Below are 72,089 nucleotides of genomic sequence, written 5' to 3' on the forward strand. Positions count from 1 at the left end.
CAAGCAACTATATTCTTGGTGACCTCGAAATTATTGATAAAGGTGTCAGGAAGTGAAGAATCGGCGATTAAAGAAGAAATAGCACGGGTAAGTGTGAAAATACCTCCCTTTTGGGCTGAAAAGCCAGAGATATAGTTTTACCAATCTCTGGCAATCAAACACAGTTTTCTATTTGTGGAATAACTGCCGAGAAAACTAAACTCAACTACTTAGTTTCGCAATTGGAAGCAAAATTTGTTGAAAGTTTGTAGGATAAATGACAATAGCAAAACCAAATATACTGCTGCTAAATAACGTCTGTTGAACACTTTTAAAGAGAGTAAAAACAAATGCTTACAGAGACTGCTAACAGGCATAGACTTGGGAGATAGTAAACCTAGTCAACTTTTACAAAAAATGCAAAATCTTGCTACTGATGGCATTTCGGATAAAGTTTTTAAAACACTATTTCTGCAGAAAATGCCAGATTCTGTGCGCAATATTTTAATCGTTAGTGATGAAGATATCGAAAAACTGGCTCTAATGGCCGATCGTATCATCGAAATGCAACCGAAACAAGAACTATACTATACCAGCAGTATTGTTACTCCAGGAGCAGATGCTATTGCTGAATTACGACAACCAATTGCAGCTTTGGATATTCAACTCGAAAAACTAACTGTCACAAGGAATTTTCGTCCTCGCTCAAGAAATAGCAGTCGATCTTCTAATGATCGAAGTAAGTCTCGGAGCCGTTATAACCCTAATGGGAAGTACTATTATTTCCACTTTCGTTTTCGGGAAAAGTGTTTTCCTGATAGATGCAAAGTTCCCTGTGCATGGAAAAACAACTCCCGGAAAACGAAAAGCAGCAGTAGAATTAGCGGAAGACTGCTGCTGTAAATAAAGAAAATTGCCGTAAATTCCGCTTATTTATCACGGAAAAACAAAACGGGTTTACATTTTCTGGTTGACAGTGGAGCAGAGGTAAGCCTTATTCCTCGTACTTCTAAACACAAACTGATTAGTAACTATAAATTATATGCTGCAAATAATACAGAAATTGATACTTTTGGTACAGAAGTTTTAATTCTTGATCTTGGTATACGCCGAGAATTTCAATTCCCATTTATTGTAAAATTATTATTAGGTGAAGATTTTTTAAATAAATTGAATTTATTGATTGATATAAAGCATAAAAGGTTAATTGATGGTGTGACGAACCTTGCAGTTTATGGTGACATCGCACCCATCTCTATTAATGAAAGTAAATACAACGGGCCGCTTATGTAAATATTCTGATTTATTTGCTATGTATCCTAGTATAACAAAACCAAATTTTCTTATTTCTACTGTAAAGCATAATGTGAAACATCATATTATAACTAAACCTGTAAATTGTAAAGCAAGACAATTAGACCCTAAACGATTCAGATATATGCTAGAAAATAACATCATTAGTCTGTCCAGTTCAGAATGGGCAAGTCCCCTATACATAGCGAAAAAAAAATACGGTTCTTTCCGCCCACGTGGTGATTACAGAAGACTGAATGATTTAACTATACCTGATCGTTATCCTATTCCTCGAATTCAAGATTTTCAACATATTTTAACTCATAAAACTATATTTTCTAAATTTGAGCTCTTTAAGGCGTATTTTCACATTAAAGTAGCAGACGAAGATAAAGAAAAAACTGCCATCATCACACCTTTTGGTCTTTACCAATTCAATGTCATGAGTTTTGGTATCAAAAATGCACCCTCAACCTTTCAGAGGTTCATCAATGAATTTTTTATGGCCTAGACTTCGTGTTTCCTTATTTGGATGATGTGTTGATTGCCTCTTTTTGCGAGGAAGAACATCGTTTACATCTTAAATCAGTTTTCCAGGGTTTAGATAAATATGGTCTCCGAATTAATATTAGCAAATCAGTTTTGGGCGTACCTGTAATAGACTTTTGGGCTATTAAATATCTGCTGAAGGCTCAAAACCTCTACCTCAAAAAATTAAAGCTATCATAGAATATCCATTGCCAGAAACTGTACACCAACTTTGTTCCTTCTTAGGAATGATCAATTTCTATCGTAATTAGATAAAAAGTGCCACAGAAACTCAAGCTCCTCTTCATGAACTTTTGAAAGGATCTACAAAAAAAGATCGACGCAAAATACTATGGACCAATGAAACCAGGAAAAGTTTTAAAAAATGTAAACAAGATATTGCTCAAGTAGCGTTGATGGCCTACCCCAATTCGGATAACCCTCTGGCACTTCTCACAGATGCATCCTATTTGGCTATTGTGTCAGTTATTCAACAAAAAGAGCCAAATGGATGGAAGCCCATTACATTTTTTTTTTTTTCAAAAAAGCTTAATGATGCCCAGAAAAATTATAGCGCTTACGATCGCGAGCTTTTGGGTGTATATTTATCCGTTAAACATTTTAAACATTTACTTAAAGACAGCGATTTTACTATTTATACGGATCATAGGCCCTTAACATTTGCTTTAAGCAAAATAATAACAAAGCCTCTCCCAGACAACTAAGACAGTTACAATATATCTCACAATTCTCTACTAACCTACGCCATATAAGTGGTCAAAACAATGTGGTTGCAGACAGCCTATCTAGAATTGAGGACATCAATTCACCTGTTGTTGATTTTGACCTGATAGCAGATGCACAAATTAATGATGAGGAACTGCAACAGTTGAAATTACATTCCAAATCATTGCATATTAAACAGCACCAATTACCATTAGGAAAACTATTATATTGCGATACTTCTACTTCTAATATCAGACCATTCATACCTAAAACATTTCGGATGAAAATATTTAATGCAATTCATGGTTTAGCTCACCCTGGAATCCTAAGTACTGTAAAAGGGATTACTGAAAGATTCATTTTGCCGGCTATAAAAAAAAAAAAAAATGTGTTAAACAGTGGGCCCAAACTTGTATCAATTGTCAGAAAAATAAACTAAACATACAAAATCAGAATATTCTCAATATCAAGCACCAGACGAAAGATTTAGTGTCGTGCACATTGATTTAATTGAGCCTTATTCACCTTCTAATGGATACACTTATTGTTTGACGTGTATTGATCGGTTTACCTCTTGGATGGAAGTGGTACTGTTATCAAATATCACCGCAGAAAGTATAGCAAGAGCCTTTTGTGAACATTGGATAACACGATTTGGTGTACCTGTGTTATTACTGACAGAGGAACTCCATTCATTTCGGAAATGTTTCGAAATTTAGCCTCGCTTGTGGAGTAAAAGTAAACCATACAACTTCTTATCATCCTCGGAGTAATGGGAAAATTGAACGTCTACACCGTACTTTAAAAACAGCTATTAGATGTCATAACTCTCTTCATTGGACAGAAACATTACCAACAGTTCTATGAGTTTGCGAGCTGCTCTACGTGAGGACTCTAAGTATACAATAGCTGAAATGGTTTATGGCAAAACTATTAAATTACCTGGCGAATTTTTTGAAGAATCAAACATGCCAATATCTAATGATAATTTTGTAAGTAATCTTCAAAATCAGATGGCTCTCTTAAAGCCCTATCAATCCAAATCCAAATGTAAACAAAACATTTTCATCCCAAAAGATTTGTACACATGCTCGCATGTGTTTCTGCGGGTCGACAGAGTAAAAAAACCTTTGGAGCCCCATATGAAGGACCCTTTTCGGTACTGCAAAGAACTCCGAAATATTTTCTTCTATCAATTAAAAATAAACAAGTTAGTATCTCTGTGGATAGGTTAAAACCAGCTTATGTGTCACAACCTAATGAACTTTTGTCTCCAACTTCAAAACCTGATCATACATCTGTGCCAAGTAAGCAAACATATGTGCCACGTCAGCAACTAGAACAACCTCAAAAATCAACACGCTGTGGAAGACAAGTAAAACTTCCAGTTCGTTTCAATTACGTTATTGACTCTTCTTTGAACTTACAACTCTTTCATATTAATTCAAAACTTAACTATGTTTTTCATTGTGTACATAATTTCAATTTATATATATTTGTATAAATATTTTTATCTTCTCTCCCACCATGCTTTCAGAGTAACGTAACTTTGTTGCTGGTAGGGGAGTGATGTAGGCAACAATTATTATTGGTCATAATAACTACAACTACTTCTACTAGATAATAACTACTACTTTCACTTCACCTATAGTTTCAGTTTAGTTTTCGAAGTGTTGTCATGGCTGAAGGAGTTAGTGAGCGCTACAAAGAATAATAAAGATTTTATATATGGAAAAAAAATTCTTTCATTTTTTCCCCTTTTAAATTATTATAAAAAAGAACTTTGCAAACAACTACAGACTCTTCAGCCATTCTAAAAGGCTTGGTTGTAGATGCAATCCAGACATTCTGTAAGATTGCATAATATCCCTTGTATCGACAATCTTCCTCCAGTGCTTATACCTGACTACGACAGTAAATACTCTGTTAGTTTATACCATTTCAACGTGTTTTAAGTAACACAACGATGTAATCCAGCAGTGTTCGCCTCCACTATAACCGGACATTTCTGCAGTCATTATTGCCCAGTCGTGACACAAAAATAGAGCAAAATGTTTTTATCTTATTACACGCCTTTATTTATTCTGTATCTACAAGCAAGCCTTCTGAATATCTAACAATTGCCCAGCTCTTTAATAGTTAAATCAATATTTTCATTATTTTCTCAACTTCTACGCATATATTGAGGCGGCAATCAAAAACGATAGACCACCTGGTCTAAACGCTAGACCATTCAGTAGCTCTACTCGTAAGGAGAAGCACGTTATAATGTTTATTTGAAGTGCCTATGAACTGTTTTTAAATTTTATTTTATCCCCTCATTTTGATTCACTACGCAAAAAAGGCTCACTGTAGAAGATATGAATGTAAAGCAGATTTCAGTTACGATCTAAATAGTGCGTGTTCGCTGTAAATAATAATTGTATAATTTAATGCTTTGAAGTGAAGTATAGTTGTGTTTACTAGTCCTTCGCTCTCGCTGTTATGTTAACTTGAGAGAATAAGTCTTCAATATATTCCAGAAGAATGATACTTTGTTTTGAATTATCTCAATACCTGACAGTAACATTAGATCAAACCCACGAATTTCATTGTAGGTAATACAGAGAATGTTTATCCATTTTTAGAACGATTCCATAAAAATAAAAATAAAAAAAAAATAAAAATGTTTTGGAATTAAATTTTCTGGCAACAGCTTTATTATTTGAAATGAGGAATATCGTTCGCTAATTTAATTTTTTTTTTTTTTTTCTTTCAAAATGTCCCATGTGAACGAGCATTGAAGGATAAATTTTTGCGCTTTCCGAAGAGAAATATTCCTTTACCACAATTCAAAAACGTTGTGAAATGTATGATATCAAAATTTCTGAGTTCAAAATAAGCAACATTATAAACTGCAAAAGGAAAGCGGGTCCATCATTACTTCTACGTGGAAAAACGACTCCAAACGAATATCCGAATGTTTCTAAAGATAAATCGTTAATAACTAAAGCAAATCCGCCGATGCAAAACTCAATTGCAGAGTTTTTAAATACATCTGTCGCAATAAGAAATTAAATAATAAACCAAGATTTACAAATTAAAAAAGCTAAAAAAATAATATCCACCAGCTTTTGCCGAGGCATGTAGTTCAAGGCATAACAATTTGTATTAATGAAAAGTCTTTATCAGAAGATAAATGAAAATACATTGTTTACATTGTACATTCATACATTCATTGGTTGACATCACTAAAACAAAAAAGGTCTATTTATTATCGAAAATAAAGAGAAAAAAATATAAACCCGATTCCATCAACGCAAAAAAAAGTTTTAGTACGGGTTTATGGTTGCCGCAGGATTCTCTTACAATGAGAATTAAAAATAAGAAGAATGGACAAAAGATATGAACTGTTTCCGATTTCAACAGTAGCTCAAAAGGAATTATCAAGGTATTTTACGCTATCGATGAGCTCGCAGTCGATCAGTCTGCTCTCACAAAGCGACGAAGTCACACTTGCAGGTTCCCAGGCGTCGCCTTACCCTGTACGTAACAAGTGAAATAAATTTCTGACCATATCTTTTTCTTTGCTAGCATAAAATCAATCTATTCTTTCACTCACCCTTGCCAAACTTCACTTTTTTTCGGGGGGGGGGGGCTAAGCAACGTTTTCTTCGCACTAACGCTACGTATAGTTCAACAGCAAAATCATAAACTTTTGAAAATTTCCATGGCAGCATATATTTATAAGTTGGAATATATTTTTATATTTTCTTCAGTCTTTTTCAGATTAATATTCAACTTTAGTGAAATGGCTAACAATTCTTTTGTCTTTTTATTATTAACTTTTTATATATTAATTTTCTTTATTAAATATCACTTTTTTTGACCTTACGCCACATAAAATTTCATTAAACAGCAAAAATATTTAAACAGACCATATTTTTGGAATTCCCGAGAGAGTGTTAGAAATTGCCCTATATATTTTTCTCTATTAAGAACTAGCTAAATAATTATAATAAAAAAAGGAAAACTAAGTAATGATTCTTAATGTATTATTTCATGAAAATATTGAACACTTTTTATTAAACATCTTGTGATTTTAATGCATGTTTATTTAAATTAATCACATTAAAAAGTGAAAAAACTAATGAAGAACCGTATTTATTCCTTTTAAAGCGTTTAGTTTATTGCTTTTAAATTGCTTAGTTAATTACTCAATAACATTCCAGATTAAATTTGAAAGTATCTCAGGCTTCACTGAATGGCAACACGCTGGCTGGTGGAAGATAAAGGTATTTTACTTCCGGCCGCGGCAACATATCACTCTCCTACAGCCAAGTTTCTTAACTTAAAACTGAAAGAATTTACATTTTACCGAATTGTCTAATATCCTGGAGATAAAAATGATGTTCATCTCTGGTGTGGATAAGCATGTGTCTCTTCAAATAAACCTCTAGTCGAAAAGATTTGTTACGTACTTCATATACATGACGCTCTTCTCCTGTAATAGACACTCTTGTACTCCTTTAATTTGCTTCACGTCTTGAAAATACATCTCATCCATCCTCTTGTACATTAAACTTCTATCGTTTTGAACAGTGTTGCCACTGCTCGCTTTCAAATCGTTGAGTTTGTTAATGAAAAATTGAATCTGAAAATACCTTATAATGTTTCAAATAATATGATACTTTTGACCGATGGCTTTTGGTCTGTTGAAGAGAGCTCTTTCTAAGTGCAAACCCACCACGTTATGATGCACCGTGTTTGATGGACTCTGGAATGTAGTGAAAGAGGTATAGAAATCAATATGCCTGGAAATTTTACTTAAATTACAAAAAATTACTATGATGGTTTATAGTCCAGAAAAAAGGCTATCAAATCGAACATTAAAAAAAAAAAAATACTCTTTGAATTTTAGACGTTGATTAAACGACCTCGAAATCGTTCTAAAAATGTGTAAACATTCTCTTCAAAGGTTGAGCTTGTCATTAGATTATTAGACTTTGGACATCTATAGGTAACGATTCAAAATTTGCCCAGCTCCATGCCAGTTTTGAAACAGAATCTTTCGGAGGACTTATCCGAGACTCTCCCATCCATCTTTACTTATCACCAACCTCTCGAAAGGAATTTTGATCCAACAGTTCTTTAAATGTCTCCATGCCACGAAAACAGTACACACTAATAAACATTCTTCCATTTTCCAAGATCCGAACCTGTGTCAAAGATATGGCAGCCGAATTCTCTATCACTATGTTAACAGGTGGTAAAAGAAAAATATACATTAGAGAAAGCAATGGAGAAGTTAGAATACCTATAAATAGAGCTCATTAGCTCAAACTAAGAAGTTGTGTTTACTTTATCCCGCAGTTTCGCTGCTATGATTAGTTTAAGAGAAATCTTCGGCTATAAAAGGTACCGTTGATAAAATAAATGTTAATTGATAATCAGGTATAGGATAGTACCAAGTGATCATCAAATTTAAGTTGACTATAGTAATAGAATTTTGTTTAACTTGAACATTCCACTTTATTAAATTATTAATAAGTTCTTTGCAGTTTTTTAATTCATAAACTGCGGTAATAAAATAGCTTATTATTAATTTGCTTTCTTTAATAAGTTACGGAGTGATAATTTGACTACAGAATGGCACCACAAATCGTCCTATGTGATAGGTGCGTCATATGTTATTTCACTCGTGAAATCTGTCTCTTGTCGCATAGCCGGAGAATAGGGGCCTCGGACACACAGCACAAAATCACAAGAAATTAAATAAGCATACACCAATTATTAGCTTAAGAGGTTATAGTAGAACTGATGGGTACCTATGCCCATATCTATACACATTTTATTCTTACTGAAAATAATGTTAAAAATTATATTGCAGTTTTAAGAATGGAAATGTTCACGAATGGGAGTTAACTACTGGTCTGACAATACGGTACAATACATTAGATTCAAATAGTCTTAGATTGGATTGGATTGGATTATTCAGTTATGGCAAAGCACATGAGGGCTATCTGCCTAAAGGGAAGGATGCCTTCGTGGAGGACTTTCTAAGGGAAACTGGCTCGTATACATGTTACACGTGGGGAAAACCGCGAAAACGCCCATGCAGCCAGCCCGTTCGCGGGATTCGAACCTCGGACGAACTACCAGTGTTCAGCGTCTTTACCGCTCGGCCCCCAAATAGTCTTACAAGTTTGACAAATAATTCAAGTATTGTTTTCAGAAGTGCGACAAAGTATTCAAATAGTGTTTGATATCATTGTTAATTACTTTATTAAAATATTAACTAAATTAAAAATCAGTTTTTTTCCCAATACATCCAGTACCAAAACAATATTTAGAATTTGAATATATTTCAGGGAAAAACCGATACGGATCCTTTTTCTTCTCAGAGTTAATTGCTTCTTCACCAAAGACTACCCAGTATCAAAGCTAAATTTTGCCTAATTTTAAAGTGAATTAAAGTTTTCCAATTTTTATTCGATTAAAGAGCACCTACTTTGAATGTTTTGGTTTATTTGATTACAGCAAAGCTCCCCAGGGCTATCTGCTAAGGGAAGGGATGTCTTTGTGGAGGACATTTTAAGAGAAACTGGCTCCTATACATGCTACACATGGACAAACGCCTATGCAGTCAACCTGTTCGTGGGATCAGAATCTCGGACCGAACTACCAGTGTTCAGCGACGTTATCACTTGGTCGCTAGTGGGTCAAACCTACTTTTAATTATTTCCAATTAAAATTTACGTTTCCACCCTCAGAACATTGATAATGTTCTTACTCAAATAAGTTCATGAAAATCACATTGCTTTCAGAACTTCATAAAAGAGAAATGAACATATATATATGTTGCTATGGTATTGGTATTGGTATTGATATATAGATTGGTATGATGATATATATATATTGGTATATCTTTTATGGTCATAAACTCGAGTGAAAAGTGAAACAAGACACTTAAAAGTGACTCAAAGCAAAATCATATTTCAAGACTAATTAATAGCCCCTTTGGGCTAATATGAATATGAATAATTTATATGGCCTAATATGAATAATTTAATATGCAAAGTTTTTTTTTACACTTTTATTATTTTCCATAAAATTATGTTATTTACAAAAAAAAATTAAGCTTAATGACTATAAGAAATCAAAGCAGATTTTTTTTTTTTTTCAATTTTGCTTAAAATACAATAGTTTTTTTTTTCCCCTGTTTTTAAATTTAAATATTTTAAAGAAGATACACCTCCAAGGAAAACCATAATCGGCATCGACATATTACATTAACACAAATAATAATAAACATTTAATAGTTTTAAAAAATTTGTTTTAATCTTTGTTAAGAATTGTCTTCATTTCCATAAGCAAAAATTTTATATTTATTCCAATCATCAAGAACAGAAAACCAATGCATAGTTCAGATACATGAATAAATTATGCAGTTGGATTTGATCATGTAAACACTGTAAATTATAGCAATATGAACATTTTATCTCATGTCATTTAATATGAAATACACAGTGTGCCCACTAAAGTCCGGTATCACCCGTTAACTGCCGAACGGCAGCAGCTATAGTGGTAAAATACTATACAGCTATAGTACTATAAAAGTGGGGTCTATGTATAGTTTTAAAGTGGTTACGCACTACTAGATAAGATAGCTTACAGCGGCACCTGATGGAAAACGGCGGAGTTAGCGTCCCTATCTCGAAAACCGTACGAGATAGGAAGAAAACGTGAATAACAAAGTTGTAGATCATCGTTGATTTAGTACAAAAAGACACCTTGAGGATATGAATGCTAAAAATGGAACACTGAAAACGCACATTTGTTTTTTCGCGATTTCCGAAACTGTGACGTCACAAAACTTAAACGAAAGAAAAAAGATTATCTCTTGGACGAAACACGAGTCCGCATCGTGACATCGTTGCTCGTAATTCACAGTCGAGAGAACTGTGGTTCAAACCCCGTGGGGTTCATCGTTGCACTGATTGCCAATACAGAGTAGAGAATATGCAGATTGTGCACAGTCGTGTCGCAAAACGCATGAACTCAATGCAACTTGAGCTTGGTGTACGAATTTGTTATGCAAATAGTGTATGAAACGTCACACCTGTTCACCTGAGACAGCTATAAAAGAGATACCTCCTCGGGGTTGCATGTTGAAGCTCATGTTCATGAAGCGATTTTCAAAAAATGATTTATTATGCGATGATCTACTTTACGGTGAATGTGGGCGCAAAGCACGATCGGCTGCGCGGCTGTATCGGCAACGTTTTCTGCAGTCTCGCATTCTACACGCAAAACCATCCTACAGATTGTAAAACGTTTAAGTGAAACAGGCTGCGTGACTAGCCGACTGCGATCCGGCAGCCCCGCTAAGGCAGGGCGGAAAGTACAGCCGGATGGTGTTTTATGATACGGCCTCACATATACAAACAGCAACACAAGAGATAAGTGAAAACTGTGGCCTCTCAAAAAATCTCTATTGAAAAGTCCTAAATGAATTAGGTCCTCATCCATACCGGCCCACAACTAATCAGACATTACCGAACGGGGATGTCGAGAGACTGTTCGCATAGCGCAACTTCGTCATGAATCAGATAGAGCTCTAGCCAACATTCTTGGCAGATATAGTGCGAACGGATGAGGGATGCTTTTCGAGGAATGAAATGTACAGCAGGCAGAACACCCATTACTGGGCACTGGGGAAAATTCATCATGTTCTGCCGGCGTTCGACATAAAATACGTTTTCGATTTGGTGTGGAATTTATAATAACAGACTAATCGGCCCGATATTTTACCAGGGTACGTTAACGGTCGCACGATATGTAGAACTTCTGCAAAACATAATACCCAATTTTGTTGAAAACCTGCCGTTGCTTCAACTCCGTAAAGGATGGTTCCAACATGACATCGCGCGTGCGCACAAGACGTCACAAGTGAAGTAGTACCTAATGGAGGAATTCGGAGAACGAATAATCGGGTATGGTGGTTTCGGAGAATGGACTTTTTCCTGTGGAGATACCTCAAACAGCAGGTGTATGCGACCACTCGACAAACATTGCAAACGTGTCAACTGCTATGCTACAACGCGTGCAACATGAAGTTCTAACAAGGCTCCAGATGTGAATGTCAGCTGACGGAGAGAAGTTTGAACATCAAAAATAAAGGTAGCTAGTGATAACTAGTTTTTTTTTTTTTTTTTTTTTCCCTTTCTAAGATTGTTTCATGACGTCACAGTTTCGGAAATCGCGAAGAAACAAATGTGCATTTTCAGCGTTCTGTTTTTAGCATTCATATTCTCAAGGTGTCTTTTTGTACTAAACTACGATGCTCTACAACTTTGTTATTCACCTTTTCTTTCTATCTCGTATAGTTTTCGAGATAGGGACGCTAACTCCGCTGTTTTCCACCAGGTGGCGCTGTAAGCTATCTCATGTAGTAGTGCAGAGCCACTTTACTATATGTAGACACAACTTTTATGACTATAGTTCCAACCATTCGGCAGTTAAACGGGTAGTACTGGACTTTAGTGGGCACCCTGTATATAGATACAGATAGATATAGATATATATAAATTTTAAAACTGACTTCTGAATAACAAAAGATTTGTTACAAACATGGAGCAAACTGTTTCAAAAAATTTTAATGTTTAAAGATTTATTTTGCGTAATTTTACAAGTTAATAAATTTGCGCAAATTACACAATGGTTTCTATCCAAATCATTTTTAGCAGATACAAGTGTCAATTCTAGGACAATAGATTTAAAAGGAAAAAAAGAATTTGTATGCATCCTTATTCCTTTTATACATTTTCCACTATTCATTTCCTGATAAAGCAAAAGATGTTAGGAAGATTATTGGCAGAGGCAGATTACTGCTTTCATAACTCTTTAAAGTAATATTAATTCTGCTCTTTAAAAAAAAGAGCATTTTATTAGCCTTTCTAAGAATGTTTTAAACAAGAATTTTAAATTATTATAATGACAATAATATATATTCAAATTCACACTATGATAATAATATATACACTTTTATCTATGGAACTCTTAATAATATTGCAAAAGTAGTCTAAAACTTTACTTCTGGAAATGCATTTATTCAATTATCCCATTGGAAGCTCCTAAAGAAATATCCCACTCAATCTCAAACATAATATCAATGTAAAAAGATGATATTTAGAAGCAATCATTACATAAAGGCAGTATTTAATTACAGAATGTTAAAAGCAAATAAAACTTAATTACAGCAAATTAAAGGCTAATTGAAGGTACAATATTAGCAAACTAGTTATTACGAAAATTATCTATAAATATTTGCATTATAAATAACCCTAAAAAATATCACTTTATCATATAGAATTACCTTCCACTGCTATTCAAAACTTTTTTAATATTGCAGCAAACAGTCGCATGTTATCTTTACACTGCACTACATGATTGATGCACACAAGTCAGCCAGGTATTGAAATATACTTTAAAAATAGCCTGCCTCTGGCAGTAATTTTCCCTAACATTTTTTACCTAATCAGAAAACAAATACTAGAGTTGTTCAAGTAGAAGAAATCATTTGAGGTATAAATACTTTACTGTAAAATCTTAATAATATTTTACTTAGTATTTGAATAATTAAAGATGATTTCTATTCCTAAATCTATTTTAATGCTCTCTGCTACTTTTGTTGCAATAACAACATGTCTAAAAAGATTGAACCAAAATACTTAAGACATAATATTATACTTTAAAAATTTTAAACATGACTGTATTACCTCTACACAGATTTTCAAACTCATTATTTTTGGAACTTTTATTGAAACTTAACATTTTAATTTATTTAACATTTTTATAACTAGTTTATCTGAAACATGAGACTCACTTCTTCTATATAAAAAATTTAATTTAAAATCATCCTGACATTTTTTCCCTTTCATTTAAGAAAGGGGGAAAAAAACACCAGAATTTATTGTCAACTCTGCAGCACCTTTAAAATAATTTTCAAACTGTGATAGATGTATGTAACCATAGTTTTCTAAATGAAAATAAAATTACAAACAAAGTACTGTCCATTAGAACAATTGCTTCCATTCTGCAGATTCCTTATTATTTATAAATATCAGTACAGTAGTTATTCACATTCTTCAGACTATCTATATAAAATAAATCATTGTTTCTATGATGATGAAGCTGTAATAAATGGCAAGGGTATCAAAGCTCTCCCTTACATAAAAAAAAAAAATATGTATTTAAAGAGAGATTTAATGACTGATTGTTGTTTACATCATTTTTTAAGAAAGATTAATACAATGTGTGCAGTACTGTCAATTAAATTCAATTTGAAAATTACTTGTTATTTGGTTCGAATTTTCAAACTTTACACGTATTGTAAACAAGATAACATGCAAGAGAAAATTTATTTTCAATAAAAAAAGTAAATTTGTACAAAGTAAACTTGGAATAAAAATACAAACAACCTCATAATATACTGATATGCAGAAAAGGGACTACATATATAGTACAATGATATAAGAATAACATGTATGAAGTGTACAAAAATTACAGCAGATGTTGACATGAACAAATATCGTAAAACCATTAATAACTGTATGTAGTGCAGCTCGGATATCAGTACAGACAAGTTTTCTTCATTATTCGAAGAAATTCTTCTTGATTAACTTCACCATCACCATCTCTGTCAGCTTCATCAATCATTTCCTACATATCAGAAACAGAATAATTGAGTAATTATTCAAAAAACACATTTAATTACAAGTTCACAAAGACACAGAAATACAGGAAGGAAGCTTGAAAAATGTATTTCATATAATTCAAGATGTGTGTTCCTATCGAGACATCAGCATCTTCTTTCAAACAGCATTTGACTCTACCTAAATCAAAGGCTGACAACTTTTCTATGGACATGTGAAAGCCATATGATAAGATCTGTTCTAAGTTGGAAAAAAAAATGCATGTTCTGTTTAACCACCATATTTAAAAATACTTCTTGGAATAATAAATATGAGTTTTTAAGATAGTAGCTGGAATTATTCTAAATTGTTTTCATAAATAGTTTACAAATGAAATTACTCCAACACCAAATGTAAAATTATATGGCTAAAAAAGCTAAAATATCATTTTGATGCACTAATACTAACTTGAGATACATTTATGGAAGGAAAATAAAATTCAGTGTCAGAGATATAGGAGGTTAATGGCTGCCAAGCTTAATATGCATTTATAGAATCCAATTTTGAATCAACCCAATGTATTGATTATAACACCCAAAGAGTAATGCCTTTTTTTACAGAGAAATACTATAGCAATTCCAACACACTTTAAACATTTAAACCACACTTTTGCAGCATGACTAAGAGTGATTATAACTATTCTGGATGACACTGTCCATTCCATAATGCAAATATATTTTTCTTCTGCAACTTATTACAAGTTTTAAAATTATAATGCGTCAGCTCACACAGTCCAACTTCACATGGACGTAAGAAAGCACTTGCGCACTTTCCATAGTCACCACAATGATCAAACTTAAGCATCAATGAACCACTGTGGTCTGTGTAAGAAAACAGAATGAACTGCTTGAAGAATAGTAAAACATATGATTAACCACTATCCAAAACTTGTATACGTCCTTTTCAAAGAGGATTCTAGCGGTTTTAAACAGCATAGGTTGTCCTATATGATATTAAGTGCATAATGACACCCCTTGCCCAAGATGAATCTTTTACTATTTACAGTCCTTCCATTTACTAAAAAATAAGAGTTTTGTCTTCATTGATAATTATTTATATAAATAGGTGTCTAATCATGTAGTAGTGAATATTCTGGTAATTAAATTCTCATTTTACATAAAATTATAACAATATACATTTTATTATCAATTTTGTAAATATTTGTCTCTGTATTAAATAGTTACACTAAATTGTATTCCTAAAAATTAGTTTATTGCTTCCTTTTTCATGGATAACATTCTTTGGTAATTATAATCTCATTCAAACATAGTCAATTACTCAAATTTTAATTATCTTACTTCCAGTAAGTCAAGATAGTAAGTTACCAATAGCTGTCTCTTGGTAATTTTATTCCCTACATAAGGGTATGAGTTTTATTATTTTTTGATGCCACCTGGTTGCAATATTTCTACTATATGTTAATTAGGCACAGAAACGAAAACATTTTAGGGAAAAAGTATACTACAGTCAAAAGTCTTTAATCCGGACATCCATAATCCGGACCTCAAAGCTACAAACTTTCTGTGCATGCGTAAACGCATAATGCATTTACGCATGCGCATATATGTTTACGCATGCACGCTTAATGTATAACGGACGGTATAAGCTAAGCTAAAATTATCTGATTATCTATTTCAGTTAATGTTGCAGATTGTGTTGTTCCTTAATCTTCTAATTAGATCCGGCTTATTATTTTTTGCAGACTGTTAGAGCAATTTTATAAAAATTAAGCTTGAACTTTTGATTATGTCAAAAAGAATTTCTGATTCTGGAGCTGCCAAAGGATCTACAAAGCGAAAGCATGTTTCGATGTCCATCAAACAAAAAGTGGAATTGCTGCAAAAAATGGATAAAAGCATATCCTTTGTTTCTCTAACGATTCCGAAATCTGTTTATCAATTTCACGCTGCTCTGCCCGGGGGGGGGGGGACGTTGCGCCGCGCAATGAACTGCAAGTTGATCTGTCAGCACTATCCTTATCTTCAGGGCAAATGTTTTTATTTTATTCAGCTTATAATTCTTTATTAAATGCAGTAATTCATCTCGATGTACTCCATCTTTGATATGATTTAAATCAAATTCCTCGTCATTATAAATATCATGAATACACATCAAATAGTTTTCTGGTTGCAATTTTCTAATTTCGACTATGCATAATGTATGCTTTACGCATGCGCGCGTTGAAAGAAATGTTTAATAAAGTAAACAAATAAATATTAAGCTTTTTTTTTGTAAATTTTGATACCCTTTAGATCCTAATTGCTCTTTATTTCATAAATTACAGTTTCATATTTTTAATTTTATAATTTTTGCATGCCATCTTACCAGATTTAAACTGATGATCTATAATCCTGAAAAACCGATAATCTGGAATTGCTGAAGTCCCGACGAGTCCGGATTAAAGACTTTTGACTGTAATTTTAATTGGTAAGAAAACATACAAATCAAGTACAAACAAAAGAAACCTTCAATAGCAAATTAGAAAGCCAATGTGACAGGTGCGCTTGCCGATTCCCATACAGTATTTCAAATCATAGAAGAAGGTATTCTCATTTCTTGCTTCACACCAATTTTCGAATGATATTTGGTCCTTATTATAGCGGTAGCTTAAAATCCAGCTTCACATAGATAGGATGTTGCAAAAGGAATGAGAATCCTTAGAGCTTTAAAGGTTAAACTTGGATACTCAGTTTTGATTGAAATCCAAAACTCCATTAAATTTGAGCAAGCAAATTTTGTTTTCAGAATGTTATTGCAAGAAAATTAAATTAAACTCTCTTGGTCTGGCAAAGTAAAGTCCTGGGCAACTTGAAAATGAAAAGGATCTCGATCAACATAAATTTCTCTGCATTGTCTTTCGCAAGTGTTTTGTGAACCAGAAAACGAGCTTTGAAAGATGTTCCATGAAAAGGGGCAACGATTCCTATAGAAAATGATTTTATTAGAATCTATGTATTAGTACATTGTAGCAAAATGATCTTAAGCACCACTGTTATTCAATTTTTATCACAACTAAAGCCTTTTTCCTAAATGGTGAAATCTTACCTGAAAATTGATTGTGAAGTGTTAAATCATGTAATACTGTAAAATGTTAAAATAATAATATAAAACTAATACTGAAGATAATAACCAAGTGTAACATTATGACATCATATACTCTTTTTTATAGTATTAAATTCTTGCTTCAAATACTGCATACATCCTTTGGAACTATTTTTATATATGCCCTCGCTTGGCGACTAACACTCCACAGTGTTATATTACTATCTAAATTTTTTGTCTACATTTCGAACTTTAAACCTAAAATGTCTTCAAAAACGCGATTTTCACACATGCAAACACCATGTTTTGAACACAGAATTTAATCTAAAAATCCGAAACAAAAACAAAAAATTTAGATAGCAAAAATGTGAAGTTTCTAACCAACAATATTTGACAAGAATTCATGTACACAGTGATATGTTTTAACTTAAAAAATCATCACATAATTTCACAATTCATGCAGAGAAGGAATCTACGAACTATGCACACCTAGCTTAAGTAAATTAACATAACAATAAATTTCAAAGAATACCATGTACACAGCGTTCTGTTTAAACTGAAAAAAACATATATGAATTGCACAATACAGGCATTGTGCACTAATCAAAAAATAAATAAATAAAATAAAATAAATTTCAAACAATTCAAAAAAAAAAAAAAACAGCAATAACAACAGATATTCATACTAAAAAAAAAAAAACAATGAACATAACATTCTACGAAATAAGAGCAAGAATAAAATAAAATGCACTTACCATGAATGAATGCTTCTTCGAATAGCAGAAATACCAATTTCAAACATCACCGAAACAATTTTACCACAAATTTGTTAAATGCATCTTCTTGTGTTTCAAAATGATGGAAAAATATATAAACCACCAAATAAAACACAAAATCGCATTTCCGATTATAAGTAGGCAATGTAGCTTTAACATGCCGCAACGTAATCTCTATCATATTTATATGACAGCCAGACTCAATATCCACAAAATTGATACCATCTTTCACAAATAAATGTTCAAAACCTTCTCCTAAATAATTGTAGAATTTCCAGCCACCTGAAAAAATAGTTGTACCAGGCACACGACTAAAATTTTGCCAACACGTCATAAATCACTTAATTATCACACACCACACGAACCAACTAGCAAATCCAAGGTTCCACATAAAAAGGGTTGCCATAGAAACCAACATCACCCCCAAAACCACCGTAGAACACTCAATCGTGCCAAATACCAGCACACAACATATATCACCGCATTTGGTGACCCGAGGGCGCATACAAGAGTAGTATCCATCCTTTGTTTGGGATATAAAATTAGTGAAAAACAGGGAAGTTATACAAATATGAATGTATGTATATACAATTATTTTTATGTATAAACAAATCATTATATCTGAATTTCAAATGAATAATATTTGTTTTCAAATAAATGAAAAAGCACTCCATAAAATCTTAACTGTCCAAGCAATACATTTTGTACTTCAAATACCTTCAAAAACCTTAATTTATCTTTAAAATTAATAAAATACTTACCTGTAATTCTTCATCTGTGAGACTTTCTCCCAATTCCAATGCAACACGTTTCAAATTAGCAAAAGATATTTTACCGGTATTATCATCATCAAAAAGCTGAAATGCTTTCATAATCTCTTTATTTGTATCTTTGTCACTGATTTTATCAGTCATGATCTTCAAAAAATCTGAAAATGCTATTTTGCCTGCAAATGAAAATAATAATAAAATAAATGCTACAAATCATCAAAAATTTTTTAAGAATGAAAAGTATTTTATTCATATAAAAATCATACACTTTATTCAAAGGTTTGTAATAAATAAATTCTCTCAGGATACCTCTCTCTTTTTCATGTGTGTTCATTTAATACTTAACATGTATATGAACATAATTATAAGGTATTAACAAATATATATGTAGGATAAAAAATATAAATACAAACTTCTAAATTTAATTCACTATAACCTCTTTTATTTTCTATTTCTTTTTCGAACTTCATCTATCTGTCCTGAAAACAGCACTTTAGTCTAAACTACGTCATTCAAATTGATCATGTGATCTTACATAACCCTTAATGCAGATGCCTCTTGACCAATCACCAAATTGCAAACCAAAACATTTCTCTTCGCGTGCTTCCATTTTGCATAACTACACACTTCAGCTTTGCTCTTTACTGTGCTAAGATGTAATTTCGCTGGCTTGCTTTCTATATCAACAATATCAAAAATGTAAATCTTCTGTGAAAAGACACGACTGGAGTGCCAAGTGATTGTGGCCACAAATATCAATTGCAAATAAAAATGAAATTAAAACTGCCTCGACTGCCAAGTTTAGATACTATGCAATCAAAATTCTTCTTCAATATGGATCTAAGCACACATCGCCACTGCTCCGGCTTTTCCTTGTGCTTTTAATATTTCATATATATAAATAATTAATAATATAAAATTTACATTAAGGCATTGTATTAAAATTGATGAGTTATTTATGCAAATGAAATTTCAGCATTCTTATATAAATGCATGCAGTATGGTTATTTTTAAAATTTAATTCCCGTGATTTTTACTAATTTTATTTGTAATCAATGTATATATTTTTTAAATATGATGACAGAAAAAATGCCTCGCTGCAGAATTTGAGCTCAGTACAAGCAACTGTCAAAATTTGAAAGAAGTTGTATCACTGGATTGAAAGAGGCAGGTTGGGCAAATCGGAGAAACACTCATCATGCGAGGTGAAGCAATGTGGCAATTAGAAGATTCTGGCAAGAATGGCCAGCATCTTCTAATTGCTACCATCTTCTAATTTCATCAGAATAACAATGGCAGATTTCAGCGTTATGATGGTAGCAGTTAACCTACAGCCACAACAGATTGGAAGGACAGAGTGATTGTTAGATCAGCTGTCGCAGTACCTAAATCATTGATATCAACCATCAGACATGCGCTCCACACATGAGTGTTGACCATTCACAGGCGGTTGATAGAACGAAATCTACGTTCTTACCTACCATTACGCCAGATACACACTGTCGAGCCAGATAACAGTGGTGCTTGGCTCGATCAGGTCGGAATGATACTCACTGACTGGAAACGTTATAGTCTTTAGCAACGAATCCGCTTCCAACTATGTTGTGACAATCATTGAAGACATGTCTGAACATGCCCAGAGTAGCATGCCAATCCTGCTTTCACTACTGCGCTCCACACCGGCCCTCAACCAGGAGTTATGATCTGGGCTGTCATTTCCATTGATACCTGGACCCCTTTGGTCGTCATTAGAGGCACACTTACAGCACAGCAGTACGCCAATGACATTCCGGGACCTGTTTTGCTACCATTCCTTTTGCAGTACCCTGGCCTTATTTCTCAGCATGATAATGCCAGATCACATATGGCACGTGGTGCTATGAACTGTCATACAGCTTGTCAAACATTTCCTTGGCTAGACAGTTCTCTCTCCCATCGAGCATGTCTGGGATATGATGGGAAGGCAACTGCATCTGTCAGGGAATGTTGATGACCCAGCCTGACAATTGGAGCAAATTTGACAAGAAATACCACAGGAAACCATACAGGGACTTTTTCAGTTTTTGCCATGCCGTGTGGCAGCTTGCATCTATGCTAGAGGTGGGTCAACACCTTATTGAGCTCGTTACTCTGTAACTATGTAACTCTGAAATAAATAATTCAATTGTTCAGAAATTTTCATCATTTTCTATTCTGTACATAATCTTCTTATCCATACTTTTTGTCTTCAATTGGACAACTCCTTCTTGTTTCTTTTCTTTTTTTTTTTTTTTTTTTTTGTTTGTTTGTTTGTTGTTGTTGTTATAGAGTGTACATTCCTTTCCTTTAGGCATAAACAAATATTTGTGTGATGGTTGAGACAAAGGAAAAAACTAACAGAGTGCTATCTTTCAAAAAGCGAAAAAGGTCAACAAATGTAAAAATTTTGGAACAGCTGATGAAAAAAGAGTACTTACATATTAACATAATCACCTTAGTGCAATTAGGGAATTTTTTATTGTAAAAAAGAAATATAAACTTCATAACTGCAAAAAATTATTTATTACAATCATACATTTATATTTTAATTATATATTTATAAATCAATCAGTCAAACAACTGATTACTTTTCGTTTCTTTTGTTCAAGTGAAAATTTCATTGCAAATCAATTTAAGAAAACACTTAAAAGTAATTATTCCTTCAGCGATTCTGTGATAAAATTCCACATTCTTGCAGTAATTAAGCTGCAATTTCTTCCATTGCTAGCAGATCCCAAATGCATTTTCAAATTAAATTTAAGATAAAAAATATGACACTGAAAAATTAACAAAATTTTGAATGCAACAAAGGAAGGCATATACAAAACTGGTGACACTGCAAGACTGAAAAATAATTATCCTCATAATCAAAATTGCAATAACAACCTTGTATTAACCATATATATATTAAAACACTCAATCAATTTCGAGGGCAGCTGGCCCTCGAAATTGATTGTTTTAATATATATATGGTTAATACAAGGTTGTTATTGCAATTTTGATTATGAGGATAATTATTGAGTGTTTTAATATATGTACACTAAATACAAGGTTGTTATTGCGATTTTGATTGTCACATAGGCGTGTTTCTCTTCTATTCTAGTTATCCTCATAATTGACAGCTTTCTACATTTTGAATATTTGGTGACATCTACTAAGGTGGTTGTGCTATTATGTAACTACTGAAAAATGTCATAATTGAAAAAATGGTTTCAAAGAAATTCAATTTACCAACTGAAAAGGTTTAATGGATAATTTTGGTTAAAGTGAAACTGTGATTAAAATACAAAGTATGATCAACTGATCATCTGCCATTTCTTTTTTTTTAAACATATAGTTTGGATTCTTTGATGGAAAATTTTAATGCTCTTTGCATTTGGACAATATATGTCAAATTTTACTTGAGACATGTTGCAAATTCCACAAGAATTATTCAGAGAGTTTCAGCACTACTGCTTATCTGATTTTTTCTCTTTTTGTTTGTCTCTTTATTTAAATTTATGTCTCCCAGTCAAACAAAAATTCGTCTCTTTTTACTCCATATTATAGAGCTTTTTTCTTTGGAATCACTCTTTTCTCAGGGACTATTCTGTATCAAATCAGTTGTCACTAACAACAGATTAATTCCCACAGTTATTCATAAATCTTTTTAAAACTTTGTCATTATAAGTAATGACAAAGCATTCTCTTATTTTTTTTTTTTAATCAGAATGACCTTGTTGTTATTCCAGTTTACCCTTTTTTCATCACAGAAAGTTGCTCATATTCTCTTTAAACTTGGAATAATTTTTTTCATTTATCATTAAGATATCTATTGCTTTATCCTTCAAGATCCTGTCCCTGATTTTAATTCTTGGGGAATTTATAGCATTTTTATCAATATGGTATGACAAATACTAGCCAAAATAAAAGAGCATTAAAATTTCATTTCAAGAAACATGAATCTTATATTTGTAAACAAAAAACAGATAAATCTTCAACAGCTAATCATTTAACAATAAACTTAACTCTAATTCTACCAAAATTATCCACAACGCTTCTTCAACACCTGAACTGAGTTTCCTTGAAGCTTTATTATTTACGAAAATATACTTTCTTTAGTTAAATAACATTAATTCCAAAACAGTTTTTTCCAAAATTTTAGAAATTCATGTTTACTCAGCCAATTTCATGTTTAACCCCCCCCTTTTTTTAAGAAGCTATGCTCTTTTTTCACCCACTAATTTCTATATATTTTTGACTTTTTGCAGGGACAATTCTGCAATCTAACCTCCCCTTTGATGACTAAGAACCTATGCCAGATTGTTCTTAAAAAGGTTTATTTAAATTTAAACCAATTTTTTTTTCTTTTTAACCCAAACCATAAAATTATCCCATAACATTATTTCGGTCAGATTTTTATTCTTTGTGATGTGGCTTTGTTGATAATGTGCAGCTTTCCCTAACCTGTTTTGCTTTGATACGAAATGAAATTGAACGTTTTACACATCTTCAGTTTGAGAAATAACATAATATAAATATTTATATCCCTTATTTTTTTTAATTTCTCCTTTAATCCTCAAACTGAAAAGCAGCAGTTGGATACAGCAATATTATAGTAGTTGGTTATTTATGTATGTCAGCTTCTGAAACTGAGATGGTGAGCTGCAAGTCTATTGGAAAACTGCATTTATTACCTATAAACTGAATAGCATAAACATTAATAAATGAGTTTTAATATTCTTAAAGAATAATCAATCATGTATCCTTAAATTACTTTTATAATATGTATTTTGCAGGGGAATCTTTAGAATATTTTGTTTTCTTTGTGGATTTAATAAAATATTCAGATTTAACCTCAAAAATGCATACTGGGAAAGAATCTGTACGAAGAAATTTATCTGTTTCTCTGAATGCATTAAAGGTACTTATCTTCTGTACTGGACCTAGGGTAAGATTGGATTTGGCACATTTCTGCACAATTCAGGAACAAACAGTTACTAATTTGCACATGTATGAGAAACAAATAGTTAACAATCTATAACTAGTTTTTTTTTTTTTTTTTTTTTTTTTTTGGTAGCCACACTGTGCTACTATTAGAGATGGATGATCCCCTCCTGAATCAATTCATTTTACTGAACCAATGATCAGCGCTCTGGCGAAAACAGAGAGGCAGTTTTTTAACAGTTCACTATAAGAGTTGTTGTTGAGAAGCATGCCAAAAAATTGATTGCTCTTAATGTAAACGGTATTTTCTTAAACAGTCTTTCCTTTATTATTTTACTGGAAATGTCTCTGACATATTTTTAATGTATGCATATGTGTGTACTTTTTGCTTGCTTGTGTAGTATTTAAAAAACAAAACATTAAATAAATTGATCATTCCTGTTTGCTCTTTTTTTACCCATCTGGCAGTGCGAGGATCTGTTTAAAATACGTAGATTATAGGAACTAGTTGCTCAGATTCCCAGCTGTCAGTGCTCTGACACTAGTCATAGATCTGGGTCTTCAGGAGTTGCACACTCCTGCTCTAGCTGCGGATCTGATTCTGATGGAGCCTTCATTATTCACTCTTTCAAATCTGGTTCCTGTGGAGTCTTGAGATTATTTGCTCTTTTCTCTTCCTTAGAGATGTTCCTTTGAGTTTCATTTCGATTCTTTGAATACAGCGTCATAGTACAGCTATGTATATTAGGTATTACCTTTTTATACAATATTGCTATAACATTTATGTAAAATAATAAATTATATTTTTTTTTATTTATTTTACTAACATCTTGTAATCAACTCTTTAATCTTCTTTAGTATTAACATATATTTATAAACATAAATTTTTCCCTCTAATGTATTTTTTCAAGGTCGCAGAACAAAATGTGGATCCTACCAAATACAAGAACCTTGAGTGATATTTTGTATCATTTTGTCAAATTAGATAAAAAAAAAGGAAAATGTCGGTATTATCGGCAAACAAATTATTCTTTGGGATCTTCCCCCAATTAAAAAATTTACTTTCACACTGTGTTTTGTAATAGTAACAAAATATCAATTATAGTAATAAAATAATGTAATCTTTAACAAAAATAAGTTCAGTTTTCATTATTTTTTAACTTTTAGCACCTTTTTTATTCTAGAATTTTATTGTTGTTCTATGTAGAAAGGTTTTTTTTTCGGGGGGGGGGGACTCAAAAGTACATTTGAAAGAATTAAGTCCAGGAAGTAAGCAGTTTGGTTGAGTTGATTCCTTGTTCAATTCTTTCTGCTTTTCTCCCATCTTTGAACACCACTCTTGATACATGCCTGTTCCAAACGCATTCAGCAAGGTCAATGTTAGTGAACGGTGAATCATTAAAAAGAACTTGTTCACTTCAGTGAGTGATCGGTTTCGATCCGAGCCCTTAAAAAAACGATTCTGCTCATCTCTAATCACTATTATTCTTAATATTTTTAATCTTTCATCAACAAAAAATATATGTTAATAGCTGATGTTTGAGGCATTATTAGCAGCAATTTCTGAACTGTGGCACCAGAAAAAGTCTATGAAAAATTAATTTTCCCAATCACCTTAGTTGCTGCATGATAATTACAATCCTTCAGCCAAGTATTACTGCCATTTTCACATGGGTTCTTAATTTTGTATTAAAAGCTCCAACTGTTTTTATAAACAAACCATGATATTTTTTGCCTTAAACTTAATTTTAAAATGTATGTTTGTGGAACCTGTCAGCAATAGAGAAACTTTAGTAAAACTTCTGCAGGAATATAGAACTTTGCCAGAAAATCTCTAACAGAAACAATAAGGAGATGTGTTTAGCAGACAATCCTTGTAGCCCAGATCACACCATACTTGGAAAAAAATAATAGGCAAAAAAATTACAGAAAAATTTGGAGATGAATGTAAGAGTTTTATTATTATTACTATTAATGTAACACATATTTCTTATTCAATAATTAAAATTTTGATTTTACATTGCTAGAGTATGTTGCCTTTTCTTTTGTTGATAGTGTTTGTTAACGATAAATATTGCTCGTTTCAGAATCTTTTTAAAAAATTTCAAAAACCACTAACTTGTTGACAATAAGGAATTTTTACTTTTCATCAGTAAAAAGTCATCAGATTGTGCCAAGGTGGTTGTTTTAATAAGTAAAAACTTTTTTGGTATGTTTAATAAATAAATATAATTTCCTAGCATGTTAACTTATATTGTTATTTTAAATTAATTATTTACATAATTGTTTTTAAAATGATAACATATATATATTAAATAAGTTCTGTTGAACTATGTTCTTATTTCAAATGAACTGATAAAATTGCATCAAATACTAGAATAAATAGAAATTTATGTTGAAGTCTGTCTATATCAATATATTGAATAACGTGTGCTGCATAAATACTGAATTAACCGCTGATTTATTTTTTACTGTAGTCAATTTCTTTTTTGTGGATGTTTTTAATACTTGGCAACAAACTGTATTTTCTTCAGCCAGAATTGTATCAACTCCATTTTCTCGCACCAATGCTGCTACAGAAGAGATGTACCATATTTGAAATGTATTTTTACTATTTCTTTTTTATACTTTTCGAATGAAGCAGGATGAATACACTTCAAATGAATGATTTTCTTTATTTTTGTCAGTGGAACAGGCGACATGCATTTTATATTTCTGCATTTGCAAAAGTGATTGTATACTTTATTCTTAAAAGAATAACAGGCAAATATATGTTATGTTAAAGTGAGACAACTCAAATGTGACATCACCATTATTAATTCACAACAATTAAACAGTGGTTATCATTCTCAAAAATCAAATGGAAATAACAGATGACAGAAATACAATTTGTTTCTTCATCATATTCAGTGTTCGCAACACCTTATTCACTGCAATATTTCTTGATATTTAAGACTTAACATTTTTCAAAAAAGCTGCCAATGTTCGAATAAACTTTAAAATATTCATGAATTTTTATTTTTATTTTGCAGGCCTACTAAATACTGTCTTTATCTTTTTAGACTACTGTCCTACTAAATACTGTCTTTATCTTTTTAGACTACTGTAAATATTTTTCAATTCTTTTAGCCCCAAACAGAATTATAAAATAGTGGAAAAGTAAAATTACCTGTGTTTTCCTTGTCAACTTCTGAAATCATTTTTTTAATTTCATCTTTCCTTGGTTCAAATCCTAAAGCTCTTAATGCTACCTATAAAAGAAAAATGCATAAAAAAAAAAAAAAAAAAAAAAAAAAAAAAAAAAAAAAAAAAGAATTTTATGAAACTGCATTATTGCAACAATAGCATGTAACAATTAACACTCTAAAGTACAACTAAACAAGATGATCAGGGAGAAAATATCTCTAAAATTGCAGAATATTCTAAATCAAGCATTTATGTAGCTTTGAAATGAAGAAAGTTTTCTGTGAAACTATGCAAACTAGTATTATACATTATTAAAGCCATTATTATTGTTTCATTGGAAGGGGGGAAAATAGGTTTCCAGGAAAATATGTAAATTATTTAACTACTAAAAATATCATTTATGATACTCTAGGAAATATTTTATAACATTAGAATTTTTGTTACTTGCATCAAGGATTTCAATTATGCCTATATTGAAACCTTTGATGCAAATATTTTTAATATATTTTCAAATCACTTATCATAAGTCATGCCATGGTATGTGCAGAACATAAATGTGTTTGAATGCATGTGGATTCACAAGCTTTATATATAACCATTACCTTGCTAAAACAATAGCCCCCAGTTGTAAAAATGTTAAATATCAGCTACATAGATTTTTTTCCCTCATTTCTTGTTCCTCACTAAATGCTTCTTTTTGTTATTATTTAATAACAAAACAATATTTATGAGTCATAATGATAGGCAACATTTTTTGACAGACTACTTTTTTTAGGGATGACTATTTCCAAAGCTTTAATAATTCTAAAATTTTAATTAATATCTTTGGTCTTTACCAGAATTCTAATCAGTTACCAAAAAGTCAAAAAAATATGTATTCTACTAAATAATTAGTGTGCCCCCCCCCAAAAAAAAGAGTGGGAAAAAACTAATAATGATAGAGTAAATTAGTACAATTTGTTGTATCAAAAACATTTCAGTACATAATTTCTTAATAGAAATTAGTCCACATTATAACACCTATTACATTAAAATATATCCATTTCATCAGTTTTATTTATTTATTTATTTTTTCTTCTAGAGGCAAACACTCTGAAGGATTATAGTCCTTTCTAATACTTTTAAAATTATAATATTTTCATTTTTCATTTTCATCACTATTTTCCTAAAATCTGTATCTGATCACCATCAGAACTGTAAAAAGCGGCAAAGAAATAAGCGGGCAATTCAGCACTTTACCGAAAATATTTTCAAAGAAAAGGCATCATTCATTATAGAAAATTATGTTTGAACAACCAACGAGATGACATTATGCTTTAGCGATAACTCGGTAGCGAAATATTATATGAAATTAACCTTTCATCTAAATTAAAACATCAATATTTAGATAGTTATTTACTATTATACTTCCTTTCTTGTGTTAGGGTTGCCGCAATTACTTTTGGCAGCACTGGCATAAACAATAGTTTGGCGATTTTTTATGGCCCTCAAAACTGAATGGATAATAACAATGCAATCCCACCAAATACAAAGCATGATATTTTTGTTAGCCAAACTACACTTTGCGACACTCCTGACAGGCTCACCGGGTGCAGACCAACCCCCTTTTTGGCCTGTGTTGTTGAAGTAAATCCATTTTTCATAACAAGTGATAATCCAGTCTAGAATTTTGTCCTTGCATTGATTTTTGAGCAGATTAGAGCAGGCCTGAACACATCTGCCCTTATCTGCTTAAGTTAGGTGACGTTGCACCCAGTGACTGAACTTGTACGTCAAGTTTATACGATGCATAGTGTGACATGGCACTCACGTTTAACTCCTTAGCAAGCTCTCGAGTTGCTGCATACTGATCTTCTTCCACGGGTTCTCGCAAGCAAGCCTCATCAACATCGTCATTTGTTTTTGAACTTTCAGTGCTAAACTTTCACAGTGTCATATGATACAACATTAGTACCTAAAGCTGAACACATGATTTGGTGGCATTATGTAGCTGACTTTTTGCAAAAGAACTGGATGTAAATGATGGTTTTAATCTGGCAATGTCATAGTTCCATTTCAAACACCCTGTACTTAATGATAACAATATTTTTTTTCTACAAATTTCACAAAATGGTGTTTTTCCTAAAGTAAATTTCTTTCTTTCAAATGCCAAAAACCATTAGACAAAATATGATTAAATAAGCCAACACGAAATGTTTATACAGACAATATTCATGGTGACAGGAAACTTTCATTAAAAACTGATACATTGCAAAAGTTACAAAAAATTCCATTAGCTATCCATTTCACAATTAGGAATGAACCTCAGGATGACTGCTACAGTCTGTTACTTTAAGATCCCCTTCCCCTAATGGTGGATACTACGACAACTTAGGCTTGCCACTGTGGCGCCTTTATTGCGGAAGCACGTAATAGGTGAGCCACTGTTACCTCCTTTGATGAGATGGACAATTACAGATAAGCCTTCTCGGGATTCGAACCTAGGCCCTTTGGTACCGCAGTAGGCTCTCTTATCTGCTATACCGTCTGGGTGGCAGTTACTTTAAGATAATTCCCCTCTTTTATGTTTGCAACAGTTGCTGCCATCACTGTCCGAACAGAATTAAGGGATTTTAGAAAATTAGACAATTAAAACATTTTCATGCAGCAGTCATAGTTTGGGTTGAAGAAACTGCCTTGAAGTATCTATTCTAAAGTAACAGACTATAGTTTTCCACAACTTTATGTACAGGTGGCCTAAATAAAAACCAATTTTTTTATACATATATATTTGTATTAATTCATTTTTAGCAAATGTGAACTACAAATTGTAAAATAATACTTAAAAAAAGCACTATATTCGTAGCTATAACTTCTTACCATGATTTTCCTTAAGGGCAACTAAGACAGCTATGTTTCCACATAAACATAAAAAATGAAGACAAACATATTTCTACTACCTTCAGATTTCTTGCTTCAATGAAGCCAGTTCTGCCCTCATCAAATATATAAAATGCATCCTCGATGTCCTTCTTTTGTTCATCTGTTAGTTCTATTTTATTACTACTTTTCTTTTTACCCCCTCCAACGGAAGATTTGCGAGATGACGACTAGAACAGAAAATAATAACTATAGTATAGATACTTACAATTAAAAATGTTATTATACAAAAACTCTACAAACTCACAATGAAACATTCATGTTCTTAATTAAGTTAGCACACATGAAAAAGTATCAAAATGACAACCCATACCATTTTCATTCACAAAAATACATAAATCATCAGCCGCTATAACGAAAGTAGCACTAAATACGGGTACACTTCAAATAGCGGGGAACTACTCAAGACAAAGTAAACAGCTGTCTTGTTTTGCATATGATAAATCTTTCTGCTCGCAGGACGAAAAATCAAGCGCGAAAGTAAGGAGAAAAGAAAGAGGATACTTTCGTTTGAGAGAATAATAATTTCGTATTTGATACGAAATTTTTAATACCATATAAAAAAGTGGGCTAAAAAGAGAGAAAAAATAAGGCCCCCAGACTATAAAGAAAAAAAATATTTATGGGCCTCAGTAAGATAAAGAAGATGAAACAGAAGTGTGAAGTAGCCTAACCATGAATGTATTTTAAATCAATCAATATCTTTTATACCGGACTGCTGCTGTTTTTGACGCGACATTGCCGGCTCCATGACAAGTAAGCCACAAGGGCACATAACACACAGATCGTATTTTATTCTCGAGTGTCAAAATGTAGAAACATCTTTTTACTCGACTTCTGATAAGGATCGGGTGGGGGGAGAAAGAGTAGGGTGAAAGGAGTGTGATGGCGGAAAAAAAGAGAGTGAGGTGCATATTCACAAAGCCTACAGACAGTTTCTGCTACTGTTTGCTCCGATTGGTTAAAACAGGAAACGTAGGGTTACAGAATCTTATACTTGGCGACTTTTGCTTCATCGCCTATACTATTTGTATATGAGCCTCCTGTACCGAAAAGTGTACAAAATCCAACGGCGAAACTGCAGCTCAACGGCAACGAGGATGGAAAAATTTCTCTGACATCTATATCGTCGGTTCTATCCCCGCTCGTGAACTTTTACGAACTCTGCTCTGGACGGATTTGTTTTTATCCTCACTTTATTGAATGACTTTGTCATTATTGGTCTTTTTGCCTTCGGGTGCGGTGTTCAAAATTCAACACCTTCATTTTCTCTATTTTTGTTAACGCTAATTTTTCTTATTTTTATCTACTGGTTTGTACTCTTTGTAGTAGGTACCAGTAGCAAGATTATGATCCAAGATCCCGAAAAGCGTTTCAATAGCAACAGCGCATAATAGAATAAAATATAATTTTAATTTTACTTACTCGTAATTTAGGTTAAAAGAATAAGTATCCGACGAGCTTAAATGTTTATTGGATTGATTGTAAACACTTTTTCTTGCAAAACAATTATTGTACTTTCAACAGTTTAAGTTTAAATACAAATAAACTATTAATAAGATCAGTAGGTTATTTAAAATATATTCTACACAATTCTCCTTAGCTTTCATTCATAGAATAAAAAATTATCGAATGAAATAACAGCTGTTTCTCCTCGCTGTACTGAAAGCCTACAAGGTTTGTTTGACATTAATTACCACGCCTATAAGACGATAACTCGCCATTCCAAATATGACCGACAAGCAGATGTTTCATCCAATGAGAGCACATTGTAGAGAAATGGTCTGTAGGCTTTGTGAATATGCGAGTGAGATCCACACTAGCGGCGGCGAAAAAAGAGGGGTGGCAAGTTCAGTGTCGTTATAAGATGTAGCCGCGGGTGGTAAAACCGCAGAGTCAGTTTAGCGTGAATGAGTCGATTAAGGTTGTGATTCTTATGTGGGAAGGATGTCACTTGGGTAACGATGTTTTTCTCTGGGATGCGGGGAGTGTCTGAGAGTGCTAATAAGGCTATTATTGTGGGTTTGTACTGAATAAAAGAAGTTGACCGCTAATCGTTTAATATACTCTTGAATAAGTTCGATTCGAAGGTCTCTGTGAATATAGATGTTTGGAATATAGCAAGAAGCATTGATAATTTCTTGTAGAATTTTATTTTGTAGAATTTGTAATTGTTTAATATTGGTTTTAGCTGCATGTCCCCAAATCGGTGCTGCATAAAGGAGGGCTGGGCGCAGTATGGAGCGATATAGAATTAATTTGTTTGTAGTAGATAAGTTGCTTTTTCTACCAAGAAGAGGTTGCATAGTAGCTGTGGTGATTTTAAATTTTTGTACTACAGACCGGAAATGGGTTCTGAAGGTAAGTTTTTGGTCAAGGGTGACTCCAAGGTATTTGGTTTCATTAATCCAGTCTATTTCTTCGTCAAATATTTCAGTGGGTGGAGAATAGTACTTCATGTTTACATAGAAATGTCTGGGCTGAGTAACAGGAGGTCGGAAGTGGGAAGGGGGGTGACTGGCGTCACAAGGCGAAAGGTAAGCGATGATCAGCAGTGAGAACCGGGAAAAGCTCAGACTAAGTGAGAATCTGAAAAGTTATGTTCGTGATGTGTAGGTGGTAAAACGTACATGAAATATTACAGTGACAATAATTTATTTTATTAAGCATCAGATGAGTACATATAAAATAGGAGAGATACACAAAATACACAATAATGTAAATTTAACCCCCCGAGCGTTACGGGTTTTTTCAGGAAACGACGTAAAAATAATCGTGTTTTCTTACCAGGACTGTTGCAAAACCGGCTAGCATTTTTACTCAAACTGCTTCAAAAGCGGGCCCCCTTTACCATGTGGATATAATTAAGCTAATTCTCCCCTCCGTTGAATTTAGCGAGTGAAATTAGTTTTTCTCCCTATGGTATCTTCGTCACGAGACTGGTTGCTAAAATAGTATTTTATCTCCTATTTGGCTACTTTATAATTTGCGCACTAACACATATGCTGTATATTACTCGTACCTTAAATCAAGATGTGTGCCGAATACAGAAAGTTAGTCAATATACATCAGTAAGAGAAACTACGTAAAATGCTTTAAATTTTCAGTTTCTTTAAGGAATTGCTTCGATAATGGTGAAAAATTAATCTTGCATTTTTTTATCCTTATTTTATGAGGAAATACTTTTTAATATACAAAGGGAATTTGTGAGAATTGTTTTTCTCTCGTGTTCCAATTTTTCGAATACAAATTATTCGCAACTTATTTTAGTATTAAGTTTATATTTAATTTTCAAATATTATAAGTTTATTCCAGTTTAAAGTGTTAGATTTAATTAATTCTTTAGATTGCATCATAAATTTATTAGTAGTTGGTTATTTATGACACCGTTTTGACTTGTGAGAAATAAATAAAGTATTGTAATCGCGAAACATTTCAATTTTCATATTTCAAAGGAAATTTCCATTTTGAATAGTTCCAACATGACGTTTACACGTACGTATGTCGCATAACTTAACATAAAATGTTGAAATTTTATATTTGGGACTTATGACTAGTTTTAGCGCGACGTATGTCTGTACGTATGTATGCATGTATATCGCATAACTCAAAAACGGTTAACCGTAAGAATGTTGAAAGTTTCTGTATGGGGCATCTGTATAACATCTAATTGTACACCTCCCTTTTTATTGCTTTCGGCAGAGCCAAAGGGGCATTTTGAAATGGAAGATCATATCTCATTTTCAAAGGAAATAGGTTTAAATGAAGTTTAGCAAAAATTGCGTTTCATTTATTTGTCGTACAAGGAAGTCATGTGGTATCCGCATCAGATTTTTTAAGATGTTTTAAAATAAATAAATATATGGTTTGAATATCAAATGATCTCAAATGTATCAGCTTTATTTGTTTGTAAATATTCTACAAGGAAGTCAAGAAATAATCTAAATAGCATACCTTGAGAAGAAACACATTAAATACATTTTCTTTTCAAGGAAAGTTGAAATTTTAAAGAATAACTGATTAAATTTTCTTTAAATCCTTTTATAAAACATTACATATAAAACCAGTTACGGTTTTCAGAAAGACAATTTAAGGAGGAAAATATTGTTTTAGAATGCATATCGCACAATATTTCCACCTTAAATTGTTTTTCTGAAAAATATTTGTGTAATATTCATTCTAAAGTAATATTTTTACTCATAAATTTGGTATGCTTAAATTTATGTTATCTACCTGTATATAATATAAGCAGTCAGTTCAACCCCAATGTAACAATGATACAAGCTCTGTGTAAAGATCGATTTCTATCATCTATGTCCATCTGTTCTATAATCTATTTCTAACTCTATAATCAGCCAAAATAGTGTTATAATTATCCTTTTGAATATTGTAACGGGTAAAATATATCAATATGAAATATGCGATCGAGTAAAATTATCTCATTGCTGTTACAGGAGGATGTTGTGTGTAAAACGTCCTTTAAAAGGTGGCAAAAACACATAAGTGTTTTAGGTTTAGTTTTATTTATTTGATTGCGGCAAAACATGTATTCGTAAGTATTATCTGCCTAATGAAGGCATGCTTTCGTGGAGAACTGCTTAAGGAAAACTGGCTGGCACTGACGTTAACACATAAAACCATGAAAGCCTCCATGGAGTCAGCCTGTTCGCCAGAACTAGACACTGGGTCGAAGTACTAGTGTTCAGAGATATTACCGCTGTACTATGTTAGAATTTTAAATCTATGTCATCTTTAAGTTATTTAGCAGATACTATGTAACAACAAATTATTAAATTCTCAATGACTTGATTCAAGTAATTTTCTATAAAACTGGGCCTTCTGATGGCCGATTGGATAAGCCCAAAGAATTTGAGTTTTCGACCTGGGCCAGAATCATGGCAAATGCTGGCTGCATTTGTGGATTTCTCCATAGGGAGTACAAATGTGAGGTAGGTTTCCTTACAGAAACCTTCACGAAAGCATTACGCTCTTTAGGCAGATAACCTTAGTATTTTTCACCGCTTACAGTTAAATCAAAATGAGCTTCCGATAAAGTGCGATGTAAAAGTAGGACCGAGGAAGTACGACAGTCTTCTATATACATATATCGTTCTGAGGAAGTACGATATACATACACAGAGAAAGTATGACATAAAAAAAGGCAGTAAATACATTTGAAGTGTTGAAACTTTTTTCGAAGGAGAATAAAATGCAAACAATATTTTGCTTCTAGACACACTTTCCAAACTGGGATAAATCAGAGTGCAGAATGCACTTAAAGCAAATTAGCTTGAATAATTTTATCAAAAAACTTATTCATGAATGAGAAATCGTAAACACAATTTTTGTTATTTTTTACGTTGTAGAGACATTAGGTATTTTGGAAGCAGAAAAAATGAAAAATAAGCAGTGCCGGGAAGCGAACCATGGACCTTTCAATTATGCGCTGAGCGTGCAGACTACCACACCACGAAGGCATACCAAGAAGGTGGGATTTGGCAACTGGGTTTTTAGGTCGCCAAATCCAGGGGGAGGAGAATCATCATCCAACACCCTTTTAGTTCGGGCGCCACTGTAGAGAAATTAGGTAATTTTTGGAAAGCAGGAGTGATGAAAAATATGCAACGCCTTTGCCGGGATTCGAACCCCGGACCTCTCAATTACGCGCTGAGCGTGCAGACCACCACACCACGAAGGCGGGTGAATTACCTTATAATGTAATAAAATTTATAAGTATTAAAAATTTTAATACAGCTAAATTAAAACTGTATATAAAATTAACTGCGATAATTCGATTCTTCGGTTATCGCCGTTTCAATTATGCAATTTTAATGTAATAACATAATTACAAAATATTTTTGCCGGTTTTTCAGCCGCCTTCTAAAAAAGGAGCATATATTGAGCATTATATATGTTATTAAATTAAGCAAAACTTTATGGATAATGCAACTTAATATTTGCCTATAGCAGTTCTGTTACAGATCGGACATACGTACATATTATTAGTCTCATCGGTATATCATATACCTGGGAATCTAAATTCCCTTTTCTCATTATTTAAAATCTGATAAAATTATTACCTTTAAGCTGAGGTAATCTGGAATACCTTGTCACGCAAGGGAATTTCTCTTAAATTGTGCATTTTACATCCATTCGGTCGTTTTTTTTTTAAAGTCCAAAAGTGCAGGTTGGCTCTGAAGGACTATTAATTTCGTTTTGGCATTTTGCTAAGAGGCTGAATCACTTTTGAAATCGCTGCCACCATGTATTATCGCCCTGTCTTATATTTAAAGAAATTAAATAATGAAGAATCTCAATAAATGTACGTATGTTTCTCGCATTGTGATAAAACAACGGTACCTAGAGCCACCCAAATTTGAATAACATAATTTTCCATAGAATATGGGCACGTGGAAGCCCTAATTTGAATTTGAAATTTATTTTATTATCGATTTCAGATTTCGTAACCCTTCAACGAATTTTTGATTAAAAAAACGAAACGATTTCAAAGCGAGCAATAGGAACACTGTACGGGAAAAAAAAAATATCTCCAGCGCGAGGCTCTGTATCGGAAATTCTAAAGATATGTAATTTGAGATATTGCTGTTGAACTGAATTTTATAGTTTGAGTACGTACTACATATTTAATAAATAAAGGTGAACACAAAACGTTAACAAAGGTAAATAAATAAAAGTAAACACAAAACGTTAAAAAAAAAAAAAAAAGAAAAAAAAAAGAAAAAAGGAAAAAAAAAAAAAAGAAAAGAAACGCCCTTTTGGACGTAATTTAAAATCTGAAACCTTTCAGATTTTTTTTTTTTCCCTGCGCATTGATTTCTTTTAATTGTAAATAATATGTAAAAATTTTTAAAAATTAAATAAAAATATGTTAAAACTGTCATTTATTATTTATCGATTAAAGGAAGGCCCTAAAGAATAATCATTTTGTAATAATCATATATATATTAAACGTTAAGGCTTACGCAGAGGAAATATTTCGAGTGCTATTTCAAATTTCATCTGCGACAACAAAGTTTAATCATTTTCAAAGCAACAATGTTTTTGTTTTGCTCTTTCTTTCACGTACACATAGGTTCAGTATTTACCATTTATTTTTTCAGTTACCTTCATATATATTATGTAGTTGTAGGGTTTATATTTATTTTAACTAACATTTATTTTAAGTTTAAACTATCTTTCCTGTCAAGCCTTACTTTCCCCTGGAACTGCCAATGCCAGAATATGTAAATTTGAGTAGAACGCGCAAGGATTCAAATTATCAGCGGAAGTATTCTGATTTAAATAGAAGGAAACAAGTTCGGTGTGAGAGATTCTCTTACTTAGCGAGCGCGGAGGTAGTTAGCGAGAATTGAAGAACCCCGCGTTGCGGCCTATGTGCTTGGCGGGAAGTAGTGGTCATCGTTCCAGTGAGCTTCAAGTCTGCTGAATTAGCAGCGGTATTGTAAAACGCGGTGAGTTAGTTATTTTAGAGAGCCTCGTAGTTAGAATCTTGTCTTTATTTTCTTTTCAGGTTATTATTTTTATTTGACTGCCAAGTTGGCACCGTCTGTAAGCGTCAAGAGAACGCAATTGTAATTTATTACGTTGAATAAAAAGGGACTTAAACCCTTCACAAGCTTCTATCTTTTATACAAGTTTTCACAGTCACCTCTTGGTTGCGTGCAAGTTGGAGGCGCGCAACGTTATATTGGCGCCCGAACACTTATCGAACTGAAATGGCCGAAAACTGGATGGAAGCCGCTGGACAACACCAAGAAATGACAACGCAGTTAGAAGGATTTGGATACCTGGTCCAGACTTTGAGAGCATCAATCAAGCCAAACGTCTATTTCGACGGAAAAAATTCGGTGTCCGTATTTTTAGAAGGTATAGAAAACCACTTTCAGCTCTACCCTGTGCCTGAAAGACAAAAAGTTGCCATCGCCACATCAGCACTAAGAGGACAGGCCGCGCTATGGTGGAAGAACATAGGCAAATTTCTATTAGGGGGAATTTGGAAGCCCGACATATACATTTGAAAATTTCAAAAAATCGTTAGTAAAGGCCTTCCCTATAGTGAAAGATCGCGCACGGCTGGAAGCCGAGCTATATAGTTTCTATCAACGGGATACAGCAGATTTGACGGACTTTATTTTACGAAAAATCAAGCTAACGGATATGCTGTATGGGAAAAAACCCGATGCGGAGATTATTGAAATAATATTACCAAGATTGTTACCCGCTGTCCAAGACTACTTTGAAATTAGAAACCCAAACACATTGCAGGAACTTTTCGAATTGGCGGTGAAGTTTCAAAATCGCAGAATAGCGGAAAAAGCGAGAGGGGAAACATATTCTCAACATACCCGAAGGAAGGAGGAAACCAGAAATGGAAATCGCTCATATGGAGGAAAGAACTATCAAGCTAACGCATCGAAACTCGAAGGTCAAGGCCCAAAAAGAAAATTTGAAAATAAACACCCGCGTACCCAGAAGACACAGATTGAAAGGAAAGCTTTAAACGAGTAGAGGGGCCTGTGAAAGGGAGGGTCCAGACCCCGGAAGTTTTAAAAAAATCCTCAAATAGACATTTAAACACGGTCATCGTAAAAAACTCACAGCTACCAATTATACAAGTCCTGGTTGGCGATGTACCAGTAGAAGCCCTCATCGATACAGGAGCAGAAGGAAATTTCATGAGTGAAAAGTTCTTCAAAAAGAATTTTTATAGGATACGACTCTTTAAAACCAGAAATACGGAAATTATAGCGGCGCAAGGAAAAACATGTCACTGCATCGGGAAAGTATCATTAAACGTACAGGTAAAAGAGGAAAATCTCAAAGTATTAATTTTTGTGGTGAAACACCTGCAACACTCTCTTATTTTAGGTATGGACTTTTTAAGGGCCGCGAGGGCCAAATTGGATTTTCAAGATAGTTCCGTGGTGCTGGAGATGGACCAGAGGGTGGTGGAACCTGTGGAGACACCTGAATTGGCCATTTGAATGACCAGGAAAGTAAAGCAATACAGCAAGTGGTGAGTAATTTTTCTCATTTGTTTTCAGAAAAACCAGGAAACTGTCAAATCGTGACTCACAAGATTCAATTAAATGCCGAAAAACCTTGTAGGACTAAACCGTATCGCTATGATAAACAAAAAGACTTAATCATCGAAGAACATGTTCAGGAGATGTTAAAGAATAAAATAATAACGCCCATAAATAGTGAGTACGCGAGTCCAGTCGTACTATGTAGGAAAAAGAACGAGTTTCCTCCTTCGGATAAAAGGGCTTGGAGGTTTGCTATCGATTACAGAAAACTAAATAGCATTACTAAATTTCCAGTTTACCCTTTGCCGGTTATAGACGAGATCATTAGACATATCAAATCGACAAGATATATGTCTACTTTGGACTTAACGTCTGGCTTCTATCAAATAGCTATGAGACCCCGAAGATATACACAAAACCGCGTTTATAACAAAATCGGGCACTTATGCATTTTTACGCATGCCCTTTGGGTTGTGTGGGGCCCCATCAACATTCCAGAGAGCTATGGACATTGTTCTAAAGCCTGTCCTAGGAAAATCAACTTTAATTTATCTAGATGATATAATTATAACGAGTAGTACGTTGGAACAACACATTAATGATCTAGAACAAGTTTTTAAATTATTAAAAGAGGCAGGTCTTACAATTAACGCCTCAAAATGCAAGTTCGCAACTAAAGAACTTAAATATCTCGGTTATAAAATTTCGCAAAAGGGTATAGAAACGCAACATTCAAAAATAAAAGCTATTAAGAATTTCCCACCGCCCAACACCGCCAAGAAACTTTCGTCTTTCCTTGGATTATGTTCTTACTATCGATCTTTCATAAAAGATTTCGCTAATATTGTTGAACCACTCTTAGTAATCAAAAGAAAAAGGGCTAAATTTACGTGGACAGCGGAAGCTAACACAGCTTTTGAAAGATTAAAAGAAGCGCTTATTAATGCCCCTGTTTTAAAATTCCCTGAGGGGGACGAAAACCTGGAAATTGCAGCAGATGCGTCAGACTATGCGGTGGGTGCGGTTCTTATGCAAAATAGCCATCCTCTGGCATTTTTTTAGTAAAACGTTGAATCAGACACAAAGGAATTACACAGCTACAGAAAGAGAAACATTAGCCGTATTAATGGCTGTACACAAATTTCGAGTTTATTTCGGCAAATCGCCAGTAACAGTCTTTTCGGATCATGCGGCTGTTGGTAGACTTTACTCGGGAAAAAACCTAACGCCCAGGTTAATAAGATGGGCTTTAAAACTCCAAGAATATAATATCACAATAAAATATAAACCGGGTAAGGAAAACAATGTAGCTGACGCACTTTCTCGTATAAAACTGGACGACGAAGGAAATGAACTTAAATGCGCTGTGTTGACTTCAAAAATTTTAGATTCTAGAGATACGGTTATTACTGAACTGAAAGCTGATCCTGAATTTGGAAATATCTATGCTTATTTGAAAGACTCCGAAAGCTTCGAGCACACAGATATCGATGCGATAAGAAATAGAGCAAAAAAACTATGAAATAATAGATAATTTATTATTCTATACGAAAACAACAAACGAAAATCTTGAGTATAAGCCAGTCATCCCAGCCTCGCTTCGATTAAGCATTTTGGAGGAGTTGCACGAAAAAAAAAACAGCGGACCACCTAGGGGTCAGAAAGACTTTAAAAAGGGTACGCGAGGCGGTATATTTCCCGCAATTATACAAAATAGTAACGTCGTATGTCAGGTCCTGCAATCAATGTCAGTTAATAAATTATATTAATTACAGCCCGGCCGGGTACTTAAATAGCATTCGCGCTACATTTCCGAATGAAATTTTAGGAATAGATCTCCTTGGTCCCTTCCCCCAGAGCGAGTTAAATAAAAATCGTTTTCTTTTAGTAATAGTAGATCATTTTTCAAAATGGATAGAAATTGTTCCTCTTAAACGCGCGTCAGCCAAAACAGTCGCAGATGCATTCTTACACAGATACATTTTAAAATACGGTGCACCGATAAAAGTCATTAGCGATAACGGAAAACAATTCATTAGTCAAGTATTTGAAAACATATGCAATGGACTTGGCATACACCATATCAAAATGGTTCCGTATAGACCACAGGCTAACATAGCAGAAAGAGTTAATAAAAACATAGTAAAAATAATTCGCAGTTACGTGAGCACACATCACAAGCGCTGGGATGGCTACATAAATGAATTAGCTTATGCTATAAGAACGGCACATCATGATACTACGGGAAAAACTCCAGCAGAATTATTTTTAGGCAGAAAGTTAATTACGCCTTTAGATAAATTATTCTTTGTGCAACAAAGAGAGCAGGAGTTTAAACAACAAGATGTGCAAAAGTTGATTGATCAGGCGCTTAAAACCTCGGATACGGCAAGAAATAGACAAAAGTTATATTATGATAGAAAACGCCGTGAAGCAGATTTTAAAGTTGGGGATAAAGTATTGAAGCGGAAATTTTCTTTATCAAGTGCCCCAGACAATTTTATGGCAAAGCTAGCTCCAAAGTTTGAAGGCCCCTATGTAATTCAGGAAATCAAAGGGGTAGTATTATATCTTAAGAACAACAGAGGGGAAATCTGTAAAGCAAGTCCCGACCAGGTGAAAAAATACAATAATCCAAATGATTTTGAAATCCTTAAAAGTTTCTTGCAGGACTCAAGTCTAAACGAAATAGAAGGGCCAGAGACTGCAACAACTATTCCACCACCCAAGAAACGGAGAACTGAAGAGAGACCTAGCACTTCTACAACCCGGACGTCGGTATCAAAAAGAAAAAATGATTTTCAAACTCCGGCGTTTAAGAAAAACAAAAATACAGATGAACCGGGTAAAGAAACCGTGGTAAAGACGAAAACACCACCTATAAAGGATGGCAGGAGAAATTACACATCAAGGAGAACGCGCACACGGCCACAGAGTCAGGTGCCAGCAAGGCCGCCGTTCCGGAAACTGAAACGCCAGCAGGAGGCACAAAAATACGAGGAACAGAAGAAATTCAAGAAGGACTCCAGACCGGAGGACGTCAAGACCAGCCGTCCCAGGCAGAAACGCAAAGGCCAACAACCAGACGATTACTCCGTCAAGAGGCCAGCATGTAGAGGACGCAAAAGAAAGAGCAACGTGGACGACACTCGGAGATCAATAAGGAGAAGATTGACATCCATGACACCTCTAACTTGGGATCAATTTTGCCAAAAACGGATGACGGAATTTCAAGCATCGAAAACTCAAAGATAAGTTAAAACCTTCTATAATTTTTTTTTCTCTTTTGTTCCGAAATGTTATGCATAAGTACGAAGTTCTATGTTTTGACGAAAGTCAATATGTCTCGGTTGAGACTTAGTTTTGTTTTACTTTATTTAGCTAAGGCAAAAGTATTATTTTCTTTAAGTGTAAAAGCTAAAAACAAGCATTTTCTGTTGGTCGAAAGACTAATTCTGTTATGTTAAAGGCCAAAATTTGGCCGAAGATAAAAATAACTTCGTATTCTTGTATTAATAAGAATTTTAGTTTCAGTGCCGCCAGCTTGGCGAAGAATGAGTAAAGTAAAAATTTATTTTCTCTTATTCATTTTATGGTAAATTGTAAAAAGCATATGTATAAAATTTTGTAAATGTATGTAAATACTTGAAGGTTATGTAAAAGTAGAATTTAGTCTAGAAACATAAAATTGTAGATGCTAAAAGTGAATGCTTAAAAGCAATGAAGTCAAAATTTAAGTATTAAACTGTAAAGTCATGCTTTAGAGCGAAAGCCTGCATGTTTAAAGATGAATGAGGGGGAAGTTAGAATGAATGTGTTTTGTAGGGTTCTCCACCTACATTTGAATTTTTAAGAATATTAAAGTAGCTCATTGAGTTGTAGAATGTCGAGTAAGGTGTGTCTATTTGGTTGTTGAATTCTAACAAATCATGGTGGTTAGGGGAAGTGTTGTAAGACTAAAACACGAATATTCCCGTTTGACACCACACACGGTGGAGAGCCAGGGTAAAGTTAAATTAATGCTTGAAAAATTGAATGAATGTGAAGTAAGCAATAACTAAGAAAAACGAATCGTTAAAAACAAAAATTTATTGTGTCAAGAAAGTGTAAATTATAATGTATGTAGAAAGATACTGATACTTATTCCTTCCAGATGCTGGAAGGAAAGACCAAGATTGATTGATGAAGTCCAGGAAAAGCTGCTGTAAGAAGAAAGCTTTGTAACGAGTAACAGAATTTTAATATATAATTGTTACATAAGATTTTTTTGTGTAAACGAGGTTCTCGCCAGTTAGTTCAGAATTAGATAAACTTACAACAGGTCGTTTGTAGGACCTGCTTCCAAGTTTTCCAAATTCTGGCAGCGGCAAATGTAGGGTTTATATTTATTTTAACTAACATTTATTTTAAGTTTAAACTATCTTTCCTGTCAAGCCTTACTTTCCCCTGGAACTGCCAATGCCAGAATATGTAAATTTGAGTAGAACGCGCAAGGATTCAAATTATCAGCGGAAGTATTCTGATTTAAATAGAAGGAAACAAGTTCGGTGTGAGAGATTCTCTTACTTAGCGAGCGCGGAGGTAGTTAGCGAGAATTGAAGAACCCCGCGTTGCGGCCTATGTGCTTGGCGGGAAGTAGTGGTCATCGTTCCAGTGAGCTTCAAGTCTGCTGAATTAGCAGCGGTATTGTAAAACGCGGTGAGTTAGTTATTTTAGAGAGCCTCGTAGTTAGAATCTTGTCTTTATTTTCTTTTCAGGTTATTATTTTTATTTGACTGCCAAGTTGGCACCGTCTGTAAGCGTCAAGAGAACGCAATTGTAATTTATTACGTTGAATAAAAAGGGACTTAAACCCTTCACAAGCTTCTATCTTTTATACAAGTTTTCACAGTCACCTCTTGGTTGCGTGCAAGTTGGAGGCGCGCAACGTTATATAGTAAAATCGTGTTTTTAATCTTACCCACGAAACAAAATCTGATAAAGTGATAGTAGTGGGAAAATTAAAAGACTTCTACTATCATTTATATTACATACATCTATCTTTCTTTTAAATACTGAAGAACTGAGTATTAAGTATGGTGTTTATGCAGAAAATTAAAAGATTATGGCACTAGCATCTGAAATTTTGAACACACATGACCTCTAGCAACTGATTTGGCTTTGCTGATAAACAGATGTGCAAGAATACATCTCTTTAAAACAGTTAGTGTACGGAAGGGATAGATATACATATTAAAGTATATTAATAAAAATAATAATAATATAATATATAGTTTAGATAAGTTCTGGCAACAGTGAGTGTTGTTGTGATCAGGACATCGTGCTTCACAATACTGTCGTTCAAAAAATAGCTATAGTTTATAATTCCAATAAAAAGCATCTTATTTTTGCTCTGCTATTTGTTTTCTCTCTATTTTAGAAATACCTTTTTAGGTTATGTATTTTTTAAGAAATACTTTTTTAGGTTATGTATTTTTTAAGAAATACTTTTTTAGGTTATGGGTCAAGCAAGCTCCCATATTGCGTCAAATGTTTTGAATTGATGTTTTCTCGAAGAAACGGAACTCGTTAAGCCTAATCAACTAAGTGTTTTGTTTTCGTTATAGCAATCGAAAGTTGTTTAGAAATCAAAGTATGAAATTATCTAAGGTCCAAGTAAAGCCTTTATCAGATGAAAGCGATTGGCTTATATGGAAATACAGGATAAAATTTGTTTTAAATTATCATCCTGGTGCTTTAGAAATTGTAGAAGGAACTAAGTGAAACCAGAAATTCTTCCTGTAGATGCTCCGATTGCTCAACAAGAGAAATATAATGAAGCTGTTAAGAAGTTTCAAAATGCAAACACTAGTGCTATGATGGTATTAACGAATTCTATGACGGAAGAAACTCTGCAAAAAGTTATGAGATTTCAGACTGCTAGAGAAGTGTGGTTGGAATTACATAAGTTATTTGAAGCATCATCAGAAAATCAATTGTATAATATATGCATGCAATTTTTTCAATTCAAGTGGAATGAAACTGATAATATGGCAGCTCATCTTTCCAAATTAAAAAACTTATGGAATGAGTTCAATTCAAGACTTGAAAAGAAAAATGAAAATAAGTTACCTGACATGCTACTCAATTGCAAGATTTTAGATGTTTTACCAGGACAATACCATTTGTTTAAGTCAAGTTGGTTACTCTTGGGTGAAGACAAAAGAACAGTTGATGAATTAACTGCACAGCTTTGCTCTCATGAAAGAGAATTTAAAAGTCATGAGAAAGGCAATACAAATGAACAAGTGGCATTAGTAATGTCAAAATCTGAAAAACAAAAGCAATATAAAAAAGACAAATTCAGAAGAAAACCAAGAAAAGAAGATATTTGCAATTGTTGCAAAAAGAAAGGACACTGGGTAAAAGATTGTAAACAGTGGATTGCTGATAGAAGACCACCCAAGAATAGGTTAACGAAAACCAATGAAGGAAATACAGGCAGTGTAATACTGATGTCCATTGGCGAAGAGGCTAAGACTGATCAAACATCTTTTTGGATTGATAGTGGAGCTACAAGACATATAATAAATTGTTTCACATACTTTATTGACTTTATTATGAAGTTTGATAGTCCCTGTAGCATCAAGGCTGCTGGAAAAGAAACTTTAGTTGCTCTTGGTAAAGGTACAGTATGTGTCAAAACAACTATTGGTAGTAAAATCCAAAGAATTTACCTTAAAGATGTTTGGTATGTCCCTGAGATAAACAGAAATTTATTTTCTTTACTTGCTGCTCAAGATAGAATTCCGAATAGTAAATTTATTTCAACAGTTACAGAATGCTGGTTAAAGGTTAATGATCAAGTAGTGCTTTTTGGAACTCGCAAAGTATATGGTACTTTATACCTATTATGCCTGATAAAATTATAGAAGTGCATGCTGCTGAAGCAGACAATTCCTTGTTAGAGCTCATCAAGATTCCTTGTTAGAGCCCATCAGAGATGGGGACATCAAGATAAACGTCACATTAAGAACATGCTTGAGAAAGAATTAGGAATTAAAATCCCATTTGAAAGAAAATTGTGTGAACCATGCATTTTTGGCAAAGCACACCGTTTACCATTTGGCATAAGAAAGCCAGCCAGCAAGCTTGGTGAATTAATTTCAGCTGATGTCTGTGGACCTTTTGATGAATCTTTCCAGAAGAAAAGATACTTAGTTGTGTTTAAAGATAGCTACACAAAGTTTCGTTATGAGTATTTTATCAAGGAAAAATCTGCTGTTGTAAATATGTTACAACACATGCTTGCACACGCTAAAATTTTAGGACATTCAGTCAAAGAATTTCTCAGCGATAATGGAGGCGAGTTTGACAATGACAAAGTGCGTGCTATTTTGCATTCTGAAGCTATAACTCAAAGACTAACAGCACCTTATTCTCCTGAACAAAATGGCTCTAGTGAAAGAGACATACGAACAATAATCGAAATGGCAAGAACAATTAAGTACTCAAATTCTGAAGCTCATTTTCCTGCAGCAATGTGGGCTTAACTAGTCAACACTGCCATATATGTACTAAACAGAACTGGAAAATCATCAGTAGAAGGCATGAGTCCTTATGAGCTATGGTTTAAAAAGAAACCTCGAATTAAGCATCTTCGTATAGTAGGATCTGTGTGTTATGCCCATATTCCTAAACAAAGAAGAAGGAAAATGGATAATAAGGCTACAAAAGCTTATTTAATTGGTTATGATGGAAGCGAAAGATACCGACTATGGATCAAAGAAACCAATAGTGTGATCTGTTCACGTGATATTATATTTAACGAAAAGCTCACAAATTGTGAAGAAAGGGTGCAGTTACCCATTCAAGATCAAGATAGCCTAATTTCTGGCTCTGAACATCAACAAAATTCAGAAAAAGATAAATCAGAAAAGTTTCTTTGTGAAGAAGATAATTCAGAAAAAGAATACAACAAAGAAATATCTGGAAATATATCAGAAGAACATTTTGAAAGACAAGAATGTGAAGATATTAATTTGCAAAATAATGCACAGTCAAGATACCTAAGAGATAGAGCTGACTTTAGAAAGCCAAAGCGTTTTGAAGCTTATATAATGATAAGTGAAGCTTTTATTATTGATTCTAAAGAGCCCGAATCTTATGAAGAAGCGATCAACTGTAAGCAAAGTGTTAATTGGAAAGTAGCTATGGATTCAGAGATGAAATCATTGATAGAAAATGAAACACGGAGTTTAGAAAAATTACCAAAAGATGCTAAAGCTATACCATGCAAGTGGGTTTATAAGATCAAAAGGAATCCTGATGGATCTATTGATAAATTCAAGGCTAAACTTGTTGCCAAAGGATGTACTCAACGTTTTGGAGTTGGTTGTGATCAAACGTTTAGTCCAGTAACAAAATTAGGAACTATTCGTTCAGTTTTGAGCATCGCAGCCAATGAGAAAATGTATCTTTCTCAGTTTGATATCGGTTCAGCATTCTTATATGGAAAACTTGAAGAATCTATATACATGCAGCAACCAGAAGGATATAGTGACGGTTCGAAGAAAGTCTGTAAGTTGAAACGCAGTTTGTATGGACTTAAACAATCATCACGCTGCTGGAATAAATATTTTGGAGATTTTGTGTCACAGCTGGGCTTCAAGACAAGTGAAGCTGATCCATGCTTATATATAAGAAACAATAACGGCAAGAAGCTAATCGCATGTTTATATGTAGATGATGATTTAGTAGCATCAACAGATCTACAAGAATCTGAAAAATTTCTCAGAGAATTGAAGTCGAGATTCAGAATCACAAGTAAACCAGCAGTATACTTTCTTGGACTTGAAATTAAACATCTTGAAGATGGAAGTATTAAAATTAGTCAGCAAGCTTATGCAAGAAAAATTCTTCAAAAATTTGGGATGGAAGATTGCAAGCCAGTGTCAACTCCTATCCTGAAGAAAGGTCTAACTGAAAAGAAAAAGGAAGATAAATCAAACAGAGAAATTTTTCCTTATAGAGAAGCTGTAGGAGCTTTAATGTATCTTATGTTAGGCACAAGACCAGATTTAGCTTACTGTGTTGGCATTCTATCACGTTACCTAGAAAATCCTTCGAAAGATGATTGGAAAAAAGTGAAACGTGTATTCAGATACATAGCAGGTTCTCTAACTAAAGGTGTTACATACAAGAATAAATACAAACCAGGAATTCTAGAATGCTATAGTGATGCAGATTTTGGAGGCTGTCAAGAAACAGGAAAATCAACGAGTGGAGTAGTGATATTATATAGTGGTGGAGCTATATCATGGATTAGCCAATGGCAATCAGTTGTTGCAACTTCGACGACTGAAGCAGAAGTAATTGCAGCTAGTGAATGTTCTAGAGAAGTAATTTGGTTAAAGCGACTATTTAGTGATGTAACCAAGTTACGTGAAACTCCAGTAATTCAAGTAGACAACGCCGCTGCAGTGAGACTGTCACAAAACCCGGAGTATCATCGACGCACAAAACACATTGATATCAAGCACTTTTTCATACGAGAGAAAGTTCTAGAAAAGGAAATCATTGTGCAGCAGGTACCTACAGAGGCGAAAGTTGCTGACATAATGACTAAACCTTTATTTAAACCGAGACTGTTAATTCTTTGTGATAAGATAGGACTTTTGTGACTTTTTTCTTTTAATTTATTATTATTATTTTTTTACAAGGGGAAGTATTAAAGTATGTTAATAAAAATAATAATAATATAATATATAGTTTAGATAAGTTCTGGCAACAGTGAATGTTGTCGTGATCAGGAGATCGTGCTTCACGATACTGTCGTTCAAAAAATAGCTATAGTTTATAATTCCAATAAAAAGCATCTTATTTTTGCTCTGCTATTTGTTTTCTCTTTATTTTAGAAATACCTTTTTAGGTTATGTATTTTTTAAGAAATACTTTTTTAGGTTATGTACTTTTTAAGAAATACTTTTTTAATACTCCGCACAAAAAATTACAGTCAGAAGATCAATTATTTAAAGATATAAATTAATTACATTAAAAGAATTTAAAATAAATTAACATCTGTCCAAATGTCAATGCTAACAGCAATAGCACGAATGAAAGTTATTCTTTTAATTCCGAACTTAATTCGGTACGCAATGATTGTGTCTTTGCGATTACTTTTCTTATAGATACTACAAAAGGCCGCCAACCAAGTAGCGGTAAAATCGTTGAATGCTAATAGTTTGAAGCGGGTTCAAATCCTGACGAATGGATTGCCTGCATACCAGTTTTAGCGAATTTTTGCTGCCCATGTTTAATGTGAATATGAGCCAATTTTAGTTAGCTTTTCATGATGACGTGCCTTGACTACGAGTCCTCGCTCGGATTGTGTTTGGTTTGGCTTGTTAGATTATTAAGCACGTGAAGGCGATCTGTCTAAGGGGAGGTATGCTTTCGTGACAGATTTTCTAAGGGAAACAATCTCGCACTACAAAAAGTTAAAACCATAAAAACGCCCATGCAATCAGCTTGTTCACGGGGGTTTGAATGCAGTTCAAACTACCAGTATGTTAAGAGAGGCGATTTCAAGAATGTTTAATTATTTTATTTAGTTTGTCATAAGCTAAATAAAATAATTAAACATTCTTGAAATCTCTTCACATTACTGAAATGGCAATAACTTCGAATTATACTATGCTACCACTTTTCCTCTAATATGAAATTTTGAACTTTTCCGTTATCGGACAGCCCACCAGCGACTGAGCGGAGCCTAACGGAACAACTGGTGGTTCTGTCCGGGGTTCGAATCCCGGCAAACGGGCTGGTTGCCAGGATGATATTCTTAGTTTTCCATATGTGTAACATGTATGCAAGCCAATTTCCGTTAGGCAGTCCTCGAACGAAGGCATCTTCACCTTAGGCAAATAACCATCGAGTACTTTGCCATAATCAAATAAACCTTTATCCATAACATGCTTCAAATATTTTTATGTTGAAATGTTCATGCGCCAAATTTGGCCCCCGTTGAATGAAATATGTTGTTTATTTTTTCTTTCTTTTTTATAACAACAATGTTCTTGTTTTCATTATGTTCTTGTTCTGAATTATCAATAAAATTCTTTTAATAATATGCGATTCTATTTTGTTTAATGAAAAATTAATTTCAGCGACAAATCTCTTACATTTAGAAAAAATTTCGATTTTCGAAACGAGTTGCTGTCAAAAGCGCATCTTCTCGTTGCTGCATATATTTATTTAAAGCAAACTGTTTGGCGCGTAAGCTTTTATATTTGAAAAGATTCAGAGAATTTTCAACAGGGAAATAAAGTTATTAATTTTAGTGAATTTTGTGGATTCTTTGTGTTTTGAGGTAAAAGTCAAATCATCAGATTATGTGATAACCTTAAAATAAGGGTATATATAATCAGGATTTTGCGGCCAGACATTCCAGCGAAATACATTACAAAAAATTATCTATGTAGAATTAATGTATATTCCGTTTAGTATTTTAATTTATCAGTGTTATTACACATCAGTTTATCAGTGTAAGTTATATCGAGTTTTAGTTGTGTTCGATATAAGAATTTTATTTGGTTTATATAAAGCCGATTCGTTTAATAATATTATATTTATTAAATACTATTTATTAGGTTTCCAAATCTGTCAAGCCCAATCAATGGCCTCCTGGCTAAGATATCTGATTATCGCTATTTCGACTCATATTCGAACCCAAACAAACGAACTGGTTGAATTTTGTGATTTCCCCTATGTGTAACATGAACATGAGTACGTTTTACTTAGAAAGTCCTCCATGGAGACATTCATTGCCTTCTTCTGATAGATCTCGTTTCCTATGCCATACTCAAATAATCCAAAATTTTTTCAAAAAGACTAACAGATGCATATAACAAAATAAGATTAAGTAAATGCATATACGAAAATAAAATTAATTGCATATAAAAAAACTGAAGTAAATGTATATAACGAAAAAAAAATATGATGTAAAAACAAATTTTCAATAATTTTTCAATACAGTAGTTTTTAAATTGCTTGTTTTCAAATTTTATTTCATTTTTATGTATGTACTAATATACAGTGTATTTGTGCGAAAGTGTGCTTGTTCGGCATATCCATATATATTAATTAAATAAATCTGATTTGAAAATGCATGCACTAACGCGCTATTCTCGTAATTTGAAAAACACTAAAGTATTGTCTGAGAAAAATATTTATAAAGAAAATTAAATTTTGTCTCCTTACTCGGTGCTGTGTAAAAAATTTAAATAAGCTTATTAATTTTTTTCGTCTTTATTAAAAACAAATTAGTTTCTTTTCATCTATATATGAAAAATAACAAAATCTTGCTGTCAGAATGGAAATTCTTAAAAATAAAAAACTCGTTTTTTCGAACAAAAGTTTCTGAGAAATTTCTCTAGGTTAGCAGGTAGTAGCAGGACTACTGACTGCTTTGTTTGAAAAACCCGATGAAGTTTATGATTTTACCCCCAAAAGGTTTTCTTTAACAAAGCAGATGCGGTCCAGATGGCTTTGCTGAGAAGCGTTCGTATTTGAATAGCTTGAAGCTTGAAAGCTGGAGTTGGAAGACTTATTGCTCCCGAAGCAATCAGTCAAACAGCAATAAAATTTGTTGTAGATATTTCTCTATCTCTTTCTGTGAGTTCTTGAAATCTTGGAATGGGTGAAAATTTATTTTGTTTTACATATATTGTAAGGTGGAAAGGAATTTGGTATTATTGGGAAAATTGTTATTAGCAATGATTTAGTTTAAAGTAATTAGGATTGTAAGGTAATTTTTATTAATTTAATGTATGAGCTTATTTATATTTTAAGTAGTGTTTTCGAATTTAATTATATTTTAATGAAATGATAGTTATTTTGTGAATTTTATGTTTGTAGGAATTTGGTATACGTTTTAGTTGAAGTAAACGTGCATGGAAATAATTTAAATATCTGACACTAAGTATTTGTAATGGTTGCGGTATGAATTCGTTGGTGACGTTTATAATATAATAGATGATTTAGAGGTAAAAGTTTTTGGATATTTTATTTATTTTATATGTGGAAATGTTCATATTTGTAAAGGGTAAATACTTTTTCGCGATCAGGTAATTTCATATATGTTCTTTTTACCGGGTTTAAAGATTGAGAAAATTGTCATGTATTTTCGTGAAATTTTTCTAATTTATGAGAAAAAAGCAGTGTACATGGATATAGTGAAGAGTGTGCGCAATGCCATTTTTGTGCAATTCTGGGATTTTTTTTAAGTAAAAATAAGTCGGCGTGTACATGGTTTATGTGTATGTGTTATTTTGAAAAACGCGTAAGGAGTATGGTATTGTGCACTTTTTCCCAATTTTGCAGTGAATATTTGTCATGATTAAGCAGTTTTGTTTGATAAAATTTCTAGCATAAGTGTAATTCGGCTAGTAGATTGTTGGAAGAAGTGTTCAGTAGATAAGAAGAAAAGAAACATGTCTTTACTTCGTGAAGACAAAATGGCGGCGGGGGAAAAAAATAGAGGGTTGCTGTAGGAGAGTTGGTTGCCAAATTTTCGCCAAAAAATCGCCAAGTTACCATAATGTAAAGATCAACCGGATATTTTTTGTTGCATGAAAGGTAAGTTCAGTTGCAATACTTGTATGTTTACTTTTTTTGCTTTTCGAATTTATGTTATTTATGTCATTTTGACAGTTAAATGTCTCACAGCTTTATGAATTGTTACCATTCTGTCGTGAATTACATGTATCTCAATGGCTGGCTGTCTTTTCAAATATCTAATTTGCCCTGCTATCCAAATGTTTATGACTGAATTTTTTTTAGTCTAGTTTATGCATTCAGTTTCAAAATTATATGTGTGATCAGATTGCTTATTATTTTATTGCAGCAATAAATTTATGTTAAATAGTTTGAACAATTGTATAAAAATAAGAGTTTGCATTGTTTTGTCCAAATTATGTATGGTTGAAACATTATCTTAATCTAGTTTGTAATTCAAGTTTTTTTGGGGGTACTGTTCTGTTATTGGGACCAGAATCGGAAATGTATGAACCTGTGTTCGTACATATGTAGACATACATACGTATGTGTTCGTACGTATGTGTTGCATAGATGTGTATATGTAGACACACAAACATACAAATATACAAGCATACATAAATACAATTCTGAACCCGGTCCTGATAACAGAACAGTACCTTTTTTTTAATCTTTTTTGAATATTTTATAAAAGGATTAAGCATTTTTCAAACTGCATATCATTTTAAGATTCGACTTGTAGGAAGACAAAATATGGTCATTCAATCAAATGCTTATGATTGCTTTTAACATTTTCTCATAAATATTGTTTGCATTTTTATTGTATTTTAGATACTTTAGTCATATAAAGTGAACGTGAGAATATTAGGAAAGCTGAAGAATATGAATAGCTACCATAATACATGTATTTTTTCATCGAGCCCATTGTTTTAGAAACCAATGCACCATTATTATATGCTGGCTTATTTTATAGATATATGCAGTTTAATTTTATGTTCATGTTACTGTAGTATTGTCATTATAATAAAAGTATTGATAATTTTTGTTGAATCTTGCAAGTTACCTAACATTCAGAATTATTACTACCGAATTTTACTGATAGGTTTTTTCGAGTTGACATAATCTGTCCGATAAATAAAATAAACTGGTGTTTAAATTATATGCATTTCTCTTAATGTTTCATTGAAAGTGAGATGAAAATATAAATGCTATCCAGAAAAGTGAATTCGTTTGCCGGAAATAACAAACTGTACTAAATGATTAATGTTTATATCATTTTAGAAATGTCAATATTAAAGTTTCTCTCTTCTTTGATTTTGAAATAATTTATAATAAAATAATATATGCATAAGTGTAATTAATGTAAAGTGTCATTCAATAATATAATTTATTCTACTGATATTTTTATATTTCTTATCTGGGTTTTCTTTTGGTGTTAGAAAAAGGAAAAGACTGTAATGTTTTAATTAAGGAAATAATTAAAACATTACAGTCTTTTAAATAACACAGTTACAGTAATGTTTATTGAAGCAATCGGTACTGTGTGATTGCCAGTGATTGAATAATGTTAAAATGCATTGTTCATAAGGAAATTTGCTTATCTTTGTGTTATAGATTTTATTTTGACACAAGCTGAAATTTGAATTATTGGAAGCACTTTGAAAACCCGAATTATTTCCTGAATCATTAATCAGGCCAATATATAACATACAAATTTTCATACAAAATTATTTCTTTGAGCATATTATAAAGAGCTCATTTAATTTTATTATTTGTACAAATTTTAGACAAAAGTAGCATGTAACAGTTAAAGATTTATTGAAGCGTACTTGTTACTTGTGGTAACAAAGAAGTGTGAAAGTTATTGCCACATTAGCGAACATGACGATCATTGATGCTTAGTTTAGTAATTTAATAATATATTGAGAAATGCTGGGAACTTTCAGAACTAGACATTTCGGAAATGATGGGCTTGATAAGAAATTTACATGGTTTTATTATTTATTCTTTAGTTAAGAATGGATTTTAGATGTTCATGTGAAAGAATTCTGTTTAATTATTTGTGAAAGAATTGTTAAAGTTTGGCATTTAAAAAATGAATTAATAATATGCAATTATCTTTTTATTATACATATATTACTATATATATTTCTAATGCGCTATGTAAATGTCAGTGCTAAACAATTGAGATACTATTGTCAGGGCAATCTTTTCTTATACATGAAAAATTCTGATACTTTCTTATCATCTGCCCTCACAGCTTCAACTTATGCTAAAACAGCAAGAGTATGCACACGATAATAGCAAACTATGAATATGCATACCACACACATGTATTTACATGCTTTATACTTAATCTTTATTTCTGAATAGCATTCCATTGGATGCAAAATATGTGAATATTGACCCAATGTATATATTTTTGTGTGTGTGCATCCTAAAATTTCTTGTTTCTTATAAAGTGCTTATTTGAATTACTACTTGTGAACAGAGCAGTAGATATGAACCATAAACTAACCATTTTGCTAATTTTCACAGCTTTGCAGAAGTCAGAAAGCACCAAAATTTGTAATAATGTTAAGTTTAAATGATGTTCTATACTTTTGTGTTAATTTTTCTATTCTATTACTGTGTTATCAAACTTTCTGCAGGAATTTCAACTGGTTAAGATGTTATTACCATGTGCAGAAGAATTTGGTTTTCAAGCTAGAAAAAATTGCAGCTGAAGGATTTTGTAGAAGGTCAGTCAAACTGGTTTTAGTTAATTATAATTTAATTTTGGGTGAAGAATTCTCAAATTTATTTAACATAAGTGTCTAAAGGTCTTCTAAATTAAATTCTGCTTGTTTTTGAAATTTTTCATGACATTCATTCTTTGATTATTATTTTTTTTTTTTAATTTACTAACTTATATTCAGGCACATAATGTTGCATTTAATGCCATACCTTAAATATTGTAAAATGTTAAAATAATACATTTCACTTAAAAATGTGGTTGTGACAGTAAATTTTCTGTTACACTTAATCATATCTATAAACATTGGTATACATCATTTTTCAATAATCTGTATATTATTTTATGCATTTCTTTTACAACCAAGATCTGGCATATGACTTGCTTTTCAAACTGATAACATGGTGTAATAATGTAATCTAATGGTTAAAGTTTACTATGGAACGGGCCAAATTTAATAAATTATTCTTTGATAGAAATTTATTCATGTGTTCAGTATGTCTCATCTCTTTAAATTGCTAAAGTAAATTTTATGTACTTGCATTTAGGAATTTTGACTGTATCAGAGTAATTTGTTTCAGTTATTATAACATGCAAGGGAAAAAATTCATTCATAACTCCGTATTTAAAATTAGTTAATTAAAGTCCTTAATAAAGAGGGACGTTTTGTTGTTTTAAATGTTGATAGAGTTTAATTCAAAAATATGCCACATTAAGGGTTACTTTTTAACCTAATTTAAAATTTTCATTACTTTAACATGTCCAATAATTGTTATTTTAACTCCGATATTGTAATAATATCAAAATTCCTTACTTTTTGATAGGTAATCCAAATGTAAAACAAGAAAAGAAAAAATTAAAATCTAGAAGTATATTTATTTCATACCTCTAACAAATAAAAACAACACAAGCACTTTTTACTGTCTATCTGCATAGTGTGGCATGTCCCGTAAGACTGAGATTTGTATGGTCAAATCCATGTTTCAGTTAAAGGAAAATGCATGCACAGTCTTCTGATTTTCCCTTCGATTAAGGATTCTGTATATACTAGCATAAGAAATATATTAGTTAATGCAGTGTTATACATCAATATTTATAGACAATTATTGTGGCTATGTTTATTATAATTTTGTTCACTGTAATGGCTGGAGTGCCTAAACCATCATGCTGTGTAAACAAAACTCAAATCTTCATCTCTGCATACTGCTCCACTAGTGTTTAAACCACTGAAATGGTGATTATGGTAGAACATCTTTGGTAAAAATTTACTCTACTGTAACCCTTGGCGAATCGTTTCTTTTTTTTATATTAAGATCGTCACCTGAGAGGGTCGGCACCAATTTCAAGGTGGCCGCTACATAAAACCAAAATAAGAAGTCAAAGACATACACAAACTCTGTGTCCATGTACACATCGACCTATTAAAACAGAGAACTGCACAAACTGGGCGTTGTGCACTGCCTTAACTTTGTCCATGTACACATTGATCTATTTTCATTTTAAGAAAATCAGAAAGTTAAAAATATCATAGTTACCAGAAAAAAATTCGCCACTGTCTTAACACACAGACAACCAAAAATACACAAACAGAGAGGGATAAGTTACCAAAAATACATATTTCCTAACATAAAAACATTAAACAACAAATCTTCTAACAAAAATTAACACACAGAGACAAAAAAAAAAAAATAAATGAAACGTCATTTTTTTAACATACCTTTTTTTTCACATGCATATGTTTAGGCTTCCCACCACCATCCTCCAGGTAAGCAATTCAATTAAATTTTTCATCTCTTAGTCACCTCAGACATACTCAAACGATGGTACCCACACCAAAATAATAAATAGCATGTTCAGAATACAAGACCATACCACTTCCGTGCAACCAAACACAGCAATTGAAGAGAATGGTAAGAACCAAAAACCTGGGACCGTACAAAAGGTTTACTATTAAAAAAAGTAGCCCAAAACTAAATTTATCACAGCACGTTGGCAATATTTGCAGAAATAACTCCTTTTTATTGACAAAAAAAAAAAAAAACGTTTTTTTTTTTTTCCCAAAGGCTACTTTCGCCAACATTATCAACATTAGGGTTACCGAAAAACTTATTTGATGCAATGGGCTTCCACATTTCACAAACAACCAATACCACTTTGCGATTTTTTTTCAGACAGAAACCAAGGTGTACCATACAGTAAAGATTATCCACATCTTCATTTACTACTGTTATAAGTACTTCTTTGGTAAATTTCTGCGGTTAAATTCAAAAGTTTAAAATTGCATTAACATGATCAGATTCAGAGTCGTAGCTAGGGTTTTCAGCGCTCAGGGACAACTGAAGATTTCGCACCCCCTACTGCTTGCCAAGGATGGAAAACATTTAATTCTAAAATATTCTAACATCAGTTTGGCGCCCCTTGGATTCTGCACCCGAGGACAGATGCCCCCCCCCTCTAGCTACACCACTGATCAGATTTTATTTTCTGCACGTAGCTAACAATTACTTATGTGTTGTCAGATAAATGTTACCAGATCCAGTTAATTATTTTTTGCTTGCCAATCTCATGAGACAAGTTTTTTTTGCTCCTGCAAGACTTTACTTTGTGTTGCAAAATAAATTCATTCTCACTCTTTTTGGACTTGCCTACACATTAAATTTAAAATAGTTTTATGAATAGGTAAGATGTGATTATCATAATTTTGTTTCTCTCTTTATCTTGGCAACTTTATATGTTGATTCAGTATCCAGGTTACCTACCAGTGGCTGATTGATAAAACTGCTCATATGTTCATCTGGTGGTTTGAGTTTATTTTCTGACATAAAAAATTTTAAAAGGCATCCCCCATGTTTATTTTACTATAATCGAAAAATCAAATAATTGCTACTCTGTTTATAGGTACTAAATGTTAAAATATTTTAAATGCTTCCTTTAATTTGCATTCTAATAGTCATTTGTTTAAATTTAATTATGAATTATATTCACATATAGTAATTGTGAGTGTTTTTTTATTTTAGGTGCTGTAAAAGGCAATGACAGAGATCCAATTTATCAAGAGTTCTTATATACATAAGAATACATGGATATAAGATTGTTTTTCATGAATTCAAATAAAATGTGATAAATTGGATTAATAAAAACTATTTTGAATTTTGAAAAGTGTTTTTCCTCTGTTAATCATAATATAGTGCCATAAATTTCTGAATGTGTTTATTTTTCATCCAAATAAATAGCTTTACAAAAATTTGTCATATTAATAGATATTGCATAATTTAGCATTATTATAAATATTTATTATAGCAGATTTAGCTGAACTACTTTTTTAGTCTCTTTGCAGATGAAGTCACAAAGGTAAGTGATTAGATATTTTTCTGTATTCCCCATTAAGTAATTTTATCTGGTAAATTAACATTACTTATATATTAAAGGTGAAAGAATAAGCTTTCCTTAAAGATACAAAAATTTGCAGATATTTCAAAAAATTGGTATACGTAAAAAAGTTCTTAAATTGCCACATTTGCGAAACTGAAAATGTTATATATGAAATAGTTCAGAAATATAAATATTTTCACTATTTTTTTAACTATAATTCACTGCATTTGTTATATATAATCACAGTTTAAGGTAGCAGTGCTTTTCTCACTGTGATTTCTCATGTATTTTGATTCATAAATACACGTACATAAATCCACGTATTTTGATTTCTCTTTTGAGACCGAATAAAAAATGAACTAAACATTCTCGTTGACACTGAGAGTTGAATAAAAGCTCACCTCAAAATAAAATGAATTAATAAATTTATGGAAAATTTTACATTGCATATATTGAGCAGAAAGAGTAAACTGAATATACTTAATGGAATTAATAATTGGTAGAGTTGATAGCAGAATAAAATGCCTTAATTGCATGGTAAACAGTAGATCTTTTGAAGTTTTTCTATGTTGCGTAAAATGCAGATTTAAATTTTTGATATTGATTGTCATATAAATGGCAATTACTGTTTTATTTTGCTCTGAAATGAATGGTTAGTAATAAAATTCTGGATGAGACAACCTTTAACATGCGCTAGAATTTACAAAGTTTAATTTGGTGCTGATTTCAACGGGTAAATTTCATTTTACTGAATTTTGCGTAAAATAATACCAATGAACCATTGCAAATTATTTTCAGAACTTTTTAATCTAAAAGGGCTATTAGTTTTGAAATGTGACTTCATATCGTCAGTTGTAAACTTGTTTCACTTTTCATTCAAGTCTTCCATTTGGCAAAATTTAACATATTTACCTTTAAAATCTAATATATTATTGACTAACAAGTCAAGCTATTTAAAAGCATTACACACGGTTCTTAACAATGCTTTTTTTAATTTTTAATCTGATTGATTTAAAATGCATTTAATTCATGATATATCTAATTGAAAACATTTTAATATTTCTACATAATTACATGATATATTTCTTCATTTTTCAAATATATAGAAGACATATAACTTTCTGGTGTCAGTATCTTATAAAATGTTTTGCTATTTCCACTGCCCCATCTGTATTGATAATCTATGTATTCATAAACTTTTAGCCTCTTTGAGAGACTGCTAAAATCTGAGGCCTTTCAGATTTTTTTTTTAATTGTGTGAGCAGAAAGATAGAATTTTAGAAGAGCTTCTTGAGTTACCTTTTGAATGATATAAAGAATTGTTAACATAATGTCAAATTTTTACAACTAAATATTAAATATATAAAAAAGCCTGCAGCATTCTCATGTTACGAAAACATATTTTTTTATTCTGAGGCTAGGAATTGATTTAGTTTTAAAAATACAATTTATTCCTTTTAACAATTTCCCAACAGTGTCATCAAAACACTATAAATTCCTTACATGTTTTAAAGAAAGATGATTCATTTATGTAAAGATTATTAAATGGGTAATTTTATTATTCAATTTTTAATACAAATTAACTGAAATTAGAAACTGATTTTGTAAAATAATTTAATTATGAATAATTCAATTTGGGGGCTATTGGATGTTTAAAAATGATCAAAAGATTTTTAATATCTTAAAAATAAAAGGAAAATTTTCAGTTTTATTCACTGGAATTTTCCTCTGTATATATACTGGGATGTGACACTAAGCAGTTGAGAGTATGTATTTAAGAGGTTAAAGGGATATTGTAACTAGTGTTTCAAATCCTGATAACATCCCATACGCTGTCGGTGGGACGTAGATAGGATGTCCTAAGGATATACTGGGATGTGACATTAAGCGCTCAGGAGGATGAGTTTAGGAGGAAATTGGGATATTACGGGATGTCCTGAGAATGTAGTAAGTAGGACTTTAAATCCTAATAACATCCCATATGCTGTCGATGGGACATAGATAGGATATTTTTAGGATATAATGGGATGTGCTTAGGAGGTTTGTGGGATATCCCGGGATGTCCTGAGGATGTAGTAAGTAGGAGTTCATATCCTAATAACATCCCGCACGCTGTCGATGGGACTTGGTTAGGATGTCCTGAGGATATCCCGGGATGTGACCCTAAGCACTCGGGAGGAGGTGTTTAGGAGGTTCGCGGGATGTCCTGAGGATGTGCGCATATCCCGCGAGCAACATCCTTGGGATATCCCAAGGATGTTTTTGTGCTATGTGGGATAAGGAAACTGCATGTAAAGCAAAATAATTTAAGGCACCCATTGTATGTTAATCATTGTACGTCCCCTCAGCTCTTCGGTTGGGTATTAAGAAAAGAAATTCCTATACTGCTTTTGTATTACTTGTATAGTGAAAGATTTGAAAAAAATAGCTTCATATGAAACGTTTTTCTCCGATGAACGAATACAGCTGAAACATGTTTCTGTCTTCAAGTATATCCACAAAACATGAAATAGTATTGTACTCTTTTGTATTCTAATTGCATTTTTATATTACTTCGTGATAAATTTTTTGATTCTTAAATTTCTCTCTCTCTTTTCTTATAATACAAAAGTACTCTTTCAAACATGGCTGACCTATGAACCTAAATTTTTATAATATAAAATTTTATATAAAAATTAGCCGTAATCATTAGACACAGCTTTGTGTATATTATATTCTTGAATACATGCCTGCAATTAATAATAAGAATGCTATTGATAAAATTCGTGATATAATTAATAATGAAAATACTGTTTAAGCTAAAAACCGATTTGAATCTTTTTTTCATTATAGGGTAACATGAGCCAAACAATTTTCGTTAGAAATATACAATTATGCTAACTTGACACATCAGATAGAAAATATTTTATCGTCATCATCGGCTATGATAAAAGTTTTTTACGCTTAAGATTTTGGATTATGATAAAGCACACAGGACCTATTTGTCTAAGGGAAAGGAAGTCTTCAGGGTAGATTTTTTTTTGTGGGAAACAAACTGTTAATTCACAATCAATTGTACTTATGAAAAACCTATGAACCTCCCATGCAGCCGCTAGAATTTACCGGTGCTCAGCTATCTTACCGCTTGGAGACTAGTGGGCTTTCTGAACTTACGCAATATTAATCTGAATTTGAATATTTGCATAAAAAACGAGCAAAATAAAATGACACATTGTAAATAGTACATTTTACTGAAATCAGACTTTCTTTGAAAAAGGAAAATTAATTGTAAGGAATAAGATGGATGCATTTAATTAAACGGCGGGCAATAACAGCGCTGATCATATGTTTCGTATAGGAAATCATTTTCTTCGTGTTATCGTATAACGGAAAATATCCACAGATTATATTTTACAGTTTTTAAGAAGTCATGGGTTATCTGCCTTAAGAGAACACCTTCGTGGGCAATTTTCTAAATAAAATTGGCTTGAATTCACGTTACGCATCGGGAAAATCATAAAGACCACAAGCAGCTAAACTGTTCGGTTGCCAACAACAAACTACCAACATCCAGCAATCTTATTCACTCAACTATAGTGAACTTAAACTAATGTTTGTATATTATTAGTAGTATTAAAATAACGAAAATATTTATTCTAATGAAAATTTTTGTTTGAATATCCTCCCTAGTAAGGTATTTCCTTTGGTTGGAGATTTGTCAACAATAAATGCTATGTTCAAACAAGACATTTGTTTAGAGCATAATGCTTCAAAAATGTATGCTGGGATCCCTAGAAAAAAAATATCGCCGGAAAATATATCTCCGAAAAATATTTAATTATTCATATTCTTATGATTAATTATTAAATAATTAATAACTGTTATAATTATTAAATGAAATGCTTATTTATACTTTACCAAATGTACAGCAACACTCTTTCTTTACAAAAATACCATACTGAATAAATTATATTGTAAGCTAATAAGTAACAACATTGCTTTGTTTAATTAAGATATAATAACAAGCCGAACAAACATTAAATTGAAAGTCAAACAACTAAAATCAGCGTTATATTTTCAAATTTTCACAATCTAATTTTCATTATATCTTATCTCGTTCATTTGCGCTTTTGCAGCTGAAGATGATGTTTCGGTAAAACCATCGAAACTAGTCCTGTGAAAATTTGAAAATATAACGCTGATTTTTGTTCTTTGACTTCCAAATTAATTGCTTTGTTTGTTATTAATATGTCTCATCTTTCCTATTTCAGATAAAATTTACTAGTGTTTCTTGGACAGGAAAGCAAGAATTTTTAATTTGCATCAATAAATTTATGATACACTGAAAACGGTTTCAAGTTATAATTCCCTTTCTGAATATCTTGAATGTATATGAAAAAGTAAAATGCAAATTTAATATTAATATTATCACCCTTAAAAAACACCCAAATGTTTCGTTTATTACTCTCTAAAAACTACGTAATATTTAAGGAAAAAAGAAATTATTTAAAATAATTATTAGTTGTATGCAGTTGAAGAATATAGGAAAATGCTGAAGGTTTTAAAGATTTTTAATTAATGACAAAAATACAGAAAATCGGAAATAATACGAAATGTTTCAGCAATATCTCAGAAGGAATGAAAGTTGCACCAGATATTTGTCAGAATATAATTTTAGTGATAGCAGTTTAATCAGTCTGCATTGAAATTCCGGTGATAATCAGTGACATACAGATTTAGGTTACTTAGGTTAAAAATGCGTAATAATTTAAAATTTAACCGGGTAAATTTTAAAACCAATTTATTTGAAAACTAGCAGCTTCGCTGCGAGCCTTCGTCTGGCTTTTAAATGTACCGGAAAAATGCTGAAGGGAACTCCAAACGTTAAATTTGAAAACTGCGTAGGATTTTACTCTGCAGAACAACTTCATAAAAAAGTCATTACGTATAACAAAATTACAATGAAATAAGCAATATCCCTTAATACAAATATTAATTATCCTAATAAATAAATTAACCAAATTCCCTTTGCAAAATCTTAAGAACTCAAATGGTATAAAGGAGGTTAAGAACTTTGTTTCCTAAAAAAATCAGTCAAAACTTTTCAATATCTTAAAAACAGTGAATTGAGCAATAAATAAAATAAAGGAATGCAAAAAACAAAAAATTCTGAAAAGCAAAGTATAATTAATGATATTTTATCTTATGTTTTCAAGGGAAAAAATTACAATGAAATAAGCTATATCTCTTAATACAAATATTAATTATCCTAATTAAAAAATTAACCAACTTTCCGTAGAAGAACAAAAATCATGCAAAACTTTTCAATATCTTATAAACAGTGAAATAAGCAAAAAATAACATGAAAGCAACTCAAAAAACATAAAATTCCTCGTTTTACTCCACAGAACAACTTTATCCAAAAAAATAAATAAATAAATAAATAAATAAATAAATAAAAATATATTATATTTATATAAAAATGACAATGAAATGTGCCAGTCTCTTAAAAACAGTGACATAAGAAATACGATGAAAAATTGTTGCCAAACCCATATTTCTAAAAGAACGAAACTATTCAAAATGATGCGATTTCATCAAAAATCTATCAACAACAATAAGACAGGAAAATTGTTGCTTAAATCACATTTTTAAAGATGTGAGATGTGAGAAGTGTACTCGGAAGCTTCATTTAAAAAATATTTTAAAAATACAAAATATTATCATTTTTCCAAAATTCTTTTTGTAAAAGCATTCGCAAGGACGAAAGTTTAACGTGTCCAAAAATCAAAGAAAAATAAACTGTAAATTTTTAAAAATAAACGTTTTTAGAAAATATCCCATTGAAAAAGTGTTAAGCTCCCTTTGTTAAATAAATTCGTATTTAATCGATTTATTGAAACACGAAATTTATTTTAAGTTCGAAAAATAGCTAAGTGCCTACATTTCATGACGATGTGAAAATGGAGTGTGTAGTAGAGTAAAATCTCGTTTTCCTATAGCCCATTAGTTTTCAAAATGATACGATTTCGTCACAAAACATGAAATAAAAAAAATTCGAATTCGAATTTCGAAAAAATCGCTTCGAAGTGCACTGGCTCTTGTGTAGTTGTACCTATGTGCCAAATTTCGTAGCCGTGGGTCTATTAGCTTACGCGCAGCGCGAACGTAGGGCACACACACAGACAGACTCTTTCTTTTATTATATGTAGAGAAGATATGTAGAGATAAGATTGTTTAAGAGAAGGAAACTTTTACGTTTCGCAGCTGTATCCTGCGGCATTAAGACGGTCATCACGGAGAGTCTAGCCTTTTGCAATTCTCTTGAGAGCTCACATCTACCGAGCAATATCTAGTAATCAATCTCAATTAGCGGAATCATTGAAGTAAAATTCTGGGAGGGATGGGAAATAACAAAAGAACTGCTTGACAATTTTCAGAGGTTTAGGGTTATTTTCGCGACATTTTACGGGAAGTTCGGTCCAAAACTAGTGACAGTTTTAAAGGGATTCGCAGAAAATCACTCGACAGGCTAAGGGTTAAAAGCCGTCTTCTACAATAAATTAGAGGTATTTAAACTAATTTGTAAAGTTTATATGAAACATATTATTAGGACAGCAAAGAATTTGGCTTCCGATTTGTAGAGTTGTAACGAAAAACAGTAGTATCATACATTTCAAAGCCTTGTTTTTGAAACAAAATAAAAAGGTTCGTCGAATTAGGTCGTATAGCAGTTTATTTCAATGATTAAATATTACAGCTGAGCGTAGCGCAGGACTAAAGAACACAGTATAATAACCGAACAAGTATAATAACTGAACTAAACCTTTCTTTTTTTTCTTCGTTTACCAACATTATGTTAGGTATGTAATTCACTTGTAGTGCATGCTATGCAATGAGGTTAAGAAGAATTTCAGGGCTCTGATTTTTTCATTTTCTTATTTTTATTGAAGAATTCGATGATGCGGATATTGTAATTTCACACTGTTGTTCAACTTGCTAAAAGGAGGGATTAACGATTATTGTCCTGGTGTTGAATGGAGAAATTTCTATCCTTTTGATTTAATTAAATTAATTCTAAGGTGAGCATATTTTAGTATACTAATCGTATGTGAAAAACCTAACAATTTTTATACAAGAACCTGGGAAGCTGATTTAAACTATTTTTGGTAACTCATTTGCAACTTCTACGCACACTGCACTGTCCATCTCACCTTTGTTTATATTTTTTCCTGAAAAGTGCACAAAAGTAAAGAGCGTCGATTCTACTTCTCTCATTTGTACATTATTTTACCTTCGAATTAAAAACTTTTACATTACAGACAATTATGTCTTTTTTTAAAAGATCAGGTTACTCCTTTAAAATTCAACTCATTCATGCAACTCCAATAAACAGAAAAAATTTTAAATCGTAACAAAATGCCCCCCATTTGTTTCCAAGAAAGTGTTTTTAATATAGCAGAGACAAATCTAATAATTACATAGCGTAGAAAAATATTTACCTTAACACAGAAAAAATTCAAGGGTCATTTATTTGTATGTGAATATTTATGTTAAAATAACAACAATGATTTAAAACTATTAAATCCTTGTTAGTTCATTTGAAATATTTCTTCTGTTCACAAGTCCTTCAGAAATGATATAAATTATGGTCTGATCTAAAGCGTCATACCCGATTTTATTCAAATGAAGTTAATCACAACGAAGAATGCTACAAACGTTAATACGTAAATGTTTAAGAAACAATCGATGGATTTGTGAATATACGGCTTGGTTTTTAAAGAAAAAAGAATTCGTTTCTAAAAAATACACTAGCACTGTGTATTGCTTGCTGCCTTGGATTCGTGATTAATTTATTTTCAATTGTCGGTTTTATCTATATCGATAATTTATAAAATTGTTTCGCTTCCTTACTAATCAATAAATGTAGTCTAATTATCTAAAATACTAATTTATTTTAATATGTTATATTTAACATACTGATTATGGATATTCACAAAATATGTTTTGCAACATATAAGATTGTGTAAATACATGCTTAAAAATTTAGTATATATCTATGCTACTTTACACATAAAAACATGTCAAAGATTGAATCTTTAACTTGGTTAGCCCCTTCTTAAACAAAATCTGACACTTCGCTCTGAATTAATCAAAGGCTAATTAGAAAATATATGTCTTTTTTAATATACTTTTATGTCGATTCGTTTTTTTATTCCTTGTTGACTGAATAGTTGACTAAATGGCTTCAGTATTTAAAAAAATAAAATCTAGAGCCCATATGAAAAGGTTATGATTATTTTCTCATAAGTAACCTAAGTAAGTTCTCCTTAGAACTCCCTCTTTGAAAGAAGTCCCTCTCATAATCTTAATGTGTTATTCCGTAATTTACGGATCTAATCCAACCCAACTGATTTGGGAACTTACGTCAAATTTTTACAGCATCCTTCATTAATTTATCCTTTTAGCTTACCTCGAGATTTGAGCAACTTTCTGCATCTAACATATATATAAGTAATGCTTCTAGCCCTAATTGCTATTTGTATGAGCCTCCTCTTCAGTTCAAGGTTTGTTACGATAACAAACTTGTTAATAAAGAATAACATTAAAGCTTTAAAAAAACTCAGATTATTAATTATCTAGTTGCCTTTTTTCATTGATTTAGAAATGTATTTTCAAGGAAATGCAAGCGAAGAATTAATACGCTAATATTTGTTATTTAACAAAAGCTCAAAATCATAATTCAAAGAATGTTTACGAATGTGCAAAACAATTGTTAATTAGGCTGCTACCTTTCCTTTTAGGTTCCAACAAATGAAAAAAAAATTCTGAAGCATTTTAGTAGCAGTCAAATATAGTAGTTCTGGCTTCTAATTAGTATAAAATTCCCTTCATGCAGATTTTTCGGATTACAATTCGTTAAATACGTGTTAAATGTAAAAAATACCGCGAAATACTTAATGTAGCCATTCCGCTTTACCAAGAATAGAGCTCTGACACAATACAGTTATTATTTAAGTATTATATCTCTTTGAGTCACTAAAAATATTAAGTATCATATATAGGCAGATTTTGCTTAATATAATGAAAAGTACTAATTCAGAAGTCAAACAACAAAAATCAGCGTTATACCTACAAAAAAGGTATAACGCTGATTTTTGTAGGTATAACGCTGATTTTTGTTGTTTGACTTCTGAATTAGTATTTATTCGGCGTGTTATTGTGTCTAATAATGAAAAGTTTTCTTATGTTTCATTAGATTAGTATTTACAATTGTAAATATGGTGAAATGACTTTCAATTAAAATAAAAATGCAAAGCATTTCTAAAATATAATGCAAAAATTAATTTAATATTTTTATAACGTAAATATCAAAGATAAAGAATGAAATATTTTTAATGATGACACTTAAAATAAATTTAAAATGAAGTAAAAAATTATACAGGGAACAAAAATACACTTCAGCAAAATCTAAGGCAAACTAAGTACATTCAATGAGTACAATGATATGAAATATATTGTGAATTAAAAATAAAATGGGAAAATAAATACTTATTCTTTAACTAGCAAAAGCATAAACTGTTGTACGTAGCTTTGACTCATATTTCTTGAAAATTTAACGCTTGACAATATTCTACAATAATCTTTAAATTTACGATATAATTAATACATACGTTCAAAATTAAAATACTTTACACTCAGATTTGATACTTAATGACAGGGTTTCACCACCAATTAAAAGTTCTTCTTTTCACTGAATTCGCATACATCTAACCAAAATTTTTTTTTAAGATTTTCTAAAAAGACAAAGTTCTTTATCTAAATATCTGAGTTATGGTAATGAAAATGATAAGATGAATTTAAAATATAATAGCATTTTCACTTTAAAAGTAAAAGTAATGAAGAAACATACCATAATTTAGAAGTCCTGAACAGTGTGATAATGTTTTAAAACATGGGTGAACACATAGTCCTACATTACATTCTTCGCACCAGTATCTGGCTTCGCGTCTAATTCTTTTTCCTTTATCATTTCTTTGATTATTGCACACAACACATCTACGCGAAGGATTGTTTCGAGTAGCACCAGTATGAGGAATAACAGAAGGAAAATGTCTTCCAGTTAAACGTACGATGCTACCATATTGTGATGCGTCATTTGGGTGCGATAACTGTGTTTAAATGCTCTTCAATTAATCTCTCTATCAGTCTCAGTCTAAATTCAAGATGCCTGTTAAGGCCTCCACACTTCGTATAAATGACGGAAGCATTCCATACGGCTTGATCTAAGAGATGCCAAAAAATCTTTTTATAATACTTTCGTTATTGGTTTCTTATGACTGGATAATACGCTAGACATTGGTCAGCTTTATCCACTCCTCCCATTTTTTAATCTGTACCATGGTAGGTACTTAAAAATGAAATGGGTTTTGTGTCTTGCCATTTCAGAACGCATATTTTGCCTTTCTGAAAGGTTATAATTTCGCCCTTCTTCAATCTTTCTGATTTCAGTTCTTGAGGAAGACCTATCCTATTTGCACGCAAAGTGCCACATATATCTGTTTTTCCCGCGATAAGTAATTCCGAAAGTTCAAGTGAAGTATAAAAGTTGTCTAGCGTTAAGCTATAGCCTTTGTTTAGTAAATCATATATCAGTGTCATTGCGCTTTTCGTTGCAACTCCAAATTGTTCGTATCGCAGATCAAATTTAGTACCTTTACCGGTATAAAGTACGAAATTCCAAATATATCCACTTGACGATTCGCATAATTGGAATATTTTAATTCCGAATCTAGCTCTTTTAGTCGCTATATATTGGTTCCAACCTAGGCGGCCTTTATAACCCAGCAGAGATTCATCTATAGCTATATCCCTGTCAGGGATATATGTGTATTTGAATTTTTGTCGCAGCCTTTCAGAAAAGGTATAATTTTTTTTCAGTTTAGGCTGAGGATGTACACTTTTGTCGAAAGTTTCGTTATTTTCAAAATGTAAGAACTTCATAAGGAGACTGTATCGCCTCTCTGTCATTATTTTTCCTATAGATGGAGTGCTTATTATTGGTCTTTGAGTCCAAAACCATTTCGGCCCACCAGCGGCCGAGCGGTAAAGTCGCTGAACACTGGTAGTTCGGTCTGAGGTTCGAATCCCGCGAACGGGCTGGCTGCATGGGTGTTTTCGTGGTTTTCCCCATGTGTAACGTGTATACGAGCCAGTTTCCCTTAGAAAGTCCTCCACGAAGGCATCCCTCCCCTTAGACAGATAGCCCTAGTGTGCTTTGCCATAATTAAATACACACACGCACACACCAAAACCATTTCTCCACTGGCTTCTGCATAATTTCTTGCAATAACAGCAATGCAAAAAACACTTTTATTTCACTTGGATTTGTTTCAGTCCATGCGCGTGTTCTTGCTCGTGGACTTAATATAGTTGCGGCCAAATACTGGGAGGCATATCTATTAGTTTCTTCAACTACAATGTTTACAACTTCGTCATCTAATAAAGAGAAGGAGGAATTGTAAAGGATCACTTGCATCCTTTATGGTCATTTTTAAACCTGGGTAAGCGCTGAATGGAAATTTAGGAGGAACAGATTGAGTTTTAGAAGTGTCTATCTTGCACCAATCCCGCACTTTGCTTAATTGCTCTTCATCTGAATCACTTTCAGTTTCAGATGAAGATAAAAACTCGCTTTCTGAGCTAGATAATAAACTTTCTTCTTCAGATTCACTAGCCATATATGCTTCTTTTCAAAACAGCACGAAATAGCAGCAGCAGATAACACAACAGCAGAATAGATGAAGTGGCTGATGAATGAGATCAGGCAGTTCGGCTTTTATAGAGTAAAATCATTTTGAGGGTAGAAAACAAGTAAATAGCTTGGTCAAAGGAGCTTCTTGAGAAAATAAATGTATTTTCGAGTTATAATGCAATTTCCTTGTAATTAACTATATAAGAGTTACAATGCAAGTATTTATATACTACGTGCATTATCGAGATGTTAATAAAAAAACAAAAACAAAAAAAAAAAAAAAATTCTTTGTAGCAAAATTGTTAACGATATTATTTCTCCAAGACATTTACGCAGGTGTGTATTCTTTTCATGAATGATGAAAAATAAGTTAACAGTTTTCCGAGCAGATGCTCCAAATTATACAGCTTTGAAAATTAAGTAATGAAAACATGAACTCTTATTTCTGGTTATGTGCTGAAAAAGATATTACCCTTTTCAAAGAAAACACCTAATAGCGGAATCTCCAAGTTGACTTCAACGTAAATATACCTCCAGGGGGTAATGAACTAAAAGCTTACCACCTTTGCACATTTTCTACTATGTATGGGAGACCATTACCTTTGTGCAAGGACAAAAAAGCATCCGCTATCTATAATTCTGATCTTTCTCAGTTTGTTCCTTTTGTTAACTATGACGAGAAATGGAGCTGCCGTAAATTCTAAATTTATTGCTTCTTCCAAAGACTCTGATTTCAAGTTGTGTATTTGCCGTCTGTTAGTAATTTAAGCTACCCTGGCTTTAAATTCAGAAACATCCTTTCATCAGTAATTATAGTACATATAAACACAATATCATTATTTAAATTCCGACTTCAAAATCTTCATCTATGTTAAACTATAGAAAGCGCAAGCAGTTTATTTCGTGAAAATTTATCACATTTTTCGTAGGAATTATTAAAACGGTTTTGTATGTAAACTATATATGTAAACACACATACAAAACACTGTGTATACATATGGTGATATATGTTTGTGAGCATGAGTGCGCGTGTATGTTATATTTACCTATTACATATCAGTATTTTATTGAAAGTAGTTGTAGTAAATCTCAAAATGCCATTATGAAACTGAATATTATATGAAATCGAAAATTTATGTGATGCAACTATGGAATGAAAATAAATTCTAGTTAGGTTTCACAGCATACAAAATAACACTTTAATCTAACCACTTGAGTAAAACGAATGCCAAGAAAATATCCTGAAAATGTATATCGGTGAAAAAAATCTCCGGAAAATGCTTCACGGAAAATATGCATCTGGTTAAAAATATCGCTAGAATAATAAACAATGTAAATCTTTTTATCAGGTACATATACACATGCACCTTGAAAAATATTTGTAATTTTTATACTTTGTAGAGATATATAGAGGATTCTTTAATATTAAATATATTTTTCATTTATTTATTACAAAATATTCTTTCTTACTAAAACTATGCTTAATGATTACATCGTTTATATATCCTAATTAATTATAAATATTTTTTTAGTTTCTTGTTATTTGTGTTTCGTTTCTGAGAATTGTTAAAATTCAGGCAATCTGAATTTTGCACAAAAATAAATTCTTTCCTTAGTAACAAGTATAACTTTCGCATTAGAAATTATTCACGATAAATGCAATCTTGCTTTTTCGCCAACAGAATGTTTTGGCTTATTTGACTACATCTACAGCTGTCTGCCTAAGGAGGGTCTCTTCGTGGAGGACTTTTTAAAGGTTAGGTTA

General features: G+C 32.3%; 1 protein-coding gene across 1 annotated transcript; it reads right to left on the minus strand.

Annotated features, from left to right (window-relative positions):
* Positions 1-13,909: 13,909 nt before the first annotated feature.
* On the minus strand, positions 13,910-30,351 carry LOC118184743 (uncharacterized). Its single transcript, XM_035354460.2, has 5 exons — positions 30,212-30,351; positions 29,919-30,068; positions 26,963-27,044; positions 18,841-19,025; positions 13,910-14,229 (listed from the first exon to the last, which is right to left on the minus strand). Exons 1-5 carry the CDS (start codon positions 30,218-30,220, stop codon positions 14,140-14,142), a joined length of 516 nt encoding a protein of 171 aa, XP_035210351.1. The 5' UTR covers positions 30,221-30,351; the 3' UTR covers positions 13,910-14,139.
* Between the last annotated feature and the right edge of the window lie 41,738 nt (positions 30,352-72,089).

Source organism: Stegodyphus dumicola, chromosome 9 (assembly GCF_044657685.1).
Source record: "Stegodyphus dumicola isolate Sdum_Otavi_A_Nest chromosome 9, ASM4465768v1".
NCBI lineage: Eukaryota > Metazoa > Arthropoda > Arachnida > Araneae > Eresidae > Stegodyphus > Stegodyphus dumicola.

What these genes read in the sequence shown, in the direction of transcription:
- LOC118184743 (XM_035354460.2), bottom strand. An exon ending in TTGAAGCAAGAAATCTGAAG is followed by an intron (nt 27,045 to 29,918) that starts GTAGTAGAAATA and finishes TTTCTTTTATAG; the next exon opens with GTAGCATTAAGAGCTTTAGG. An exon ending in TCACAGATGAAGAATTACAG is followed by an intron (nt 14,230 to 18,840) that starts GTAAGTATTTTA and finishes TCTGATATGTAG; the next exon opens with GAAATGATTGATGAAGCTGA.